This window comes from Lactuca virosa, chromosome 9, assembly GCF_052849685.1.
Source record: "Lactuca virosa cultivar CGN04683 chromosome 9, Lactuca_virosa_CGN04683_v6, whole genome shotgun sequence".
NCBI classification, from domain to species: domain Eukaryota; kingdom Viridiplantae; phylum Streptophyta; class Magnoliopsida; order Asterales; family Asteraceae; genus Lactuca; species Lactuca virosa.
Genome location: NC_136434.1, coordinates 173,073,261 through 173,145,349, shown reverse-complemented (window position 1 = coordinate 173,145,349; position 72,089 = coordinate 173,073,261). Strand labels below are relative to the sequence as shown.

At 36.8% G+C, this 72,089-nt stretch overlaps 2 protein-coding genes and 1 long non-coding RNA gene across 4 annotated transcripts; 2 read left to right on the top strand and 1 right to left on the bottom strand.

Annotated features, from left to right (window-relative positions):
* The first annotated feature begins 27,085 nt into the window (after window positions 1-27,085).
* On the top strand, window positions 27,086-28,773 carry LOC145138338 (putative membrane metalloprotease ARASP2, chloroplastic). Its single transcript, XM_079072435.1, has one exon. It carries the CDS (start codon window positions 27,116-27,118, stop codon window positions 28,598-28,600), a length of 1,485 nt encoding a protein of 494 aa, XP_078928561.1. The 5' UTR covers window positions 27,086-27,115; the 3' UTR covers window positions 28,601-28,773.
* A 5,479-nt stretch (window positions 28,774-34,252) lies between these two features.
* On the top strand, window positions 34,253-36,826 carry LOC145135953 (uncharacterized). 2 transcript variants are annotated; one of them, XR_013720138.1, is made up of 3 exons: window positions 34,253-34,574; window positions 34,840-34,900; window positions 34,977-36,826. It is a non-coding gene; the product is annotated as an uncharacterized LOC145135953 (long non-coding RNA). The 2 variants fall into 2 exon arrangements; XR_013720137.1 differs by having other exon boundaries at window positions 34,840-36,826.
* Window positions 36,827-70,436: 33,610 nt separating this feature from the next.
* LOC145140011 (uncharacterized) lies at window positions 70,437-71,279 on the bottom strand. Its single transcript, XM_079073638.1, has one exon. The coding sequence runs from the start codon at window positions 71,277-71,279 to the stop codon at window positions 70,437-70,439; it is 843 nt and encodes a 280-aa protein (XP_078929764.1).
* Window positions 71,280-72,089: the final 810 nt, after the last annotated feature.

The following is a 72,089-nucleotide window of genomic DNA, read 5'->3' as shown; positions in this document are numbered from 1 at the left end:
CCACTCGCTTCTTGCCTTCGCACCACTGTCAGCCCATCCGCAACCTCCCCACCGCAACTACCTCCCTCCATGCGGTTCCATTCTCGTCTGCAACACCTTCTCAGATCCGCCCCACCCCTCTCAACTTCGGATCTTCTTCCTCTTCAGCCCTCTTCCCTTCCCTCCTTATTCCTCCTCCTCCCTCCTTCCCTTTCCTCCTTCCCCCCTCCTTTCCTCCTTAGTTTTTTTTCCTCCCCTTCTCATCAACCCCTCCTTTTTAAAAAAAATAAAATAAATAAACCTCTTATTTTTTTTAACTCTATTTTTTTTCTCAGCCAATTTTTTTTATTATTATTTTTTTAATTATTTTTTAACAACAATTATTTTTATTTAGCTAATTATTTTTTTAATACCAATTTTTTTTATTTAGCCAATTTTTTTTTATTTAACACCAATTTTTTTTTCAAACCAATTATTTTTTTTCACCAATTTTTGCCACAACCGAACCTTGGATTGTCACATTGGTTCACTTCATGCCAATTATTTTGGAAATTTACTCCATACCGCAGTCAGACTTCATATTATTCTTTGTGACGCTTGCACCGCAACGGCGACTGATCAACAAAGTTGTTTCGCATTCTTCACTTTATGGGATTTTATGACTTGTTGCTCTTGATCTTCGGTTGACGAATCATGTATCTTGAGCATGTGGACTTTATTTTCTATTGAAGACCACTTCAAGAGTTCCGGCACCGCAGTTTGGGTATTTTGGTATATTTTCGGTACAACAGATTATTTTCTCATGCAGAGTGATTCCTCTTTCTATGGTATTTTGTTCGAGCAGCTTCAGCAATTCAATCACCCATCTTCTCATGACCGCAGAGTATCTCTTTTACTATATTTCTCGTGTCCTATCGAGACCCTTCATACATCTAGGGAGAGCCTTCTTAGCTCTTGGTATCCGACACTCTCCATCCCAATGATATATTTATTGTTGATATCCGGTCTTTGGTTATCAAAAATAGGGAGAGAATATTATGATATCATCCGTATATGGTTCTTATGATTGTTTGAGTTTGGATTTTTGAAGACATCTGAAGACAATGATTTATTTAGTGATGCGATGTGGCACTTATTTTTGGTCTTCACGGATCAAATTTTTGGCATTACTAGATGTTTCTCGGTTCCAGATTATTTATTATTCGTACTCTATCACATGATGATTTTGTGTTTGCATCCGGTTCAGATATTATGACTTCTCGAGTTTGGATTTGTGATATTTTGAAGACGAAGATTATTTTGGCGATGTGACGTGGCACTTATTTTTGATCTATTTGATCAAATTTTTGGCATTGCTAGACCATGTCTTTGGACTCACATTATTTATTATACGGACTTCATTTTTTGGATGTTTTACATTTTTAGCAGGTTATTCTTTGAAGAATTTTAGTGTATAATGATTCGAGAACTAGAGATGTTTTTCAGACTTTTTGAAGCCGAAGTGTTTTCTTTTATTGGATCTTCTACTTGCTCATGGTGATCTTCTTCTTGCCCATGGGGCTTATGACTAGTTTGAAGATTTGGATCTTACTTTTCTGCTTCATTGGTGGTGCTTTGAAGCCGAAAACCTTCATTGTTTAGAGATTCATGGTCAGTTTCAGACATCACAGACACTTCAGAGTTTCAGAAACATTTCAGCATTTGGTTCTCATTATGTTTCATTTTATTACCACACTTGCTAGTCGGATTACTGTATTATAGCCTTGTATCACTTATTGTATCTCTCATTATTTGTAAGCATTTAGGGAGAGAATGTTGGAGCATGGAAATGCTCTACAAATAAAGAGTGATAGTTAGATTGTATTTTTCCCTTTATTGTATTGTTGGTGTATTTTCTCTCCCTCCTATATAAAGGGAGAGGTGGTCATTTTTCTTATGTGCACCTTTTCTAAAAATGTAATTCTAGAGAGAGAAAGTGGTGGGATCTCACCTACCAAGGGAGAATCTTCTCTCCCATGTTCTTTTCATGTTCTTATTTTTATCTCTCTTTTCTTTCTTATCTTTTCTAAGAATTCTCATCTTATGTCCTTCATGGTTACATTTTTATACACGATAAATCTCGAGATATTTTTCTTTTGCATCCACCGTTCGTATAAAAATGGGTTCTAAGACAAATACATCTTGCTTGTGGCAGAGCAAAAAGCCAAAGCAACCTACGCACCCTCGGCGTAGACTGCTAGCTCTCCGCATTTAGGGTACGCACTACTAATAATTATCGCTCATAATCGATCAGATCCTAGAACCGGCTCAACCAATCCATGCACAAAATCACACACACATCCCTATCGAGATAAGGATCAGGTCAATCGGGAAATGCGCCCCGAAAATATATAGCACATAATCGCGGAAACAAATCCTAGCAGACACTTTATGTTCGTCAACAATGGAAACTCACAATGGACACTCCAGTACCCCTAGAGCTACATCGAAGCTCCTAATGAAGGATAGTGATACAAGGGATCGACTTACACTCGAATCAAAAAGCACTAAAGCAGGCAATGAATTCACTAGGAATGTACCTAAGTAAATCATAAACATAACCACACATATTAAAATAAGATACAACAGACGCATGGTTAGGTACATACCAGTAACGACGTCCAGTGCCACCCTGGCCTCCACTGCTGTCAACTGATAAGCACAACCCATGGCCATCAATGCCTCAGCTCTCCTATGTTGTCCATCCATGATCCGCAATGATGTAGTCTTTGGTGCCTGAACTGGCCTAGAAAGGAAGGGATAATTGTCCTTCACATGGAACACCTAATCATAGTGATAACAAACCCACATACACTGCGGCGGTTGCTGGCAATCCCTTGTATAATGGCCTTCCTTGCCACACCGGTGACATCACGTTTCTGATCAACATAAATGCTCGTTCACCTTGCCACACTTACTGCAAGTGCAGCCTTTCTAGCCTCTAGAACGGGAATCGGAAGGCTTGAACCGCTTGGTTATTGGCTAGGCCTAGATTGGGGTCTGCCTTTTCTCCTTCCTTTGTGTCTCCAACTCGATCTCTCTCCTTTGGGTGTGGTATTGCAGCTCTGCTACGGTCCGGTACTAGGTAGTCGAAAAAAACTCTTTGATCTCCTTATTGAACATGATCAAGTATCGTAACATATGTACATGCTCCGAATCAACGTACTCAGGGCAAAATAGGTCTCTCTCTATAAACGTCTTAGTTGTCACCGATTCCGTCGTCTACATGAATGACAGATACTCCCCAGCCAATCTCCCCCCTAATGGAACATATTCTATATGGAACACCTCCGTAAATGATCCCAACTCGCTGTGGTTTGCTAGGTTGGAAAAAACATTTGTGTTACAAACTTCCACTAGCCCTTTGCTCCCAATCGAAGAAGGTTCGGTGAAAATCCAACCTCCGGGTTCACTGGGCACGAACAAGTGTAGAAACATCCATCCACATCAACGATCCACCTCATGGAAACAATTGGTCCTTAACCTCGTCAAACTCCTAGGGATTCGTGTTACTGAACTCTTGGTACTACATCAACCATCCTCCTTGAGGTCCTACAGTTGCGACGGATATAGTGGCTCTAGCGATATCATCATCTGTAATTGTGGCATAACGCTCGTCAAACATCTCAATCAGCATGGTCCGAATAGACCCAAAAACCGCTTGAATTGCCACCCGGACTGCCAAAGTCACCCAAGTGGAAATCAGCTCTCGGATTTCATCATCAATTCATTTCGGCCTCTCCAGGCTGCCAGCACCTAAACCGAAACCCCTTGTCATCACCATGCCAAAAAAATAGACATGAGATATGTCAAAATCAATTCTTAGCACTAACACATTATACACTCAACTACCCACTCCTAAAAATACCATGACTCTCCATAACTTATACGAGTCCTATGCTTCTGGTAGTATGTTCCCATACTATCTTTTTCACCTACCCGTATTTATCTCAAGGATTACCATGAAGTTCCATACTGCTAAACCCAATACCACTAGGCGTGCTAACATGCCCCAAGTATACACTCCGAAGAGTAGCCACTAACTCCTAGCTTTCTTCCAAGGATGCTCTCCATCACGTATCCACACCTCAAGAAACCTTCACTAATACTGCAATTCGCCTTGAGTATGCTAATTGTATCTAATATTAGATCTAATTGACATTCGAATAAATGATTCTACCCTAAGTCCACAACCGAACAAGGAATAGAAAATATGACTAAATCAAACATTCTAACACCATAAAATCCTAATTATGTACAACTATGATGCATACACTTAGCTACTCACAACAATAATGCCAGTTTTATATAACACAACTAAACAATCCCCTAGGTTATCAAGCTTCAAGCATCACAAATCAGACAATTATATCAAGTAATTCATGAGGATCCCTAGCCTACAAACTACAATGCAGTTCTAACACTTAACATATCAACAATATACAAATAAAAAAGTTAGTATCTTGGGGAATAACTTTCTTTTGAGCTATGGCTAACTGTACACATCGCATCCTTCTTTTTAGATTTCTTTTTAGAAAACAGTTTTGAAAATCTTTTGCATATCCATAATTATAGTTTGGAATCACATGAATGTTCATCCAGATCCCTCAAATCAAGGTTCTGATACTAACTTCAAACGTATTAAAAATCACAGTAAATTTTTTTCATTCTTAGAGAAATAAACATAGCTCTAAATAATCATAAGTCATCAAAACCTTGTCTCACACCATATCTAAAAAATATCAGAGTTTCAAAACATAGTCTCTTCGCAAATCATAAAACTATTGGAAGATGTGTACAGTCATGCATTTGCCTTGCTCCGATCATTAGAAGTACCTAAAGCATTTAAATCCACAACTGTATGCCAAAGCTTAGTGAGTTTCCCAAAATACCACACCCAACGATACACATACATTGCATGCACACAAGGACTATAGCACAAGGTTGGACAGCCATCCGAAGCCTATAACATCCAATCTGAGTCGCTCCGATTGGGCCTATAGTATGAGCTAGATCGTCAGGGTCTTTTGGACTACATCACAAAGCATGACCACCTCAACCCAGCCACAATATGTCAACATATGGAAATAACAATAAGCAAATATAGGTAATTGTAACATATTTACTAGTCTAAAAAATCTCTACAACATATCAACATACTAACACACAAAGGATATATATTATAGTACAAAGTAGAGTGAGAATACTCACCTCAAAGATGAAAGCATAAATCCCTACTACTAGTCACAAACAATCAACCGGTACCACACCCCCTAGACAAAATAAGGGTAATTCCTCAATCTAACACATAAACCATAAAATTTCACCTCAAATAAAACTTGGTCAAAAAGTCAATAGTTAAAAGTCATCAACCGAGTCACCACGTCGTGGCCAACATAATAGCGACGTCGTGGTGGCTAAACGCCAAAACAGTAGCGCAAACCCTCGTCGCCACATCGTGGTAGCAATATCTCTTCATGGTAACGTCCTGACCATCTTTATACATTAAGCTCTTAACCCTTATTTTTATAGCTCAAAAGATCATATCAGGATCGATTAAGGCCATGCATGGATAAAGTTTCCAAGTTTATCCCTTCTCTAGCCTCTAGAAGCCAAGATCTAAAACCCTAATTCAAAAATGGACCATCCCTAACCCCGGGAATGAATAATACACACATGATGATCTTCCAGATAAGAATCAAACAAATCCAAAGAGAATCCGCAATTTCAGCTGAAGATCTACAAAATTCCCAATCATGACCACTTAACATTAAGGATCCCTTACAAGAGCATAATCCAATACCGGCTTATGATCCAAAATATACACTCCTTGCCTACAATTCCAACCACCAATCTGATACCTTACATACCTATCACCCAAGAACACGGACCCTTGATCACATCACCAATATCCACATCACATCAACCCACATACTGGGTTTACATCCAAACACTGAAATTCACAAGCCTGATCACTCCTTCTCCGAACCCGAAAGACTTAAAGGGAAAAATTGCTACTATTGATAGCGACATACCAAACCATCAATCAACCATTCTACTTCCAACTGCAATACCTAAACCGATCATAACGGTTGATCCATCCTTGAGTCCTGCGACTCGAATGCACAACCTTGAGCAAAAACCTCGAGACCTCAAAACCAACAAGCTCATCTAGGTCTGCACCAACTAATCCAAACCAATTTTGCCACTGGGTCCGAACAATTACCAGACCCATCCCCATGCCTGAGCAACCATAACCAAATATCAACAAATACGGAGCTACCGCCACGAATAATGGTATCAAACCATGCTAATCTCCCCAACCAGTCTTTAGAATCCCCAAAAGTTCCTTGTTTTGAGTATGGATCCTATGCTTCTAGTAGTACGGACCCAATACTACCTTCCACACCTATCCATACTTTCCTCAAGAATCATCTCGGGTCCTCTAAGACCTACTCATAATAATACTTCTGATACCTGGTCAACAGCAAACAATCGCGCTAAAATACTTCCTAGGTTCTCCTAGGATTCCCCACATCCCCTACCATCAGCTGTTGAGGGGCTCCGATCAATGCAAACCAACCACTTCATGAATACAATTACATGCAACAAAACTTAAATAATCTTTCGACTAAAGGACCCAACCCTACAATGGTTAGACTCAAACAAGAGCTTCCTAATAAGGCAAAATCCTTCACTCTAGGATTATTTAACCTCCATAGCATGTAACTTAATGTATTCATTTGATAGTTAGCTCCCATCAATATGAGTCCCACAAAGCACAAAGCAAACAACATTCGAGCAGTAGAGTCGACTGGCACTAAAACACAATAAAATCGGACGGATCCTCATACGAAATCCTCGATCTCTATCTCCCAATATCTCGGATACACACTAGCATACTCGGATACACACTAACATACTCATACACTCTATCCTCACTCCTTAGAGGAAGTCTAAACATATCCAGTTGACCCCACATAACTCATCCTACTACCAACTGACACACGACCCTCCATTGGTGCCAAATAACTATCGCATGAACACTATCACATACTACACAACTTAAACAATCTTAGGATAAAAGATTCAATCCCACAACGGTTGGACTCGGACAAGAGTTGCACAGCAGGACCAAATCCCTTACCCTAAGGTGATTTAACTCATGCAGTATATGACTTAGCGTATTCACTCAATAGTTGGTTCACACCCGAAAGATGTAACGCCCGTAGATCCGGGCTACTCAATTTAGAGACAATAAGTGTCGAAAACGACTTTTTTATAAAAGATTATTTAGAATGAATAGTCTTAATAAAAGTTGTAGCATATGTTACAAGGATTCCGTACATATAAAGAATGCCGAAATCCGAGTTATAATGAAGAAGTTATGAACCATCGAAGTTTCGCGACGGAACCGGCACGGCACCGGGAAGCGTAAATAGTAAATTTACGATAGACAGATATTTGGCCTTAGCGATCTAAACGAAAGTCATAGAATACGTTAAACCGAGAGCGTGCATAACAAGAATGTCCAAATCTGACTTCGTATGATGAAGTTATGATTTTTCGAAGTTTCGGCTTAGCAGTGTACAGCCCGAAGTTCGAATATTAGATCGAGCGATTTTTAGCCGTTACAACCTAAATGAGAATCGAAGATCTCGTTAATAGTAGCGTGACGATAAAAAGACAGACGAAAATGGATGTCGGATGAAGAAGTTATGAATTTTTAACGGATCAATCCTGTCCCGGCCTATTAAAAATATAACTTTAAAAATAAAGTCAAAATTAGTCGACGGAGTCTAAATGAAAGTTGTAGAGTACGTCTCCACCTACGCGTGGATATAAAGAGCGTCAAAAACGGAGTTCGTATGAACGAGTTACAAATTATAATAACATATTTACGTATTAAAATAAAGTCTAAATCATATATACGTACACATATATATACATATGTATATATCATTAGAAAGGTATCGACGATGCGGTCATTATAAGACTAGTGTTGAATACTTTCGACATTAGTTTAGTACAAATATCGTTAAATCTATTTAAAATAGTATTATAAATGGGTGTTTAGTTGTTTATATAACTATAAGGTCATTAAGTAACTATGATTGTAGTTTTTGAAAATTCAATTACTATAAATAAGAGGCTCGGGCTCTCATATTTCTTGCACCATTCTCCTGATTCAAGAGTCTTTCTCTTCTTATCCCCCGAGCATTTCGGTCCCTCGTGATTCGACTTCTTTTTCTGTAGTTTTAGTATAGTAAGGTGAGCGCTGAAGCGCTGCACGAATCTTTATTAGAAAGATTCAGCGACGAAGTTCTGCCCCTGCAGATCCCGAATCCTAGCTAAAATTCCCTTGTAAGTAAGTTATGCTTACCCTATTTTAATATAGCTTATATTTAAAATTAGTATTGTCATTATGAACTTATAATAAATATTTGGGCTACTATTATGACTTATATAAGTGCCGTTATAATATCTTTTTAACTACTCACGGTACGGGGAATCTGGTTTAAAGGGCCGCATAGGGTGGTTGGATTTCAGAAGTGCTATATGCCAAAATGGTCCTGCCATCCGATGTTTTATGTCTGGCCCTGTCTGTACATAGTGGTTGGAAAATATTGTTTAAACGCTTATATAATAATAATAATAATAATAATAATAATAATAATAATAATAATAATAATAATAATAATAAGACTAATAATTAGTCACGGTAAATCCGTAAATATTAGACTAAAATCTAGTGGTAATAATACTAGGTTTCGTCAAAGGAAATTATTTTTAAGAAGCGAAACGCTGTCTGAGTTCGGAATCACCACCTTAACAAATGAGTGCATAGTTACTTTCATCTTACACATAGATATGAAGTATTTTATATAAATTACGTGCTATGTGTGTATATTGTCTGAATACTTGCTGTCTATGTTGGATAAAACGTTTTATACATGTTTTTAAATGATCTAAACTGTATATATGTATTTTATATCTACAAAATGTGTTGGGTAAAACATGGGTAGATTAGAGTTGAGATAAATGATGAGCGATAAAAGATGAGATAAATGATGAGCGATGAAAGATGAGATGAATGATGAGCGATGATATATGAGTGATAAAATATGGTGCGAAGCGATGAGCCAAAACGATGAGCCAAAACGATGATCCAAACGACCCAAGCGATGGCCCCGTCATCTTGCAGAGTATGGATGACAACCACGAACTATTCTAGACAGTCTAGTGGAACACTAGCAGGCTCGCAACCTGTAGGTGTTGTGAACGATGTGTTCACCCGGTATACTCTAAAAACCCATTGACAAGTATTACGAGTGGACTCTCAAAAACGATATTGTCAAAAACCGAGATAAGCCCTGGCGACTATGCAGATTTAGTGTCGATTCCTTAGGATACTCCTTAGGAATGAATGAACGGGGAATAGTTGAATCTTAGGGTAGATCCTTAAGAGTAAAGAAGATAATGGGGATGGGTAATTGGGTTGATTGTTTGATGTTTAACATAATAATTATATTATTATGGGTTGAAAACCATATGTACTCACCAGGTTTCCCAACCTGACCCACTCAAGCTTATTTGTATCACAGGTGTCGATATGAAGCTACTTTACGCTGAGGGATTTAAAATAGATGTAGATCACTAGTGTAAATGAATGTAAGTTTTGTTTGTGCTTATGTTTCTGTATTGACGATGACATCCCAAATGTTTTAAAATGGATAAAAAAACATTTCTTCGGAAATGCTTTGATAACGTATTTATCATGTTTTTCTGGGAACAAATTCCGAAACATTTCTATTAAAAAGGGTACTCTGATTTTTATAAAGCATATACAAAATCGGTCTTTTCTGGCCGTGAAAATGGGGATGTCACAAAAGAGTCATACAATAATCAATAAGGTATTCTACAAGAGATAAGGCATCATACATCAAACAATTCTATCATACGATTCCTGAATATCCCTATCCTATTACTAGCATGATGTTCTAACATAACATAACATAATCTCAAATAACTGTGTGGTAATTTGGGGTCTACTTATTGGCTCCGGATGATCGTACACATCATATCCTTCTTATTTATTATGAAAACCATTTGAAAATCGTTTTTAAAATATTTTTCCTTAGTTTAAGAGTGGATTCACATGAGTGTTCCTCCAATTCACTCAAACCAAGGCTCTGATACCAACTTGTAACATCCCAAAAAATTGTAACAAATTTAAATTTTTCAAAACAAACCTTTTTTCTAATAGAAGTGTTACAAAAACATCGTTTCAAAACATTATTTAAAATCAGAGTCTCCCAAGATCCAAGCAATTGTAAAACTAAGGATATATAATGTCACGCCTTCGCCTCGCCACAATCATCTAAAGCACCTGAAACAATAAACTGAAATTGTAATTGTTGGGTTTTGAGCATTCTAACACTCCTATGGTGTACATGCAACCCTATAAACCTTGGATCTATGTTTTCTCTATTATACATGCAAATATTAAATATTCCAAGGTTTCATCCTAACTCGCATATTATGAAGCACCTATACTACAAAGTTCTAGTTAGATGACATACCTTTTGATGTAGCTTGATGTCTTCAAGCTTTAAGAGCTTAGCCCCAATAGTGTGGAAGCCTCAAATGGAATCACAAATCACCAAAACACCTTGGAAGAACTTGAGAGAATATGTATGCACACTAAAATCGGTCCACTCTTATTTTCACACACTTGTGCCAATATTGTGAGCCAAGGACCCCTTTATATATTATGGAGGATTAGGGTTACATCCATGTAAACCCTAATACCCATGACCTTTCATTTACATAGGATCCATGGGTTAAAAGCTCCATGGACCATCCATGAAAGCTTAGCCCAACCTAAATGAACTTGGCCCATTCCATATATATAAGAGTCCATATTTAATTAGTTCTTTTTGATCACTTAATTAATTCTAAATTAATTCTTGATCAATACTAATTAAATAATATGATTCCATATTAATATATTAGAACTTATAATATATTAATATAAATCATAAATATACTATTCTCAAAAGACTATCCATATAAATTGTGCCGGTGAAGTGCAACCCAAATGGACCATGCCGGGTCGGGTCAAGTACATACCAAATATAGTTATGGACTTAGACATTAATCCAACAGTAATCACGAAGCTTAGTGAGTTCCCCCAAAATACCAACACACAACAAATAACACATATACAATAACAACATACTATGGGTCCAATCAACCATCGGGTTGGAATACCCCAGGCCCTCAACCATCGGGTTGTAATGCCAACATACTATGGGTCCAATCATCCTCGGGATGGAATAACCTAGGCCCTCAACCATCGGGTTGGAATGCCAACATACTATGGGTCCAATCAACCATCGGGTTGGAATACCCTAGGCCCCCAACCATCAGCTTGGAATGGCAACATACTATGGGTCCAATCAACCATCGGGTTGGAATACCCTAGGCCCTCAACCATCGGGTTGGAATGCCAACATACTATGGGTCCAATCATCCTCGGGATGGAATACCCTAGGCCCTCAACCATCGGGTTGGAATGCCAACATACTATGGGTCCAATCAACCATCAGGTTGGAATACCCTAGGCCATCAACCATCGGGTTGGAATGCCAACATACTATGGGTCCAATCATCCTCGAGATGGAATACCCTAGGCCCTCAACCGTCGGTTTGGAATGCCCCGGCCTGTTGGCTTATGCATAAAGCAGTGAAGCCTCAGCCACCGACCAAACATGTGCACATATAATAGATAAGCATACAAATAACCAGCCAGTAAACAAGCAGTTAGATCTTACAGATGACTAGGCATAGCATCATCCTATCTACCAGGATGCAGATCTAACAGATCACTACAACACACAATCAAATGATAAACCAGAATAACAATCCAAAGGGCCGGCCTTGGTGCCTTCGACTCGTAAGTATAGTGAGGAAAACTCACCTCGCAGACTGAACAGAACTGATGAGGACCGACTCTGAATCTCAACTCTCTAAACGATACTTGTTTCAACCAAGTGACCAAATTCCATCAAAATACCAAAATACCTGGTCAAAATCAATAGTCCATGTTGACCCAACACGCCATGTTCCCCTTGGCCATGCTATGTTCCGCCAGCACCTGAGTTCTAATAGCTTAATACATTCAGCTGCCTATTCGACTCCAAGAGCTCCAAAGTTCGGATCTAGACCAAGATATGATTAAGAAGGGTAAAGTTTCTATCTTTATCCATTGGGGACCACCAAAAAGGTCTGAAACCCAAACCATAAAGCTTGATAATGCAAGCCTTAACCAATACGGACTTAATCCTTAAAGTCTGAAGTCCATCCTTTCCAGAAGTGATTTAAACACCTAAACCATCCCAAAAGGTTGGTGCTTTTTAGACATACATGTCCAATGCATGTCTTGAACGCATATTAGGTCAAAATGAGGACTTATGTGAGAATTTCAAATTCCTATCATTCATCGAAATCTGTTTAGATTTTAAACTTATATGCACTGACCCTCCTGTAATGAATATGTACAAAGTCACAAAGACTTGTCAACAGTCATTATAAGGTATTCCAGTGGAGATCAACTCCATGGAAACTAAGTCTCATATTCAAAGTACATTGCTTTGGACATGCTTCTTGCATTAAGTTTTCTAATCTTACACAGATAACTTCCACCTATGGAGACAACTCCATATTCTCATTTTGACTATCACTTATGAATAAGAGATGCCTCTTTTCAGAATATGTCAATATGGTCCTTCCAAAATTAGCACTATACTTCCAACTGTCCCTGAGCAACCAATCTTTGGTAAACCTCAGATTGTCCTCGACAATTTCTTAATCATTTTAGTCATATCCAATTCTAGACCTTTTCCCTTCTTAATGCCTCTGGGCATTTGGAAAAATTTAGAAATGACAAATATTATAGCACATGCAATCGATCCTGTATCCAAAGCAAATGGTACACGATTCATGATGTCTCACATAAAGACATGATTCTAGACCAGTCTTTTGCTACAATATTTTTATTTGCCATGTTTTCAAATTTTGACTATGAAGTGGGATGCCGTAATCATAATCGAATTTTGAGAACGCAATATATAGAATTTCCTTAAGTTGAACCAATCCAACATGAAATTCATATATATATTCTTGACTAAAGATGATTAAGGTCTCAATCTAAGCCTTTAGAACTGAAATGAAGTATATCCTCTCCCTTAATTATAGCAAAACAACTTTTTCAATCCCTGCAGCCTCACGAATTGAAACTTTTGTTTTCTATAATTAACATTGCTAACTTGCAACACTAACAATAATTATCATGCTCCCATTAACATGATGATTATTAGCATAACACTTATGCTCCCACTAGCTTTGACATGTACTCAGAAATCAGCTGGACTTCTAGAAATCAATACTTTATTGACTTTCTTACCAAAGTTCAGATTTCTGATACGAGATGCTTTGATAAAACTTTATCAAAATCATACACCTTTCCTTAGATAGCATGCATGTGTGTCTAAACAATTTCAGAACTATGAAAAGGGATGCCGTAATCATAGTCTCAATTGTTTAGACCTTTTGCCATCTGCTTCAAATCTACTTGGTGGAAGTGTTTCCTCACCATCATTTTCATGAATCGGAGAGAAACCTTATGACCCTTAGATTTTATGGTGTATGTGTTCTTATCCATGTGAATCGTCAAAACCATAGTCACAAGACAAGGATAATGACAAATCCAAACTCATATGGACTGAACTTATGCAATCTTAACTTTTTGCCACCTGACAGTACAGGGCCTGCCATTGCTTCCAAGTTGTTATGCAACCAATTGAGAACTTTCAGAACTCCTATGCAAAGCCAACTTTAACTGGAATGGGCACAGAATATGTCAACACGATAGGTTATAAACCTCAAGTCGTGTGCTAGTGAAGAACCTCAGGTTTTATTCTTGATTAGTTCTTGAAATTCTTTTTAGGATCTTTAAGACTCCCACTATCCTCTTGACATATAAGACTATCTTGCCAAATATTCAAGAGATAGTTCGGATTCTTTATCAAGACAAACACTTCACACAATTGGCCTTAGTTGGTCTTTGTTTTATCCAAAACATCACAACTTACCAATTTCAAATGTACAAGAGTAGGACACTTTTACTCTTACATTTGACAAGTGTTTTAAACCTTTCTTTAAGATATGTCACTCAAGTTACAATCTTGGAGTATGACTCTAAGAATTGTTTTGGAATGAAGTATGACTCATCTTCCTGATCTAACCATTTCAACAATTCATGACTCCTCTTCTTAGTCATAAGAATGCACTAAGATGACCTTTAGAGGACTAATTGTGATATGATTTCTAAATCATTAAGATGATCACAAACATGATACTAAAGTACTCTCCCATCTTTTCAGATTTGAGAAACTTTTATCTTTCTGCCTAATTTGATTCTTCCCATTCGTTCTGCCATACATTGAGACTTTTCCAATGTTTCAGAATTATACTTAAACTTGTAAGTATAACCATATTTACTAAACTTTAGTAAATCAAATAGTCTTAACGAGCTTTGTGGTGGACATGACCAGTGCACAAGAATGTGTACTCGATCCCTTTAGTCCTTCACTTGACTCACACATCCATGTGAACAAGTAAATAGTCTTGATTTTCCAATGCTTGAAAGTTCTCATTCATCATACTATTCAACTTGCATGATTCCAAGTTTCGGTCCAATTGAAACTTGGGTGATGAGGAACTTTCATGATTTGGTAAATTTAGACACTACCACAAATGAAAAAATCAAATCCATTTTCCAATATTGCTGTCAGTGGAATCATATAAGCAACAATTTTCCACAAATGCCATTGTAAGGATGCTTCAAATAAATAAAATTAAACAATTTTCTTTTATTTTAAAACTTTGAGGAAAAACTTATCCTTACAATCCACATGGAAAATTGTTGTTATCTATTCCTTAGCAATATATCATAACTTCTTAAGCAACTGCTCAAAATTCTGATGCGATCGAAATCCACCTTCGCGATCAGAATCAACATATACTTCCTTTAAGATTTCTCTCTATTCTTTGATTCTTAAAACATCAACATGTGACCCAGTCACATCATGTAATGAGGATCTCAGAATAGAACTTAACAGAGTTAGATAATGGGCTCTACCTGATGTAGAGTCAAACTTGTTGACTTTAACATCCTTAGGTAAATTTGGCAGCTTTGCAATCAACGCCCCTTCCTTTGGCAAAATAAACATATGGACCCTTTGGTAATGGGACTATCTCAGACTTAGCCTTTCTCTTTACCATTTGGTCAACCGGGTTGACTATGGCCAATCCCTTTCCATTGGGAAGAGAATGCTTTTTCTGGATTTCCAGTGTCACCATTGTCACTGTCCATAAAGTTTTTGGGAAGTTGATCTTCTAATCAAATTTGCTTAACTATCGTTCCAAATCATTGCTGATTCAGCAGCACCAAGCAAATAGATATGATCATTAAGGTTCATGTCATAGTCTGTTTCATAGTAGTCCCAAAGGAACTCACTATGTGACTTAGAAAGTGATTGAACATCCAACTTTCTCAAGACTTTGACACCCAACTCTCCCGGCTTGTCAATATGTGACTTCATCTCTAAGATGTGATCACACATAGACCTTGCTTGCCATTAGGGCTTGAGTGACCTTGAACTTGTGGGTTAGGGAGAATAATTGGAGGAGGTGGAGGAAGAGAAGTATGACTTCCATGAGCCAAACTTGGGAAGTCGTATTCATTAGGAAAGCTTGGTTTGGGAAGATCATTGTTGTCTAAACCAGACATCAACAATGGGAGAAATTCACGTAAAGTTGATTTAAGTCCTTAATATAACACCCAATATGATATATTAAGGCTAGGACCCAACAAAATATTTTATAACTTGGAAGAGGGATGCCGTAATCCAAGCTATAAAATATTTGAAGGTAGGTGAATGATGATTCACCAATTTCCACCAAGATAAACGAAATGTATTATTAGGTTTTAATTGGTTTTGAAACTCCTAGATTCTTTTGAGATTCATTGAACTTTTCAATTGCATGTTTCAATCTCGAGTGTACCCTTCAGGTTTTGTGACTGGGATGCCGAGGATCACAAAACAAGGTGTGAAGTAACCATGCAAATATACTTGGTACCCTTAATATTTACCCCTCAATCGATGTGCCGGTTAACCACACACGCTCCAACGATACTATGATAAACATTAAGTTACCCTTTGCATACCTTGTTAAATCAAGCTAGTGTGCCGGTTAACCACACACGCTCCACTAACTGACTTAAGCAAAGTGCAAAGTGTAATTTCATGGGTTAGCACCAAATTCACATTTTCCTACGTAACTAAGATTGGGTATTATTAAGAGTTTAGTTACTTAGTATTTATCATTAATACTTTTAATGAAGGGAGAATTATAGTCCTTGTCCTACCCGTTCGGCTAACGACCCTCCACCGGTCAAGGAAGCGGTGGGTGAGAGTAGACACCCATTAAACTGCCATTTTATAGGCAGTAACCTTATACCCCCCTTATAGATCGGCTTCGTGAATGAGGCCTACTATTGGTAAGACGACTTGCTCTTATACATATAATATATTAAACTTTTAATATTATAATAGTATAAGGGTGTATTTTAGACATTTAAAATACTTGGTGGTTTAATCTATTAATTAAACTAAACTTTTAATTTAATTAAACTCAAACCATATCTTTATTTATGGATTTAATAATACTCTTTTAATTAAACGCTTTAATTAACTATTAATAAAGTCCATAAGAGTTAATTTGAATTATTCAATAAAACATCATAATTCCAATTATTAAATTCAAAATTAAAACCATTTAATTAATTGTTTAAGTTATGAACCCAAGAGTTTTAGAATTCAATTCTTTTTTTCGTAAAAAGCTTTTTCCAAATTCCAAAACTTGAGGGCAAGTTTTGTAACTTTTGAAAACCTTTGGATTTTATAACTTATGGAGTTAAATACTTGTTTTATGATGAAACTTTTCATGTTCCATAACTTAAGAACAAGTTATGGAATTCTTTAAAACATTAACTTCAAATTTTGTAACTCCATAAAAACTTTAAATCAAATTTTTTTTTTTAAAAAAAAAACTTTCATATCCATAACTTATGGAAGTTTCAAAAACCCTTAAGATCACAACTTTAAAAAAAACTTTTGAGCTCCAAAATTTTATGACAAAATATGTAACTCCTTAAAACATTTAGATCAAACTTTTAAAACTAATAAAATAATCATATCATTTTATCTTTTACTAAATTTGACCTAATTCAACTCATATAACAAATTATTCAAATTTTACAAATAATTCGTTTTTCACAAAACAAGTAATTATCTTAAAATTTGACAAACGTCATGTTTTTTTTTCCTTTTTTTTCAACTTGAAAATAAAACATTTGCATCAATATAATAGAAAACAACCCATGGCTCTGATACAACTGTTGGGTTTTGAGCATTCTAACACTCCTATGGTGTACATGCAACCCTATAAACCTTGGATCTATGTTTTCTCTATTATACATGCAAATATTAAATATTCCAAGGTTTCATCCTAACTAGCATATTATGAAGCACCTATACTACAAAGTTCTAATTAGATGACATACCTTTTGATGTAGCTTGATGTCTTCAAGCTTTAAGAGCTTAGCCCCAATAGTGTGGAAGCCTCAAATGGAATCACAAATCACCAAAACACCTTGGAAGAACTTGAGAGAATATGTATGCACACTAAAATCGGCCCACTCTTATTTTCACACACTTGTGCCAATTTTGTGAGCCAAGGACCCCTTTATATATTATGGAGGATTAGGGTTACATCCATGTAAACCCTAATACCCATGACATTTCATTTACATAGGATCCATGGGTTAAAAGCTCCATGGACCATCCATGAAAGCTTAGCCCAACCTAAATGAACTTGGCCCATTCCATATATATAAGAGTCCATATTTAATTAGTTCTTTTTGATCACTTAATTAATTCTAAATTAATTCTTGATCAATACTAATTAAATAATATGATTCCATATTAATATATTAGAACTTATAATATATTAATATAAATCATAAATATACTATTCTCAAAAGACTATCCATATAAATTGTGCCGGTGAAGTGCAACCCAAATGGACCATGCCGGGTCGGGTCAAGTACATACCAAATATAGTTATGGACTTAGACATTAATCCAACAGTAATCACGAAGCTTAGTGAGTTCCCCCAAAATACCAACACACAACAAATAACACATATACAATAACAACATACTATGGGTCCAATCAACCATCGGGTTGGAATACCCCAGGCCCTCAACCATCGGGTTGTAATGCCAACATACTATGGGTCCAATCATCCTCGGGATGGAATAACCTAGGCCCTCAACCATCGGGTTGGAATGCCAACATACTATGGGTCCAATCAACCATCGGGTTGGAATACCCTAGGCCCTCAACCATCAGCTTGGAATGGCAACATACTATGGGTCCAATCAACCATCGGGTTGGAATACCCTAGGCCCTCAACCATCGGGTTGGAATGCCAACATACTATGGGTCCAATCATCCTCGGGATGGAATACCCTAGGCCCTCAACCATCGGGTTGGAATGCCAACATACTATGGGTCCAATCAACCATCAGGTTGGAATACCCTAGGCCATCAACCATCGGGTTGGAATGCCAACATACTATGGGTCCAATCATCCTCGAGATGGAATACCCTAGGCCCTCAACCGTCGGTTTGGAATGCCCCGGCCTGTTGGCTTATGCATAAAGCAGTGAAGCCTCAGCCACCGACCAAACATGTGCACATATAATAGATAAGCATACAAATAACCAGCCAGTAAACAAGCAGTTAGATCTTACAGATAACTAAGCATAGCATCATCCTATCTACCAGGATGCAGATCTAACAGATCACTACAACACACAATCAAATGATAAACCAGAATAACAATCCAAAGGGCCGCCCTTGGTGCCTTCGACTCGTAAGTACAGTGAGGAAAACTCACCTCGCAGACTGAACATAACTGATGAGGACCGACTCTGAATCTCAACTCTCTAAACGATACCTGTTTCAACCAAGTGACCAAATTCCATCAAAATACCAAAATACCTGGTCAAAATCAACAGTCCATGTTAACCCAACACGCCATGTTCCCCTTGGCCATGCTATGTTCCGCCAGCACCTGAGTTCCAATAGCTTAATACATTCAGCTGCCTATTCGACTCCAAGAGCTCCAAAGTTCGGATCTAGACCAAGATATGATTAAGAAGGGTAAAGTTTCTATCTTTATCCATTGGGGACCACCAAAAAGGTCTGAAACCCAAACCATAAAGCTTGATAATGCAAGCCTTAACCAATACGGACTTAATCCTTAAAGTCTGAAGTCCATCCTTTCCAGAAGTGATTTAAACACCTAAACCATCCCAAAAGGTTGGTGCTTTTTAGACATACATGTCCAATGCATGTCTTGAACGCATATTAGGTCAAAATGAGGACTTATGACCTAATCTATATGCATGGCATCAAAACTTGATTATAGACCAAATCCAAGACACTACTAGGTCACCTTGAGCTGGAGATTCATAAAGTTTCAAACTTTATGAAATCTAACCATTCCAACATTCAAGAACAAGAAGAAAAAGGGACAAAACCCAAGATCTAACAACTTTGAATGATAAAAATTGAGTCTTGGACACTTACAAAGGACCAGAAGAGTGACAAATTGAAGGATGGGGGCTTACTTGCTGGATCTTTGCTTCCTTCCTCCGCCTTCTTCCTTCTTTAGCTTCAAAAACACCAAACTAGCTCAAAAATGGGAGGGAAGGATGATTAGGGTTTCTGTCAGGGCTTGAGGGGTTGATGGGGGCTGAGGGTGAACAAACCCTAGCCTCGGCATTCCTTTAAATAGGGAGCAAAATCCAAAAGATTAGGGTTTCATTCCACCCATCAACACGCTGTGTTCCAAGAGGTAACACGTCGTGTTGCCCAAAATGAAACTAGTGCCTCTTCTTATCTGGACACGTCGTGTTGGTGCCTCCAACACGTCGTGATCAATCCTCAAAATGTGATTTATACCCAAAGTTGTTCCTCAAATTTCCAGGTGTTACAAAACAAGAAAAATATCGGAAAATATTTAGAAATTTAAACTAAACTAACAATTTTGCTAGGGTTCGCGATTGCATTTGACATGTGTAACATGCCTTTTAAACCTCTGGGTTACCTTAGCAGGCGAGTGAAGTCTTGCAAGGATTCTTACAATGAACTACCCATAATGCTCATGGGTTTCCTCTCATAATAGAGCTAAGTTTAATGTATTCAGTTGAGTAGTTTCCTCGTTTAAGTTGTCAACCTTTTTGTATAGAGGCAATTCGAGTTTCATCTTGAATAAGAGTGATGTTGCATCATTGATCATTCATGCATACATTTTGCGATGTTGTTCATTTATTTTGAATGGACCGCCTCCTTTCATCTCTTTACCATCGATCACACCATGACTTGCTATGTTTGTGATAACATATAATCTGCTCTACTATCTCCGCAATTTGCCCGAAAAAATCTTTAGGCGCAAGTTAAACAACCACACTAGTTGTCCCTCGACAATTTACTTTCAAACGATATGTCGGTCATGGAATTCCTTAGATTTTTTCATGTAAATTTTCGAACTCTCGTAAGACTCTTTATGAATTTCCTCCGACTCCACAAGCTGTAATTTGCATTACATACATGCACTACGTAATTAAAAAAATGTTTTAATTTCCTACATGGTACGATATTCTAACTCCACTGGGAGATCGCATGACATTCCATAACCAATCCAGCAAAGGGACATTGCAATAGTTGTCTTATAGGCCTGTAATGCATTATCTAATCGGATGGGACAAGTCCTTGTGGTCAGGCCTTGTTGGGTTTTTATTCAAAAATTAGTTTCAAAAACAAGATTTTAGCAACGAAAGACTTGAGTATTTTTTGAACAATTATAAACTAGTTATAACCAACCATGGATCTTCTTGCAAAGTTTCGAAACAAAACAAGCACCAAAGAAGAAGAAGACGAACATAACAACCTTTGTAGTCTTTAAATTATCAAGGGTAAGCTTAGAAGTTGATGGAGAATGTGGAACCTTTGAGACACCAACAAGAAGCCAACTTGATTTAAGATGCTAGTGTTGTAACTTTTATAAACTCTTAAGCTTTAGTTCATATCAAAATATGAACCAGACAGAGTAAAATGAAAGCAAGTGATCTTCAAAAGATGAACAAAATGGAGAGAATATGAGACAACATGTTCCTTACGTTTTTCACTATTGAAACCAAAAGCCAAAAACTAGTAATTTATTCAACTAAAGCAAGGTCTTTAACTGTTGATGCTTGGTGCTTAAAGACACCATGTCCCTAGCAACAAAAGTATACTAAAGTAAGAGTATGACTTTATGAATAAACTAATGCAAACATGTTGCAACTAGCTTTTTTCTTATCCCAACTTTTATTCACATTTTTATAAGAAAAAGGAAAGAAAGATTTATATAAAAAAGTATTTCATTCTTTTATAACTTATAAACTTTAACCTTTTGGAAAAAGACAGAAGTCCTTATGGTCCAAAATGTTGTACATGACTTATAAATCATACCATATGATATATTATGTTACTTGCTAATGAAAAATATTATTTCCAGGAAATAAATAATTTTCAATTAATTATAAGAATTTATTGAATATTTATTAAAATCAATAATAAATAATCAATCGTATTAGGTTGTTGATAATGTGACCCTTAGGATCATATGTTAATTAACAATATCACTTTAATATGACTCTTGAGCATACTAAATCTTTCAGGCCTAACCTTGTTTTCAAAAATACGTTTAATTCCTATATTAGACACCTCAACTTGTTAGAAAATAGAGAATCAATATATATATATATATATATATATATATATATATATATATATAGAGAGAGAGAGAGAGCTAGGTTCAAATGTGGATTGACATCTATTGTGTGGACGTGTGGATAATGCAATTTTGTGAGAATTACAAAAAAATATGTTGTTTGATAATATGAATACGTTCAATCTTATATAATTATTTTAATTATTAAGCATTTTCACTAATTAAATCGTCTATAAGGTTATTATACACTTTTTTTTAATTATTCTCATTCTGTCATAATGTTATCAGGATGTTTATTGAGTCGTATTCTGTAAGAATTAAAAAAAATAAAACATGATGAATGAGAACAAAAATGAATTAGAATTGGTGAGAATCCATTAAAATAACAATAGTTCTGTGAGATTGAACGTATTCACATTACTAAACAACATATTCTCTTAGTAATTTTCATAAAATAGCATTATCCACACGTCCACACAATAGTTGTTCATCCACATTATAACCTAGCCCTATATATATATATATATATATATATATATATATATATATATATATATATATATATATATATATATATATATATATATATATATATATATATATATAGGGGATAGTTCATGTGAGGACACACTTTAAAATGAGAACAGGAGGACAAATTTCAGTCGTTAGGTTATTTTATTTAAGGGTCAAGATGGATAAACTGGGTATGAGTCATATTCTATCATGATTTAAGTACAAAAACATATTCCAAAATGATTTATATGCGTATAAGAGTAATTATGTAAATGACTTTTGTGTTAAATAAGGGAACTCTATCAGATGTCAAATGTTGATCGGTAATCACTCCCGTAAAAATCTCCCCAATTCTTTTCCATTCTGTTTGAAAGGATCGTCAAAAATCTTCAACAAATTTTCCAAGAAATTAGTTTGATTCTATGAGATTATATATTTGGAACGAAATGAAGTAGACGAGATCACAAAGCTTACGAAGAATATCAAGAATGATGGAATCGGGTTGGAAATCAAAATTTCTAACACAACTGTCAATGTTATCAATCTTGAGTCGACGTTTTGTACATTGAGTCATGTAACATAAAGGTTTTGTTTTTTGTTTTGTTTCTTTTTAATTTTCTATAGAATTTTAATTAGGGTTTATGAAATCATGGTTTTCATTCAAAAAAACTCTATAAATAATCAATTTTAAGTGAAATTATTAGTAGATGAAGGTCATTTTGGTTTTCGAATTGCAGGGTTTCGATTGTAGACAAATTATGTAGTGAATGTTTATATATGAGAAGGATTTAATGTGGAAATTAGTTTTTCCCGGAAAATAAATTTAAGGTGAAGTTATTGAATAACTAGTATTCCACGGAGAATGCAAGTGTATATGTAATTCTGAGTATGATGGTGTGGTATATGATACAAAATTCTGTATTGAAGGTCAATATATTCTATTATGAATTTTTGTGTTGGTGAATGTACTTCATATGTGAAGGATATAATTTGGAAATTAAGGTTTAGCGGTAAAAAAAATTAAGTTGAATTTGTTGAGTAACAAGTATTTGATAGTGAATGCAATAGTATATCCAATCCTAATTATGAAGTTGTGGTATAAGATACAATATTCTGATGTATGCAATAGTATTTGATAGTGAATGTAATAGTTTTTAGAGTAAATTACACGAATGGTCCCTATGGTTTAGGGTAATTTGCGCGTTTGATCCCTAACTTGTTTTTTTTAACTCGAAAGGTCCCTATTCAATGTTTTTGTTACGCGCTTGGTCCCTGTCTTACCTAAAAAAACTATTTTGCCATTGATTTATTTATTTATTTAAATAAAACACACCACCAACCTCATCCCCTCACATTACCATACCTACCCCACCATTTTTCCTTGTTTAAATAATAGTATTTTTAGGTAAGATAAGGACCAAGAGCGTAACAAAAACAAACAGTAGGACCAATGGCGTAACAAAAACAAACAGTAGGGACTTTACGAGTTAAAAAATTAAGTTAGGGACCAAACGCGCAAATTACCCCAAACCATAGGGACCATTCGTGTAATTTACTCTAGTTTTTATGAATAATGTAGTGTAAAATCTAATGTATAAAACCATGGCAAATGCAGGAAACTTTTATGGGAAACAAAAGAAGGGTTTGGAATGCATCTGGAATGTGCTAGAACTATTACAGCAAAAGTGAATATTCATGCAAATGTAATTGACTGTTAGGTTGTTCTACACAACAAATTTGAAAAGAGCAAGTCAGATTCTTCGTATTCAAGACTTTTTTTACAAGCATGTTGTATGGTTAAGTTATTTCAATATAATACTATAATTTGTTATATGTAATAGTACTTAATGTGTTGTTTACATATATAAACAACATTAATTGATGTTGGACGAAAGCGTGCAAGAAGATGTAAGATATAGTGAGTTTGAAATGATGGTTAAATCATCAATTAAAGACCTTACAGATGATAATGAGCTAAAAATGTTGATCTAGTAATTAAAATATGAAAGGTTTATTAGACAAGTCAAAAACATCTCTTCAATAATTTTGTGGGAAAGATGTCTTTCTGCCATCGTTTGAGTAAATATTTGGAAGGAATTTCTTTGATGTTATATGACTTCATAACGGTATAAATGTGACGACACAAAATACCAAACTGCTCAAACTTCATACAAGGACATTGAAATGTCTGTTCCATCTTATTGTGTGTAACATGAATTGAAGAAATTTTACAGAATTTTGTAAACAAAATTTTTTAAACACTGATAGGTTAATAGTACAAGTTTCAAGAGTATTCACCTTGTGTTTTGATAGGTTAATTAGGATGAGTATTCCAAACTTGTTTTTGGAATGTGTTTTGATAGTTATGTTAATAACCAATTAAAGTGTGTCTAACAAATGATGGCGATAATGAGTATAAAATTGAACGTCTTACCTTGATTTTGCATGTTATCAGAAATATTATCATCTAAAATAAAATCATCTTCATGATTTTGATCTATTATGACGACATTTTTGATTGAGACGTTATCATCACCGGATGAGAAATTTTCATCATCGCTTGAACATATTTCATCTTCAAACATATTGTGGTTATCATCATAATCGTTGGGGAATAAGAAATCCATAAATGGATTGTTATGGGTTACAAATTATTCTTTAGATTGGAGAACAAGTTTGACTATAAAATAGGTTGAACACGATGAACAAATCTTTCCAGAAGACAATATTCTTGATACATGAATAATATACGATTGACTAGTTTATACACGGTTGAATGCTTGATCATTTCCTAATTCGATAGTTTGTTAGTAGTGATATTATGGAATATTAAATGTACCATAAATGTAGGAGATTATTGTTGAACCGGTCATTAAATAGAATGTCTATATATGAAAACGTCCTTATTAATGTAAAATAAGTTAATTTTTTTTATTTAATAAATTATATATATATTAATGGGCTGATGTTTGTCCTCATGTTCTCACTTTAAAATGTGTTCTCAAATGAACTTAACTCTCTCTCTCTCTCTCTATATATATATATATATATATATATATATATATATATATATATATATATATATATATATATATATATATATATATCGTGGATAGATTCATGATCATGTTTCCAAACACTTTCTGAAATCTGTAATTCGTCCATTTTATCTGGAGTACACAAATTCAGAAGTAGGATAATCCAAGAACAAAATCAATTCGAATTACATGCCTAATTCGAATTGTAAACATATAATACCTTTTCTTGATATGTTGTTTTGAGAGACAGAAAAACCAGATGATTTATTTTCGTAAGTATATATGTTCCAACCAAAATTTGGAACTTAAATTATATATATATATATATATATATATATATATATATATATATATATATAATCAGTTGAAAGTTAGTTTATGGTTATTACATCCATTTTGGCGCCAAAAAAATGGTTGACATATGGTTATTTAGACATAACCGAATCTGACATCATCATGATGTCACAACCTATTTTTGACGATAATTTGCATGATTGAACTCTTTCTTGGTATATAAATCTGTTTAGGGGCTCTACCCCTTGGACCCCGCTAGGGGCGCTGCACCTAGACATCCCAGAGACACTGCCTCACGACCCCCCGTATACCTGAGTTTAGATTAGACTTTCTAGTGTACGCTCCACACCTCCAATCTTAGAGAGCAAACTAAACTCATACTGTCTCACTAGCAATACTAACTACACTAAAATACGTTGATAACATTAAAATCATCAACACGACTTATATACTTGTTCGCAAGTGTTAAGATATGGAAATTATACATCACATAGTGATTAAATAGTTTTGCAAAATACTAATTTTTAAAATGGGAAGCCCATCATTAATTAGATTCTAAGAATTTCATGTGTTCGAAAAAAATATTATTTTTGACGAATTTTCAAACAAAACTATGGTAGTTTTCTTCGCCTTCGACCCGTTTGTACTATACTCCATCCGTCCCATATTAATAGTCCATGTTTCCTTTTTGGTTTGTCCAAAAATAATAGCATACTTCTAAATCTAAATATGTCTTTTACCATAATACCCCTCATTATTAGTTAAATTACCATGAAATTAAATGCAACTACCATGGAAATAAATGCAACAAAAGGGTAAGACTGTCATTTCATTTAATAAAGTTAATAGTAATTAATGTTTTTTTTAATATGTGTTTTTTGTGTAGACAGTTATTTTGGGACGGATGGAGTAACAAAAAAAGATAGAGTGAATTAGTTTTCTTAAATTTCCCCTTTTAGTTTTTTTTTTTTCCTATATACTCATTTTAGGCTTTTTAAGGTTTTCTAAGATCTAGTATATCAACTATCAAGTGGCCTTAATGAAATTGGATAAAGGAACATTCTCAAATATTATTGTTTCAAAAGCCCAAATCTTATAAAGTAATGGAAAAGAAATTTGGATAAATGGTTATTGCCAAATATTTTTGGTTCAAAAGCCCAAATCTCATAAACTAATGGACAGAAACACCCATATATGGATATCTAATTGGAAATTTGGAATGAGTTTTAAACTTTTTTTCAGCCATAGGACTATATAGGAGTAACCCAAATGGAGACATGTCACTCACTTCCCATCCACATAACCCAAAAAATGGGAATTATCCGAAAACTCTGATCTCTTCCCTTCTTCTTTTTCCCTCTGTGATTCCTCCATTAAAACTCTATCGATCTCAATATTCAAAACCCATCATGTTAACAAACCTCTCCCCTTTTACCCCCTCTTCTTATTCTTCAACCATCAGATTCCTCAAAAACAAAAACAAACACCACTTTTCAACTTTATCATCGTCTTCAACACTTCACTCATCATCCCATTCCCCATCTTCAAATCTCAGTTTTCTCGACAGGAAACAGTTACCCCATGAAAAAATCGGATACCCTTTTACGAAAAGGAAAAGCTTCAACAAGACTTCAGCATTAGCTGATTTCGGTTTTGGTGGGTTCGAAAGCGCTCAATCTGTAATTGAAGCTGTTTCAGTGTTAACAGCCATCATCGTCGTTCATGAAAGCGGTCATTTCTTAGCTGCTTACCTTCAAGGGATTCACGTAAGTAAATTTGCAGTCGGATTTGGTCCTATTTTAGCTAAATTCAATGCGAATAACGTCGAGTATTCGTTAAGAGCGTTTCCTTTAGGTGGGTTTGTTGGATTCCCTGATAATGATCCCGATAGTGAAATCCCAATCGACGATGTGAATTTGCTGAAAAATAGACCTATTCTCGATCGAGTTCTTGTCATTTCAGCTGGTGTTATTGCGAACATAGTCTTCGCATATCTCATAATCTTTGCACAGATAGTGTTCGTCGGATTACCAGTACAAGAATCCTTCCCAGGCGTAATTGTCCCGGAGGTTCGACCCTTTTCAGCCGCTTCCCGAGACGGGTTACTCGCCGGAGATGTCATTCTCTCCGTTAACGACATCGATTTACCCCAAGCAATCCCTAATTCCGTTTCTCAAGTAGTCGACGTCATTAAAAAGAACCCTAAATCATCAGTGTTGTTTAAAATCGACCGGGGAGGGAAAGATTTCGTCATTACTATCACTCCCGATCAGAATCCAGACGGAAGTGGTCGAATCGGGGTTCAATTAGCCCCAAATGTGAAGATCTTAAAGGAAAAACCGAAAGATGTGTTGGAAGCTTTTGGATTTACAGGTCGCGAATTCTGGGGTTTAACATCGAACGTTTTAGACAGTTTGAAACAGACTGTTCTCAACTTTTCACAAACCGCAAGCAAAGTTGCAGGTCCTGTTGCGATTATAGCAGTAGGTGCAGAGGTTGCGAAATCAAATATCGATGGTTTGTATCAATTTGCAGCGATTTTGAATCTTAATCTTGCGGTGATTAATCTCCTCCCTTTGCCGGCGTTAGACGGTGGTTCTTTGGCTTTGATTCTTGTGGAAGCGGCGAGAGGTGGGAGAAAGCTTCCGTTAGAAGTAGAACAGGGGATAATGTCATCTGGGATTACACTCGTTTTCGTTCTTGGTCTTTTTCTTATTATTCGAGACACATTAAACCTCGATTTCATCAAGGATTTGTTGTGATTCTTGTCGAAAACTTGAAAAAGGTACAATTTCGATCGGATATTGTATTATTTGTGTTGTATCCATTTGGATCTTCCTTACAATGTGGTTTATGATATACATTTCTGGTATTGGAGATCAATATAACATACATACCTCAACATAGTTAAACTTATGTTGATATTACAAAATCATATTCATTTGTAATATTTGATTTGATTCATTTTCGTTAACAAATTTAATTGGATAATTCTATACATGTGAAGTCTCTAATAACAATCCAAAACATATTGCCTAACAATCAGAGTGTTCATGGTTATGGAAAAAAAAATCCAATTATATATATATATATATATATATATATATATATTAAATCTAAAAGAGCTTAGCAATAGTAAATTTTTTTACCTTTAGGTTTTTGCGAAAATTATTTAGTGAATTTGACACTTTTAGTCCTTAAAATCAAAATTTTTACATTTTTATGTTTTGATTAAGTTTTTCTGACTTTAGATTTTTGACATAAATCTTTAGTGACTTTGACACTTATAGTCCTTGCAGCCAAGCAATAGTAAATTTTTTTACCTTTAGGTTTTTGCCACAAGTATTTAGTGAATTTGACACTTTTAGTCCCTAAAGTCAAAATTTTTACATTTTTATGTTTTGATTAAGTTTTTGTGACTTTAGATTTTTGACATAAATTTTTAGTGACTTTGACACTTATAGTCCTTGCAGCCAAAAGTTTACATTGTGGTGTTTTTGCCACAAATTTTTAATGAATTTGACATTTTTCGTCCTTGTAGTAAAAACTTTTACATTTTGACATAAAAAACACAAAAAAACCTCATTTAGAATTTTACTACCATATTTTCCCAACTTTGGCAACTTTAACATTATTGCCACAACATTTTTGGATTTTTTCTACCAGTGTCCCTTCTTTTATTTGTATACTTTTGACATCTAATTTTAAGGGCTGTCGATTTTCTCCCCTATTTGTGGTGATTTACAATTTTAACACATATCTTTTAAAGTTTGCCCATTTATTCCATATTACCCTAAACGAGTACTTTGCTAGTTTCCATTAAATTTTGAAAATGTGTTTTGTTATTTCAGAAAAGTTTCAAGAAAATAAAAAATTTATGTTTTTCAAATTGTATATAAATTAGAAAAATGGTTTTTTTAGTTTTCTAAATTTCTAAAATAGAAAATGAATGCCCTACCTCTTTCAACAATACTTGTTTTCTAAAATTTTCATAGAAACTCAACTCTATTTTTCAAAAACATTTTCTAGAAAAATAATACAATTTTCCATAACCACACACCCTTACGTTTTCATTTTCTACGAAAACATATCCAATGAATATGACTTTCATTAGAAAATTTTTATGAAGGGATGTTTGGGATTGAATTTTAAACATGATTATATGATATTAAAGTTGACTAAAAAAATAGTTGTAATAAGCATGTTCTTCAAAAAATATTTGGATGTGATACCGTTGTTTGTAGCTGTAATAGTTACCCTATGTTTGATAAAGTAGCTGAAAAATATAGCCTATAAAAATGATGTTTGATAAAAAAAAATTAGATGATAAGTTAGTTGTGAAATATGAAACGAGAGAAAAAGACATTTAGAATTATAAGAAAAATATGTAACAAGTTTTATGAAATTTAAAAAGTACTAAAAAATATTGAGGGTGTCAAAAAACCATGTGTAGCCCGTGTTTTCGGGGTACTTTTACAATGTTCCAATGTTCGTGGCCGGAGCATGTTTTACGTCCGTTTAGTTTTTGGGGGCGAGGATCCCCGTCCCGAATACCCTGCCGGGAGACACGAAATAATTTGTATATTTAATTATTCTTATTTTTATAACCATAAAAAATGAGTTAAAGTAACCATAGTGCATTTAGATCTTTCATATTTGAATAATTGGTGTAATATGTAAGGTTTAATGAAATAAACGAGTAGAAATATGGCAAACAAGGCTAAATGGGGTTAACGTGGGATTTGAGGGAAATGGAGGTAACATGGAATTTCGGGGGTGGAAAACATGAGATTTCATAAGTTATATGTGGAGTGATTGGTTTTAGGGGTGTTCTTATGGATGGATCGGTTCGATTCAGTCCAATCAAGAGAAATCAAGTTGATTTTAATTTTAAAAACATAGATCCAAATAGTTCAAACTAAATTCAAATCCAATCTGATTTAACCAAATTACAATTCGGTTGGATCGGATTTTATAATTCGGTTTTCAAAAACCAAAATATTTTAAAACCACATATATTCAAAATATGAGCTACTTTTATAGAATAAGCAAAAACAAATCACTTATGGTTTAAAATTAACTATTAAAAAACATATTATATTTTAATATTTATAGTTAAAAAAACTTTTGAGAGAAAATACATATTAAGATTTTGTATTATGTGAAACTTTTTGAATCTATTTGAAAAATAGATTAATAAATTAATAAATAATTACATATATAAATTTAAAAAAATAAAAAAAATTGCTATTTGGTTTTTTGGACTATTCGGGTTTTTTTATAAACCAAAATCAATCCAAAATACAAATTTAGTTTTGTCAAAAACCAATCAAAAAAATCCAAATATATGTACCAAATTGTCCAATTAGATAAGGTTTTAAATGAACCGAACGGTTATCAAACTGTTCATGAACCGTTAAGCAGGAATTTCGTTTAAATTTGTTTATTTAATAAATAAACGAACATGAACACAAGTTCATGTTCGTTTAGTTAAATGAACAAACATGAACATTCGTTTAATTATGTTGGTGAACGTTCATTTATATTGTTCGTTTATGTTCACTCATTTAAGTTCATTTTATTTTCATATGTGTTTGATTACATTACTATACTGTATGTTTAGTTATATTTCTTTATCTCCGTCCGTTTATGTTTTTGTTGTTTATGTTCGTTTAGCATGTTCACGAACATAAACGAACGAATATGAACAATGTAATTTCTTAAACGAAGGAACATGAACAAGAAAACTCGTTCACTTATTCGTTCATGTTTGTTCGTTTGTTTGGCTAACTTAAATGAACGAATATGAACAACCCTCATTTGTGTTCGTTTACAACCCTACATTTGGACAATTTGGTTTGTTATTCGAGTAGTGAACAACCCTAATTGATTTACTCTCCAAAAAACCATTATGGTTAGAAAGGGGACTCTAACATATAAGACAATGTCACATAAATATATGATACAATAACATTCTCCTTATAGGAAGAGGTTCGATGAGAATAGACAAAGTCGTCTTAAGTAATGAGATTGCAGGATACCGACTCTGGTACCATATAAGATATATGTGGAGTCAGTGGATTACCATCCGAAATAGCTTTTTTGGGATGACTATCCCAAAGGGCTCTTATAGATAAAGTGGGGCTCCAACATATATAGAGACATACATGATTATTTCGCACCGAAAATGGATACATTAATAATTTTGTTTTCGTTTTTGAGACAGGTACCTTGACTTATTTAGTCTCATTACATCTCCAATAACAGTTCTCAAGTTATTTATAGTATTTATGTTATGTGAAATTTTTTGCATGAGAATCCATATAAATTTGAATTAATTAATGACATGATTGGTAGTTTTACTGATTTTTTACTTTTTGGATGAATATCTTATTTCGATATATATATATATATATATATATATATATATATATATATATATATATATACACACACACACACGTGTGGAGAGGTGATATTGAGAACATATAAAGGTTGAGAACGCGAGAACAATTGTCGGTCAACCATTAAATCTTAAGGATATCATAGAAAAATTACATAGTACAATAAATATTAAATCAAGCAATAGATTAGTAACCGTTTTTTTATCAAACTGGATGTAAGACACATTTCCTTTAATCTAGCTTGCATAACCTAAGGTTGTGTTTGGCGCCCCACAGCTAGCTTATTTTTCGACCTTTTTTATGTTATCATGTTTGGCAAACCAAAAAGTAGCTTATAAGCTAGCTTTTTGAAAAGATACTTAGACTAGCTTTTTAGAAGCTTTTTTAAAATTTTCCAAATATACCCTTAAATAATTATAAAAACACATACTCTTAAATGTTCTTTTATGTAATTTTATATGTTTCAGCTAGCTTTTCAGTTAGTTATCAAACGTTATTTTTTATAAGTTAGTTTTTCAGCTATCAAACATAGCTTAATGTTTTCAATAATTTCATTTTTGTTGGAATTTTATTAGTAATATGCATTTTGATTTATAGTGTGGTTTGTGTTTGCTGAATTTTGGTTTCCGTGATGTGATTTGAATTTATGTTACCTGGTTAGAGTGATAAGCATGAGAATACTATGTGTATTCTTTTTATTTATTTTTATTTTTAAACTTTGTTTACATTATTGACTAAAGTTGTTGGTTTATATAGAAATAATATATAGTACTTGAGATGATTTGTTATAATTTGTGTTATAGTTAGTGTTGTGTACTGGATGTTGAACTTTTAGTAAGCTAACTTTCTTTCTAAAGGTCATGTAAATGAATTTATGTTACTTGTGTAGATTATTCAATCTTTTATCATTTGTGATGATAATTTTATATGTCATGTGATTTTGTGTTATTTGTTGAGATGATTTTACTAAGCTAACTTTATTTCCGAAGGTCATGTAAATAAATTTATGGTCGGTGTTACATGTATGTAGATTTTTCAATCTTTTGTCATTTGAGATGATAATTGTATGTGTCATGTGATTTGTGTTATTTGTTGAGTGATAAGTGTAACTGTATCAATTTTTCCCTAAAAACAAAAGAACCTAAGGTTTTTTTGTCTTGTATCGCCTGAGTCATATGTGTTCATTTATAAATGAATTAAAATAAATTATTAATCATACATGATTATAACCATCGAAAAATAGATGTTTGTTTACATTTATAGATTTATATTCATAAACGATACAACTATATTTATAAATGGTGAAATCACTTCAAAACGAAATCTTATATTCATGCATGACTATAATCGAAAATTTTCTTGTGGATCGAACTATATTCATAAAACTAAATTATAAATGAATAACACACAAAAATTATAATATGGTGATCTGTTATTGTCTTATAATCATAAATAAATACAACACAAACAAAAATTGGAATAAAATAATTAATTTTATTCTATAATCACAAATAAATAATCAACTACAGTTATAAACGTAAATGAATATAACACAATACAACGAATATATATATATATATATATATATATATATATATATATATATATATATATATATATATATATATATATATATATATATAAACCCTACCCTTTAAAGTTTGAGGAAAGTGGGGTGAAAGGTTTCTTGAGGAATTATGCTTGTTTTTTTGTGGAATTTTGAGGATTTTTAGGAATTTTAGAATGGAGGACACGTCATAACAAGGAGAATCTGGATCCATTATTTTTTTCAAAGAGGGAAAGATGGAAAAGTGGGTCGGGTCTTTAGCTGATACCTGGTGGTTCATGTTTGGGTTAAAGATGTGGGCTGTTGGTTCTTTATCCCACTTGTCAATTGTGATAGTGTAGCAGGTCATTTTGGAAAACGACATCGTTTATCTGGCCACGTGCATTCATCTCCTTAGATGTCGACCAGTGACCAGCCGACCACCGCCTCTCTGGACCAATAACCGCATACATAGTGTATTCCACTACCACCTTGTCTTCCAAGCTTTGTCTTCCCTCCATTATCTCTCCAACGTTCCCCTTTTCTCTATTTCCCTGCTCGTTCCGTTTCATTCTCACAACTCACACCTCATGTCCTCATGTGTTTCATTCTTTTTCTCCTTTTTCTCTCTAGAAAGCGCTTCAACAGAGCTCTTAATCCTCTCCAACTATTTTTTTTCGTAAAGTAGGCTTTTTAATAAATTTGAGTTCTTTTTTGCAGAACTGGTTAGTACGCCCCTGATGATGCTCTGTGCTGATCTCAATCCAACTCATCGGACCTTTAATGGTATGTAATATTATTTCCCTACACAGTTTATTTTTGGGATTGATTAAGGTGTATATGATTTCTGAAGATTCCAACTACTGTCGGTGGTTTGATTGATTACGGAGTGAAATGAAAGTAATTTCAATATAAAACCTGTAATGGCTTATCCCTTTTCCTGTTATCCCCATTTATCGCTACCTTATTTCTTATATTAATTTATCCAAACTCCAGTCTGTCAGTCTTCAGTCGTTACGTGATTAATCTTCTTTCATCTCGCTCTTTGCAGATTTTTATAAATCCTTGTTTCGGTTTCTAATAGACGCAGACGCTATAAGAGGCTTTGGATTGTAAGTTATTTTAATTTACTTTCGATTTTCTCAGAAGATGAAATGATGATGATCAGTTTCTCTGTTAAATAATCAGTTGTTGTTGCAGATTAATCAATTCTGAAATATATGAGGTATGTCTTGAACTCTACTTTGGTAAGTTTGATTTTAGAAGGTAAATAGAAATGAAAGGTGTTTCCATAATGTTTATAGGATCTTTTGCTTCGTGAATTATGGAATTGATTTCTTGGGGTTCATGTTGTGCTATTTTGTATCAGTAATGAGAGTGTGCTTTGTCCCCTCATGCGATTTCTTTATTTTTAGTGAAAAATTTAGGAATTTTACTTGGTATAATACAAAGCAAACTTTATATTCCCAGCAAGGCGTTATATCAATTGTTTGCTGACTTGGATCTGTAGGTCAAAATCATATAGCTTATGAGAGTTCTCTGGTTTATAGGTAAGTACAGAAGGCACAACATAAAATTCTTTTCAGGCGGTTATTAAAATAATGAGAAATAATATTGCTAGATTCATCGAAATTTAATGCTGGAATAAAAAAGTAGGATTCTACAATAAATAAAAGCCAAGACAAATAACTTCGTCAAAGGGTAAATTTGTCCAAAAATATCGTTGGCTGGAAAGTTTTGTGTAAAAAAACCAATACACGAATAGTGAGACTAGGTCACAACTCACAACATGGTTCTTTTACTTGTTTATGCTTCTTAGGTGTTGTTTTCTCATTTTTTTAATTGCTTCTTATCAGAAGGGTAAAAATGGTCATTTACTCTTTTTCATACACATCATTTGCATGGAAAAAAATAGTGTTTGTTTGTACAACATTTTCTTCGTATAAACATTATTTATCCATATGAAACTAAATGGCGAAAAGAAAAAACAAATCTTATGGACTTAACCTATCAAGCTCATTAAATAAAAAAGAAACAACCCCTTAGTAGATGTAAATTTATTTTAAAAAAATTAATATTATTTGTTTGTTGCAAATAAATCAGGTCGAATAACTTCTCGTTATGTCGCCCTAACAGCATCACAAAGAAAGTGATGTGCGCTTTGCTGAGAAAGTGAATTTATTTTTCCTATTATAACCACAATTTGTCAAATTCATTGTTTCTTTAATATTTATTTTATAATTATGAAATCTTAAATCAATTATTGTCTTTTTCCCTTACCAACTGTTTCAAAAAATCAGTATGGCCATGGCTTCTGCTTTATATGTTGTACAAACATACCATTCTTTTGCTAATTATGCATTTCTTGTAAAGGTCGTTGAGTCTGGACAAGTATATATCTACAGATTTCCTTATTTTCTCATTTGAAGTGTATTTTAGACATTTCACAAATATCCAAAAAACTTCTCTAGAATCATTCGTCTACTAAGCACTGCAGTTTTCATAGTAATTGCAGTTTTCATAGTAATTGATGAAGTTCTTTTCCAATATTGTCGCCATTAATATAAGCAATGTGGTTTGTTTACCTCTCACCTGTAAGTATACATATTGATGCATAACTTAAGTGTTCATAAAGGATGCTTTCATGATTTTCATACCTTGCACCTGAAAAACAAGAATGTTGAGAAAAAAAGAAAACAAAAGTCAAAGGTGTTTCGTTGCATTACGGTGAAAGTGGGTTGCTATTATAATCAGCTATACTTCAGGTTCGGCAAAAGTTCATTGGTCTATGGTTTTGATAAGTTTTACTATTAGAGTGGCAAACAACAAACTTGGAGCTCGAACGAAAAAGTCTTCTCCTTGCAAGTATTTTGATTATGAAACTTGGGTTTTCAGATTCAATGTAATAGTAACTTCAAGCAGTCAAAACATTGTATATAATTCATGAGGATCTTCTCTAGCTATATACTTTGCCCGTGTATGCTAGGCCTAAAAATCCGTTTGGGAAATAGCAATGCATAGATTTACATTTATGTGTATTACAATATTGTACTTTTATTTTTCTTTTCTTTTCTTATTCGGTCATTCTATATTGAAAACCTGCCCATTTCTAACATTATACTCTTTTTTATTGTCGCACATGATAACAAATACCCAAACTACCCTTCGTGGGTCGTGCTTAGCACGACCTCTAGACGTACCTAGTATATATATATATATATATATATATATATATATATATATATATATATACTTTTAATCATAAATGACTAAAATCTGATGTTTTTGTCCTGAATCTTTTGAATTGAATTAGGCTGTGCTGACAAGAACTTGCGCTCTATGTAATGTGTCCTCTCATCAATTGCTTTCTTCAACCGTTTCTTTTCTTCGATTGTGTTTATAAAAGGTCAATAACATATAATCACAATGCACGTTCTTTCATTATATATAATATAAATCCAAAGGAGCTTAGGAATAGTATTCTTTTAGGCTTTAGGATTTTGCCACAAAAGTTTGCTGAACTTGACACTTTTAGTCCCTAAAGTCAAAATTTTTACATTTTTGCCTTTTGATTAAGTTTTTGTGCCTTAAGGTTTTTGCCACAAATCTTTAATGACTTTGACACTTTTAGTCCTTATATTCAAAGGTATTACATTTTGGTGTTTTTGCCACAATTCTTTAATGAATTTGACACTTTTTGTCCTTGTAGTCAAAAGTTTTACATTTTGACATAAAAAACACAGAAAACCTCATTTAAAATTTTGCCAACCTATTTTCCCAACGTTAACAACTTTAATATTATTGCCACAACATTTTGGATTTTCTCCACCAATGTCCCTTCTTTTCGTTGTACACTTTTGACATCTAATTTTAGGGGTTGTCGACTTTCTCCCTATTTATGGTGATTTACAATTTCAGCACATATCTTTTAAAGTTGGCCGATTTTTTCCATATTACCCCAAAAGCGGCGTAGCCGCGGGTTCTTTACTAGTTAATAATAAAAATTCAAACATCTTCTTTTCGTCATTGTGTGCATGGCAACACTTTTGTTTGATAAAAATTATAATCAAATCATATTACCAACAACGTAAACAATTAAAACCACCCGATAATTAGAGGATTGCTTTTTTTGAAGATAATACATTCCTTTGCATATGTAAAAAAGAGAAAATTATTCTATTAAATTTTGATATAAAAAATGAAAAAAAGTAACTAGAAATTACCACATCAAGTGCCACGGCCAACAATATTTGATCCTTCTACTTGATGTTTTCCAAAATGTTATTTTAATAATATCATAGTTGCGGATCAACTAAATTAATTAATTATAAATTACCCAAATTAAAAGCAAGCAAAGTTTCTTCAATAAATAGTGGATGAAGGTCTTCAAAAATAGCTATAATATGGAGAGAAAATATCTTCCAATAAACTGCAATGTACGTGTAATCGGTTTTGAATAAAAAGGGGTAATCGGCCAACATTCTTGAAGATAGAGGGGGTGAGTGGTCGTCGATCAAGAAGATCAATATTAGGGTTTTAGTTTTCAAAATGTTAAGTAGAGAGAGGGAAATAGATCAAGAGATATCATCTAAACAGTAGCTTAATCATAGGAAATATAGTTTATTTGAATTATTTGTAATTCCTATTATACCCTAATTTCTATAAAAATGTTACAGTTCATCTCATGAGTTTTTGTATTTTATATAAAGGACCCGGTTAGTAATATCCATGGTTCTAAAAAGCTCGCCATGGCTCCAAGGCTTGTATGTGCCGCCAAGCTTTACCAAAACGCCGCCTTGACTCATATATGTGTATAAAAATGAATAATAGTAGAAAATACAAATAAAAATATGAATTATATACAAAATTGTCGCCTTAAGTCACGCCTTACAAACGACGTGGCTCGCCAAGGCTCGGAAAAGCTTGAGGCTTGACATTGCCGCCAAGTCACGCCTTACGTTATTTAGAACCTTGGTAATACCTTTAGATCTAAATATTTAGAAGACTTAGATATGTTTTTGCTTTCTCAATTTAACTTATCTCTCTCTCTCTCTCCACACACACACACACACACACACACACACACACACACACACACACATATATATATATATATATATATATATATATATATATATATATATATATATATATATATATATATATATATATAAAAGACGTGGGGGTATCTAATTGAAAAAGATCTAGGGGATTTTAGAGAGAATAATTTACATCCTCCTAATCACATTAAATCGTCAAACCCTTTCTTTGTTACCGCTCTCTTCTCTCTCTCTCTCTTACACACACACACATACACACACACACACACACTCTCTCTCTCTCTCAAACTTATAATCTTCCCCCTCCCCCAACGATCTTCTACTCTGATGCTCCCCCTAATCAACATTCTTGTCTGGCATCCACATTGGAGCCTGGGGTATCCCACGATACCCCTAAAAAAATTTCAGTAGTATATTTAGTTTATGTTGAGCTTGAAGTGTCTTCTTCCCCACTAAAACACTAGCTAACCTCACTCATTTTCAGCCTTTTTCTCTCGGGTTAGGTAGCTAAGAGGGAGGGAGAAGCGATTCAAATGGTCCAAGGTAAGGTTACTAAGGGTAAGGGTTAAGAGGCTTTCAAAGATTCGAGCACTTGTATGTTTAAATCGAGCAAAAAAGCCATGGATACGCAACTGCGTTGGCTGTTATCAAACAGATAAAGATATTACGTTTTTGACACAATTGACCACTCGGGTTTAAGCATATAAACGAAATCTACGCTTAAGCCAATTTCTCTAATTAAAACAGTTTCTGGAAATTGCTATTTACCCCCTTGATATATATATATATATATATATATATATATATATATATATATATATATATATATATAATGTTTATTCAAAGAATAATGATTTAATTCTATTATTACTATGAGTATTACTTTTATTATTATTATTACAATTAAAAGAATTAATTACCGGAATCGAAACGAATGTTAAAGATATCGATTATCACTCTTTGCAATTAATCGCTTTCGTAACATGAAAGAGTGAATATGTAAACTTTAAAATGTAACTTTGTTATGGAAGTTGAACTTTTTGTCTAATGGAATTCCGGTTTTTATTTTTTTCTCATTGTATATTACATGACTTTATTTATTTATTCTTTTTTTTTTGCGGGGATACCCCTTTGCTATGACCCTGGCTCCGTGTAACGCCCGCAGATCCGGGCTAGTCAATTTAAGGACAATGAACGTCAAAAATGACTTTTTGATTGAAGATTATTTAGGAGGAGTAATATTAACTAAGTTGTATTATATGTTACAAGGATTCCGTACATATAAAGAATGCTGAAATCCGAGTTATAACGAAGAAGTTATGACTTGTCGAAGTTTCGAGACAGAGCCGGCACGACACAGCGCGACGTAAATAGTGAATTTACGACAGGGAGATATTTGGATTTAGTGATCTAAACGAAAGTCGTAGAATACGTTAAACCGAGAGCGTGCATGAAAAGAACGCCCAAATCTGACTTCATATGAGGAAGTTATGATTTTTCGAAGTTTCGGCTTAGCAGTGTACAGCCCGAAGTTCGAATATGAGAATCGAGCGATATTTAGCCGAAACAATCTAAACGAGAATTGAAGATCTCATCGATAGTAGTCCAACGGTGAAAAGACAGACGAAAACGGACTTCAGATGAAGGAGTTATGAATTCCTAACGGAGTTTTCCTGTCCCGGCCTACTAAAAATAATATAATAAAAAATAAAGTCAAAATTAGCCGACGGAGTCTAAAAGAGAGTTGTAGAGCATAATCTCACCTACGCGTGGATATAAAGAACCTCGAAAACGGAGCTCGTATGCGAAAAATATGAATTTCTGAAGTTCGGGGCGCGAACCCCGACACTGTGTCAGAGTTCACGACGTGAATACAATGTTCACGACGTGAACTCAGTATTTATGACTTCTGGAGCCTGACAGACACAAGTTGCGATGACGCACCTGATGACTACTGAACTCATGACGTGAATTTTGAAGATTCACGACGTGAATTCAGTATTTCAGCCCTATAAATAGAGGCCCGAAGTGAGTCCCGACGCTCCGAAGATCCCGACAAGAAAAGAGTTTCAAGTTGAAGCTCTGCCCGCGAGAAACCCGGTGTGAGAAGATATCCCGGTTTCACCGAAGAGTTACTACTTGGAGAGCCATAGTGCTGTCCGACAATCGTCGTATCAAGTGATTGTGTAGTTACTTTCTTCTACCGCATAGATATGAAGTATTTGCTATGAAATACGTGTTATGTGTTTATACGTTGTTTGTTTACTTGAGATGGTTGTTGAATGAATGTTTTATACAGGTTTTTAAATGATTTAAACTATATATGTAATTTATATCTACAAATATGTTGTGTAGATTATGGGTAGATGAAATAGTTGGTGTGTGAGGAAAGATGAGTTTGAGGATGAGACGAAAGATGATATAGATCATGAGATGAGGGTGACAGGTGAAAAATGAGTGAAACCTTTACCTAAACGATGGCCCCCGTCATTCAGCAGAGTATGGATGACAACCACGAACTATTCTAGACAGTCCAGTGGAACACTAGCAAGCTCGCAACTTGTAGGTGTTGTGGACTTGATGTTCACCGGTGTACTCTAAAAACTCTGGCAGCTATAGATTTAGTGCCTTATATAAATACAATGGTAGCTATGGAATTAGTACTGTGTAGATGAACAATGGTAGCTATGGAATTAGTATTGTGTAGATGAACAATGGTAGCTATGGAATTAGTACTGTGTAGACGAACCTTGGTAGCTATGGATTTAGTATTGTGTAGACGAACCTTGGTAGCTATGGATTTAGTACTGTGTAGATGAACCATGGTAGCTGTGGATTTAGTACTGTGTAAATGAACCTCGGGCAGCAATGGACTTTGTGCCAATTCCTTAGGTCAATCCTTAGGAACGAATGAATGAAGGATAGTGGATTCTTAGGGTAAGACCTTAAGAAATAAAGAAGATAATAGGGATGAGTAATTGGATTGATTGTTTGATGATTAAATATAATAATTATATTATTGTGGGTTGAAAACCCTATATGCTCACCAGGCTCCCAAGCCTGACCCACTCAGTTTTTCTTTGTATTACAGGTAGTGGAAAAAGAGCATAGTTGGACGATGACGAGGGATTTTGGATTATAGGCCATTAGATATAAATAAATGTTGTAAGGCCTATATGATACTGTTTATGCTTTTGGTCTGTATCGGAACATGACATCCCGTGATTTTGTTATATAATGAAAATACATTTCTTTAAGAAATGTTTTGATAAATTTTTATCATATTTTGTTTTGAGAACAAATTCCGCAACTCTTTTAATCAAAGGATTACTCTGATTTTATTTTAAAAAGCATAAACGAAATCGGTCTTTTCTGGCCGTAAAATTGGGGATGTCACACTCCGCCATTGCTGGCATCGTTGTTGCATCATCTCCACCTCCTACATTGAAGATTCTCTCATCGTAGTTGTCGGTTTTCCCCAAAATCAACACCGTCGTCAATTAGTCATCTCGATACAGCCTACAAATCTGGACCTCAATCAATCTGAATTTCAACATCAACGATTATCAATTGATATGAAGTCTGAAATCCTTGAACTATCCAGGCTTTGCATGTCATCAACATGAAGAAGGTACGATTGATCGATAGTCGAATATCTCTCTTCCGGTGGTAAACATCACGTTCTGTTGTCTTCTTCCCTGATTGATCAATAGACGAATATATATTTTCCCGGTGGTATATATATATATATATATATATATATATATATATATATATATATATATATATATAACCGATAGCCGAATATCTTTCTTCTGGTGGTAAACATCTCTCTCTGTTGTCTTCTTCCCCGAATGATCAGTAGCCGAATATATCTCTTTTTGGTGATATATATATATATATATATATATATATATATATATATATATATATATATGGTTAGAATTTCTGTAATTATATTGAAATTAATTAATTAATCAATTTCTAAAAACACTACTATAAATATATTTCAGCCTTTTATGAGAAATATAAAACGAAAATCAGATTTGTATGGATTCTGACGAAAATCAGATTTGTATGGATTCTGACGAAAATCAAAGGATTTTTAAAAAAAAATTTGAATGTATTCTGAAAGAATACAGTCTAAAATAATATGTTTATTAATATCTTGAAAAATAACAACATTCTTAATATATAATCTGACCGAATATATATTTTTATTGAACAATTTATTAAAAGTACCAATATTCTTAAAGAATACTATGGTGGTTTCATCTTGTTTGGTGGATAATTTTAGAGAGCTCTTATTTAGAGCTTAATGTCACACTTCATTTCTAATTTTTCATAAAGATCAAAGTCTTCAAATGTTGTTATGCTTTCTTTTTCTTTGGTTATGTTTAATATTTTTAAGTTCTTACAAAATGATCATTGGTGGGTTAAAATTGTATTACTTTATTTAAATAGAAATGTTTTCGGTGTGAATTACGCCAAATTTTGTCTCTAAAATTAGACTATTTTTGAATACAAACCCAACATTATGCATTTCATTAGCACATAAATGTTCCCCCATGGCACAACCAGGATACAGGTCTAGAAATTGCAGAGGAGAAGAATCCGAAGTAGTGAACAACATGACAAAAGTTAATCGAATCCTACATGACCAAAGTCCATGCAACTAATCTAACTAATATGACATATCATTTTGTGCTATTGAAAACTACAACGTTATCCTGCCGTGATGTGTAGACGGGTCGCCACCTAATTTTATTTTATTACGAAAATTATAATTATTATATAAATAAAGTCAAATACTTATCTTTGGACTAAGAAGAAGGTGAATTAATCAAGTCTAGATCGGAGAAATTGGTGTCTTTCTTCTATATAAACTTTTATATTTTGATATTTTGTAACATGTATCCTTGATGGCTCTTTTTTGAGCTCGTCTCTAACAACTTTGATAGGGTCTATTTTAATATAATTATAGTCGTTCAAAAAAAAAATTGATGATTATTAATGAAAATGATATGTAATATTTTTAGATATCATGCATAGAATTCACTTAAATGCCACATTAAATTGTTTAACGATAATTTAAAGGAAGTTAAGTTAATGAACTTAATGGCATGTTAAACATTTGTTACCTCAATTTTTCTCTATCCATTTCTCTTCCATCTTTCCCAATATAACTAGTCATTTTTTCTTCCATCTTTCCCAACATAATTTATGGAAACTCAAATTTCCCAGAGGTCGTTTAATAGTTGTTGACTAAGTTAAAATTTCTGACTGAAACCATGTTGTTTGATTATATCTTTGACTAATCGTGATGAATGATAAAAAAATAACCATATTACCCTTATGTTGTTTATTGTACTGGAAAAAAAATGAAAAATCGTTTCTCATTTAGTTTTTACCAATTAATTTTTATAATTGTCGCTAACCATTTTGATAAATGCAAAAAAAAAAACATTATATTTTCGTTCATATACATGTTAAATGAAAAACATAACAATCTACTTTCATCATTAGTTCCATATTATTTAGAAAAGATAATGAAAAATCTGAATTTGAACTACTAGTTTCCTTTTGTACTTTTATTCTTACCTAATTGCATAAATTTCATATAATTTTAATTGCATTTATCTCTTATTTTCATAATATTACAACAAAAGATTTCAAATGTATGTATGTAAATCAGTCAATGTAATGTAAAATGAGGACATTGCCAGTTTGCCAAAAGTATCGCTCTTCTTCTAATTCATTCATACAAGATAATATTCAAAAGTCATTTCACTTGATTACTGGAAAACATCAACAATCTTCATAATTACACCTTCAATCCCTCATCATCTCATTATTATCATATATTGAACATAAAATAAAGATTATGCTAACATTATGTAAGAAACGCTTTACCTTAGCAACAGTGGGAGAAGTGGAAGTTGAGGCATCATATTTTTGAGAATTATCCGAGTATGCAGACCCAATACCCACTATAATCCGAGTTTCAATTTTGAAGCCATATACATTCATAAACTCTTTTAAGACCAATCTACTGCCATTTTGGTTATGGGTTTCGAATGAAAGATTCAAGTCTTGTTGTGATTTTGCAGAAGTACACACAAATACACACATTTGAAGATTTTTGCACATAAACATCTTCGATGGCACAAAAATATGTTTACAAAAAATGAAAAAGAAAGATTGTTGTGTGACATCCCCTATTTTCTAAAACCGAAAAAAACTTTTCTTTACGCTTTCAAAACCATGTTATATTTGTTTGCGAAAAATCACAGTATAAACATTTTGCGAAAAATGTCTCGTTTTGTTAAATATCTTGAGTAAAGATGTTATTTCAAAATACAAAAATCTAAGGATGTCATAATCAATACATAACATAGTTACAGCGTAAAGACCTAAAGCTCCTGAATACTATTGCAGGATTGTATCCTTAAGCACTTACACATTATTCAAGATCCAACAGCTTAACACCACTACATGTGATACATATATATTGAGTCGGTCAGATTTGGGAAAACCTGGTGTGACACATATGGTTTTCAATTTCACAATATTATAATGATAATAAATCATAATTAATAAACCTGAAAAACCAAATGTTATACAACAACACAACATAAACATTTATAAGATAATTTACCATTATTTACCTACCCCGTCGATCCTCACATACTGATCCTATGACAATGATCTTATGAGATCTATCCTGATGGATCATTGTAAGCAATGAGTTGACTATATTGCTTTGCGGATTCCGTGGCAACATACGTGTTAACGTATCTCTCTAGGAATATGCTAAAGATAACAAAACTAGTATCTTTAGGACAACCTAGTCACTACCCGGCCTAGCGCCTGACTTGGACCCTCGCCCTCATGGTCTTGCACTAGGATCTTGGTACTTGGCGCTTGCGCGCCCAAGTCCACTTATAGACGACAACCTTTGGTCTATAATAAGCCAAAACACAGTTGGTCACTTCCCAGAGCGCAACTGCACCGTTCAGAGCACTGTTGTAACATCCCAAAAATTATGACCAAAAATTTTGTTTTAATTAAGTATCTTATAAAACAGTTTACTGAAAAACATCATCAATATCATATCAAATCCATAAACCCATAAGTCAAATGTCATAAAACATGTCATGGAATAATAATAATGTCGGAGTACAATCCCAAGAACATCATAGTGCGGAAATCATGTGTGTGATGCGCTGCTACCGTGCCGGCTCCTTTCCCTTCGAAGAGGAAGTACTTAAAACCAAAATTGTAAACCGTAAGCACAAAGCTTAGTGAGTTCCCCCATCATACCACATACCATAATATAACATACTGCCAGTCATATTTGGGTGCCCGACCTACCCTGCTAGGCATACCGGGGTGCCTAACCTACCCCTGTCAGACATACCGGGGTGTCCGACCTACCCCTCCGGTTTATCTCAACCGGTTACGGGGACTATTTCACCCCCTACTACTACCACATAATAACATAACATAATCATACTGTCAGGCATACCGGGGTGCCCGACGTACCCCTTCGGTCCTTACAACCGTAACATGGGGACTATTCCCCCTACTACCACTATCACCTAACATCATATCATACTAGCATATAAAACATATCAGATAGTGGAAAACCCAGGTAATTATCACGAAGACAATTACCTGACAAACAATCCCTACTAGTGGGTCGGCATTGTGGCCGTAGACCCACTTCTATTGGAAGGTAACTCACCTCAGTGTCGTGCAGTAACTGAACTGTCCTCGGTGTTGGGATCAACTCTCTTCAACCTCCTACACATAACAGTCTCCTTTAGTTATTCCTTTCTATTCATAACCCCTTTAAGGATCAATCTTGGATAATGGCCAAGTCAAAGTCAAAGTCAATGCACTGGTCAAAGTCAACATCCTGGTTGACTCAACTCGCCGAGTTGGTCCATCAAATCGTCAAGTTCCATAATTCAGAGAATCTCAAATTCGTGATCTAACTCGTCGAGTTACCCTTTAACTCGCCGAGTTTCTCTTTAAGAAAAAATCGGGACTTTCCAATTTGAACTCGTCGAGTCCTTCCTTGGACTCGTCGAGTTCCCCTTCATACAGTCGGGATATTTGCTCACTGACTCGGAGAGTTCATCCTCAGACTTGTCAAGTTATTGACCTTTAAGTCCAAAACACATCTAACTGGCTGAGTTATCTTCAAGACTCAACAAGTTTGCTACATAACAGAGAAGGTTGGGGAACCAAGACCCAACTCGCCGAGTCCTAAGAATGACTCGTCGAGTCCCCCATGATCCCAAAACTATAAAGTCGATTTCATCCGGGCTTAATGCATCTAAAACATAGATCTGGCCTCCTAGGGTCGATATAACACGTAAAGTTACAAACTTTACGTTCATGCATGGGCTATTTAGCTCATAAATCCCTAAAAAGTGGTTCCTAGGATGCATGGGACTCCCATGGTCATAAAGTTGGCACATTTTTGCTATGGAGTCCCTCAAAGGCTCTGGATCTGAAGTCGATGCCCAAAACATGCTTGCATCATGAATGGTTCCAAAAACGACTCCTTAAAGCCCTAAACTACTCCAAAAAGAGATCTAATAGATGAATGGTCAAGGTATAAACTTTATACCTCAAAAGAGATGGAAATGGAGCACAAACTCTGGATCTACTTGCTTCCTCTTGAACTCCCAAGCTTCTTCTTCTTTCTCAACCTTCAAAACCACCAAAAATACACAAAAATGGCTAAAGAACACTCAAAATGGTTTAGGGTTTCGCGTTAGGGGTTTCTGGACTAAGGGAGGCGATGAGGGAAGCCATAGTAGGGGTGTTAAGGTGTTTAAATAGGGTGCAAACCCTGATAATTAGGGTTTCACTCTGGCAGGCCTACTCGTCGAGTCGAGGCTCCTCGACTCGTCGAGTAGACTTCAAGTCCCACGTCCACATATCAATTCCTACTCGACGAGTTTGGGGCCTCCAACTCGTCGAGTCCCTTTGTAAAAGTGCATAATTTCTTATTTAAATACGTACCAGGAACCGGGCGTTACAACTGTCCACTGTCTCCTCTGCACCAATAGAAGATGACCTCTAGTGGTGCACGATCCACCAATAGGACTCTTACGCGTCTTGTCGGCCTTGACAGGACAAAGGATACTGTTGGGATCATGCTCAGAGGATAACATGTATAAAAGGAACCATTCTCATCCAGAGGAAGGGATCGCCTCTTTCTATCTAAAACCATAATCTTCTCGTTCTCACATACACACTCATACTAATTAGACTGTCGGAGCTTCGTCCCAGGATCACCTCCCGAACGTCGACTGACGTCGTTTCTTCATTGTTGTGATTATAGGGTTTAATCCAGCTGGAACCACCACGAGACGATGTTAACCTCGGAGCACAAATCACAACAATGCGTTAGTCAATAAATACAACCATAGGGGGATAGAGCACACAATGAACACACAATCCTTTTCCATGGATACGTATGGTTCATTAATACTTTCAGACTTTGAGTCTGCTAGCGTTTCCACAAGAAAATTAGTTTGTAGTTTTCATCCCAATCTCGCAGATAACCATACATACCAACTGTAGCCTGATACAGACACATTGTTTATGGATATCTAAAAAGAGGAGGAATACTAGTACAATACTTCCCTATGTGACATCCCCTATTTTTCAAAAACCAATTTAAAATATTTTCTTTACGTTTTAATAAATTGAGATGCGGAAATTGTTATTTAAATAAAACATTTATGAGATAACAAAATTTATTTCATTTTATTAAAACTTCGAGGATGTCATCGTTCATATCCAAACATAAATTACAACGTAAATATAAAAGGTCCTAAAACTACTTATTACAGGCACATCACTTCATTCCACTCAACATGATAACAAGACTACAACAGCCTTGGTTCCAGTACTTGTGATGCATAAAAATGTGTGGGTTAGGTTAGAGAAAACCTTTGTGATATATGTAGGGTTTTCAAGCCCATAATAATTTAATGATAATAAATAATATCATTCCTGCAAACAACGTTGTCAGATAATATAGGTGTATAAATAATCTGACCTAATACCAACTCAACCCAACTGATCCTCACAGTTCCTAGTTCGACAATCATCTGGAAGAGTCACCTTACCTGATGAATTGTCTGAGCATTTGTTTGACTACACAGCTAGGGGATTTCTTGGCCAGTGCAAGTCATATATAAGGCAACCAATGCTTAGAGATTTGATAGATATGATATCCTATTTTATCTATGCCCATAGCTTATAAATCCATGCAAGCAACGTAGACCACCTTGAATATTCAAGGGTTGTCATCTACTCTAGTCGACGACCCGGACATATTTGCCAGTGGTCTGACCTGGACCCACCATTTATGGTCATCCAAAAAGAGGAGGACTACACTAAACTCTGATCTGATCTCATTTTGTACCCTAGTTATGAGATCTAATCGATATCAAGCTTAATTTGAACTAAACAAACTTTACAAGTCTTTTTCTTATACCTACGGAAACTAAAGACAATCGATTCCCAATACGATTTCTAACTCAATAGAGTTTTCATATTTATACAAGTAGCACAAAACATAGGTAATACAGGTAAACATTTAATATCGCTTATAGGTACTGATACTTTTAAATTAAGATTATTTTCTTGATAGTAACTACGCACTCACCTGACAAAAGTAAGTGATTTAAGGTTAGGGCAGCACTTCACTTTAACATTTATCCTTTTGAAAGACCTAGATTTAAATGGTACTAAGTTTTAGCCTATTCTCATATTTCTTGTGACTATAATGGTAATAGTCTAGATTTCTCAATAATCCCAATGAATATTGAGAGCTCTATCAAATAAGGATCAGCATGGCAAGAAAGTTGGGAGGCAGGACCATTTCGACATATAGCCTTTCTGAAATCCAACAACCAAGCAACCGTGACCATTATAGGAACCTCTCTTGTAAATAGATCAATCAATATAACAACATGGAATTACAGATAAATCTTATTTATAGCTTCGTAACAACGACTATGAATATAAATATAAATTACACTAAATTAAGGTTGAGTGTAATTTAACTTACAAAGATTTCGTAGACAAAAGTCCAGAATTTGTACTGGTAGAGCTCCTACTTGATAGCTACTACTTTTAGGGCACTCAGGGACCTCAGAGCTTCGCCGGAATACCGAAATCGAAGGGAGAATAGGGCTAAGGCAGAGCAAAACTCGAGAGAAATGGTTGTAAGGGTAAGGAGTGAAGAGCATATACGAAATGAAGCCTATTTATAGACTTTTTGAAAAGCACACCACCCCTGGTGACGTGGCTCCACCCAACTGCTGACACATGACATGTATTGGCTGGAGTTGTGTGGATGGCTTTTGGAACACTATGCGCGCCGTTCACCGAGCGCATATCGATTTTCAAATTTTCAAAATTTCATAACTTCTCCATACGAGCTTCGTTTTTGACGTTCTTTATATCCACACGTAGCTATCGACATGATCTACATCTTTCATTTGTACTTCGTTGGCTATTCTCACTTTATTTTATTTACACAAGCTTAGACTATTAAAGTTTGTATAAAATGCATAACTTTCTCATCTGACCTCCATTTTCGATTGTCTTTATATCATTGGACTCCTATTAACGAGATCTTCATTTCACTTTTAAATTGTTTTGGCAAAAAATCGACCGATCTAAAATTTGATTTTTGTGCTAACACAGTTGCACTGAAACTTCGAAATATCATAACTTCCTCATATGAAGTCTGATTTTGGCGTTCTATGTATGCACACTCTCGGTTTTACAATTACAAATTGCATTTATATTTCTTAGGCTAACAAGAAACATAGCTAACACACCGTAACTTCTTCATTCTAAGTCGAATTTGAGCGTTCCTTATATTCCCAGAATCCTCATCGCGACTAGTTCATCTTGCGTTAAGTTTATTCGTCCTAATTATTATTCTATTTTGACGCGTATTTTAATCTTATTTATTATATCATATATAATATAAACAAAACATCATATAAAACACTTAAGCACATAAATGCATGAATAATCCTTTCTTATTATTTCATAGAAAGATTACAATAGTTTACCAAAGTAATTACAAAATATGACTATTTCTAATAGGTTACATGCACGTTACAATTATCTCCCTTTAGGAAGATTCCATCCCGGAATCATGCATCAAAAAATAGATGAGGATAGTGACTATTCATTTTGCTTTTTGTTTCCTAGGTGAGGTTCAGCCCTGTCGTATGCTTGAAGGGTTTTGAGCATTCTAACACTCCTATGGTGTACATGCAACCCTAGAAACCTTGGATCTATGTTTTATCTATGATACATGCAAAATGATTTTTCCAAGGTTCATAATCCTATCTAGCATACATGGGGAGCTTTTAAACATAAAAGTTAGTAGGAAATACATACCTTGTAGTAGTTTGGATTCCTTGAAACCTTGTGAGCCTAGCACCTGAAGTGTGATGCCTCAAATGTCTCACACAACACCAAATGCACTTGGAATAAACTTGAGAGAAATGTCACACTACTTGAAATCGGCTAGCCCTCTTCTTTCTTGCTTAAGTGCCGATTTTGGTGAACATATGGATCCTTATATAGTGTGTTACAATTAGGGTTACACCATGTAAACCCTAATTGTCATGACCTTTCATTTCCATGACCCATGGGTTCTATAAACACCATGGAGCATCCATGGAGTATCCTATGGGTTTTAGCCCAACTTGATAATCCATGAAGCATTAGCTCACTATACAAGTATGAGTGATTTACACAATCAACCCATATATTTAATTAGTCTTTTTTTGATCACTTAATTAATTCCAAATTAATTCTTGATCAATACTAATTAAATAATATTATTAATATATTAGAACTTATAATATATTAATAAACCTTAAGTGTTATTTCTCTCATTTTAGTTTATCCAAATGCATGATGCCATGCAACCCAAATGGACCATGCTAATCGGGTCAAGTACATTCCAGAAATAGTTATGAACTTAGACACCTAATCCAACAGTCTCCCACTTGGATAAGTCTAATAACTATAACTGCAAGAATGACTTCAGGAACCGATCAGCAATCGTAGCTCTTTCAAGGTCTCTCGGAACTGAGATGATGATGACATGCCATTTAAGATAAGTGATCATATAATCCCCTGTTCTAGATACCAGCTGGACAAATACATGGAATAAAGTCTTACTTATTGTCCAGCTGTTTGTTTCCCGATTTCCGATTTGTTTGACATAGAACTTAATTGAACACATCAACTTAGTTCTGACCGGGCCCGGTACATGGGTCAACACAAAATCATCGAGGGGCCCAGATATCGCTTCTAATCCAAGAAGGAACAGATAAACTTCGACTCATATGCTTGTTCTACTACTTGTTGAATCATACACAAAGGCACGTTTTATAACATCGAGTTACCAATGCGTTTTCGTACAATCAATGTATAACAAACTCATAGGCAACAAGTCATATCTCTAGGTTTGAAGACTTATATGATATTACCGTGTCATGATCACTCGAGATAGATTCCATGAAGTGATACCAGCGAGCGTGGGTTGAATCCAATACTCAGAACTTATGAGCACTCATGAGTGTTGTAGCTATGTCCAACATCTTAGACCTCTACAACCAACTCATGACAGTCTTGATTCATACCTACTTCCAACATATGACCGACTGTGGAGAATTCGAATAATATGATATACCAAACATAATTATTCTGGAAGTCAAAACATGCAAAATGAAACGATAGTAAACGATTGAAAAAAGCTAGCAACACTTTACTAATAAATAAATACAACTTTTATTCATCATCAAATGTCAATTACACTTTACACATTTCAAAGCTATCTAACTACTAAAACTAATATCATCCTTCAGCCCTATGCGCCTCGCATGCTGGATATGCTTAGCCCTGCCCAGTCCCTTCGTGAGGGGATCTGCCGGGTTCTCATCCGATGATACCCTCTTTGCCACGAGGAGTCCTTCTTCTATTCGATGTCTAATGAAATAATATTTTATGTCGATGTGTCTGGATCTCTCGTGATCCCTTGATTTCTTGGGTAAGGCAACTGTACTTTCACTATCACAGAAAATCTCTATAGGATCCTTTATAGCTGGTACAACCCCAAGGTCTCCAATGAAGTTCTTTAGCCATATAGCCTCCTTTGCTGCCTCGCTTGCCGCTATATACTCTGATTCACAAGTTAAATCAGCTACTGTTTCCTGCTTGGAACTTTTCCAAGAAATTGCTCCCCCATTTAAGGTAAAGACCCAGCCTGACTGAGAGCGGAAATTATCCCTATCAGTCTGGAAGCTAGCATCACTATACCCTAATACTCTTAAGTCATCACTCCCACCGAGGGTAAGGACCCAATCCTTAGTCCTTCGCAGGTACTTGAGAATGTTCTTTACCGCAGTCCAGTGAGCCTTGCCAGGGTTCCCCTGATATCTGCTGACCATGCTCAGTGCAAAGGCCACATCAGGACGAGTACAAGTCATATCATACATGATCGAGCCTACAGCGGAAGCATAATGTACTCGACTCATCTCAGCTATCTCAGCCTCTGTACACGTGCTCTGAGTCTTACTCAGTCTGGTGTTACTCTGAATCGGTAACTCTCCTTTCTTGGAATTCTGCATGTTGAATCTATTCAGCACCTTATCCAAGTAGGTACTCTGACTAAGTGCAATTAGTCTTTTACTCCTGTCTCTCAAAATCCTTATCCCTAGGATATAGGCAGCTTCTCCAAGGTCCTTCATAGCAAAACACTTCCCAAGCCAGGACTTCACTTCCTGCAGAGTTGGGATGTCATTTCCTATGAGTAGTATGTCATCCACATACAATACCAAAAAACTGACTATACTCCCACTAGCCTTGACATATACACAAGATTCATCTTCACTCCTCGAAAAACCAAACTCTTTGACTTTTTCATCGAAACAAAGATTCCATCTGCGAGGTGCTTGCTTTAATCCATAAATGGATTTATCAAGCTTACACACTCTATTAGGGTACTCTGCACTGACAAAACCCTCTGGCTGACTCATGTAGACATCCTCAGCCAACTTTCCATTAAGGAAAGCGGTTTTGACATCCATTTGCCATATTTCATAGTCATGAAATGCAACAATGGCTAGCATAACCCTAATAGACTTAATCTTCGCAACTGGTGAAAAGGTCTCATCATAATCAACTCCCGGAGTTTGAGAAAAGCCCTTTGCAACCAGTGACGCCTTATAAGTGTGTACATTACCATCCATGTCGGTCTTCTTCTTGAAGATCCATTTTCACCCAACTGTCTTACGACCTGGTACATTCTCAACCAAGTTCCAAACTTGATTGTCATACATGGATTGTATCTCGCTGTCCATAGCCTCTTTCCATTTAGCAGCCTCAGGGCCTGCCATGGCTTCCGTGTAGCTGTTAGGTTCATCCAGACTTACTAGTGTGCTATCACTGATAAGTGTCTCACCTTCCGCAGTAATATGGAAACCATAGTAATGCTCAGGTGCATTCCTAACTCTCGTGGAACGCCTCAGAGGTACAGACTCTTCTGTCGGATCAACGGGAATTTCCTCCTCATGTTGATTGCTAGGGTTTGAGGTTCCTTCACCACTTGATTCTTGAATTTCTTCAAGGTCAATTTTCCTCCCACTGTTTCCTTGGATTATGAATTCTCTCTCTCGAAAGACTCCTCTCCTTGCTACAAAGACCACATTATCACTAGGTCTGTAGAAGAGGTAACCGAAGGATCTCTGTGGGTAGCCGATGAAAATACACCTCTCACTTCGAGGTTCGAGCTTATCGTGAGACTCACGCCTCACAAAATCCTGGCAACCCCAAATCTTGATGTGGTCCAGATTGGGAACTTTTCCGGTCCACATCTCATGAGGTGTTTTGGCAACCTTCTTTGTAGGGACTAGATTAAGAATATGGGTGACAGTCTCTAAGGCATACCCCCAGAATGAGATTGGTAGTGAAGCTCGACTCATCATGGAACGAACCATATCCAATAAGGTTCGATTGCGCCTCTCAGCCACACCATTCAACTGCGGTGTCCTGGGAGGTGTCAATTGTGAGATAATCCCACATTCCTTAAGATAGTCAAGGAACTCTATACTAAGATACTCACCACCTCGATCGGATCGAAGCATCTTAATGTTCCTGCCCAATTGATTCTCTACTTCTTGTTTAAACTCTTTAAACCTTTCAAAAGTCTCTTACTTATGCTTGATTAAGTAGACATAACCATATCTACTATAATCATCAGTAAAAGTCACATAATAACGATTAGCATCCCTTGTGGCTGTTTTGAAGGGTCCACACACATCAGTATGTACAAGATCCAACAAACCTTCACCCCTAGCACATGTACCAGTGAAGGGTGACTTTGTCATTTTCCCAAGCAAACAAGATTCACAACCATCATCTGATTTTAGGTCAAATGACTCCAAGACTCCATCCTTTTGGAGTTGGCCTATGCGTTTCTTGCTTACATGTCCAAGACGACAATGCCATAATGATGCTTTATCCAAGTTATTATTAGAAGAATCAATACACAACACATTATTTCCTAGATTGTCTACAACCGACACAGCTTCATACACACCATCATAAGGTAATGCTTTAAAATAAAGAACATTACTAAAGAAAGCATAAATACCACCACTATCATTATCAAATGAAAAGGTAAAACCTTGTTTGTACAAAGCATGAAAAGAAATAATATTTCTTGCCATTCCAGGCGAATAACAACATTTATTCAAATCTAATGTTAACCCACTACTTAGCAATAAAGAATAAACTCCAATCTTGGTGACAGGTGTAACCCATGATCAAGTTTATCTTCCCATGTTCCACATTCTCACTTCTTCTTAGTCCCTGCAAATCACAACATATGTGAATACCACAACCTGTATCAAGGACCCAAGAATTAGAATAGGGTGAGTTATTAGACAATATAGTGTAAATACCTGCATGGTTGGGTTTTACTTTCCCATCCTTAACATCTTGCTGGTAGTTTGGGCAGTTTCGCTTCCAGTGCGACTTTTCATGGCAATAGAATCATTCAGCCTCTTTAGGGTTAGCAGAAGGATTGAAGAAACCTTTCTTGGTTCCACTTGAAGAGGAGCCATCAAGGGACTTTCCCTTGGTACCCTTCAAAGGGCTCTTCCTCTTCTTTCCTTTGCCTTGCCCGATTGCCAAGATAAGGGTCGCGGTAAGAGTAGAAGTAGTAACAACCGACTTACCTTTAAGACCACTTTCCGCGATCTTCAAAAGTCCTTGAAGTTTGCTGAGTGTAACTTCCTCCTTGTTCATGTGGTATATCATGCGGAATTGATCATACCACGGAAGGTAAGGAATGCAAAATAATATCTATTGCCAACTCCTCTGGGAAGTTCACATTCAGTTTCAGCAAACGGTCCACATACCTTTGCATTTTCTGCATGTGGCCCGTGATGGGTTCACCATCCTTCATTGTAACACCCAGAATCAGGAAGATCAGGAAAGGGAAGAAAAGCTCTAAGTCAAAGGAGTCAACTCGTCGAGTCCAAGGAGGAACTCGACGAGTCGGAGCGTGACCCGTGTCGCGGATTAAGTGACCGACTCGGCGAGTCGAGGAGACTGACTCGACGAGTCTGGTCTGGGTTGAGAAACCCTAATTTCGGGACTTGGCACCCTATTTAAGCATCTCATTCTCATTTCTAGGGTTTCATTTATAGCCTCCATTGTCCAGAGACGAAACTCTAGCCTCCCAACTTCATTCTTGAGCTTGTGTGAGAAGATTAAGGCTCTTGGTGTGCATCTTGAAGATTGTAGAAGAAAGGAAGCAAGGAAAGGAGTATAGATCCAGAGTTTGGGTGACATTCCAGATCATTTGAAGGTATAAAGCTTATACCTTGGCTGTTAATCATCTAGATCCCTTTTCTAGCTTATCTTTTGTAACATTTGGACCATTCCCAAGTGGAATCCGGGTGACAAGCCTTGGAGGATGGATTGGACATTAGATCTGGACACTTTTGAGCTCTAGAAGCTCAAAGTTGTTGGCTTTATCTAGCTAAGGCTCCATGTCTTGACCTTGAACTTCTTATTACCTTGGATTTGGTGTTCTAGCCTCATAGCACCTTGCATGCATGTAAAGTTAGCAACTTTACGTGCAATGCTAGCATAAGGAGTCCAGATCTATGAGTTAGGAGTGTTGGGATAGACTGAAATCGACAGAATAGAGTTGTCTCAAGATGGAATTGGCGAGTCGGGTCGCATACCCAAACCCTTCTGTTTATGATACAGATCAGTGAGTGGAGTTAGTAAAGGATTCAGCTAGTCTGTGTCCGTGATGGACATGAATATCATGGTACTCGACGAGTTCAAGGAGGAACTCGGCGAGTCCAAGGCAATCTTCTTAGCTGATGAAGATGGACTCGGCGAGTTGTAGAACAACTCGGCGAGTCGGTTGAAGATAGTCCCGAAGCGTTAGATAAAGGAGAACTCGTCGAGTTCTTGCTAGACTCGACGAGTGGAGTCGAGGTTTTTGGGATTTGAAGAGCATGGACTCGGCGAGTTGGTAGAATAACTCGGCGAGTCGAGTCAAATGGAAGGTTGACTTTGACCAGGACCTTGATCAGAGTTGACTTAGTTGACCTCTGGAGGACAGTTTAGGCTAAGTTCTATTATTCGGTGTTGGTACTCGGTGAGCTAGGAGAGCAGCGCTTCAGAGAATAATCGATTAGCAGCCAGAGGATTATCAGCAAAGTTCAGCAGTACAGGTGAGTTTCCTTCCAGTAGGAACAGGTCTACGGCCACAATGCCGGCCCGTGTAGTTAGCAGTACTTCCGGACTTCGGTCCGATGCAGTAGTTCAGTGTGCTTGATGTCTTTGTGATTCAAGCATGTTTATGTGTTAGTTACTCCGGACCTCGGTCCGATGCAGTATGCAGTATATGTGTTTATGCTAGTAGCTATGATTATGTTATGCTATGTTCAGTTAGTCCGGACTTCGGTCCGATGCAGGGGGCAAGGCCCCAGTTAGTCCGGACTTCGGTCCGATGCAGGGGGCAAGGCCCCAGTTAGTCCGGATTTCGGTCCGATGCAGGGGGCAAGGCCCCAGTTAGTCCGGATTTCGGTCTGATGCAGGGGGCAAGGCCCCAGTTAGTCCGGATTTCGGTGCGATGCAGGGGGCAAGGCCCCAGTTAGTCCGGGCTTCGGTCCGATGCAGTGGGCAAGGCCCAATATGTGCTTTATATGTTATTGTATGGTATGTGGTAGTTTGGGGGAGCTCACTAAGCTTCGTGCTTACAGTTTTCAGTTTTGGTTTCAGGTATTTCCGGTAGCGGAGAGTAGAGCTCGGGATGATCGCATGGCACACAAGTCAGCCAGGGATGTTTACTCTGATGAAATGAATAAGTGTTTTGAAAAGATACTCTGATTTGTTATATAACTCTTTTAGTATGTTTGAAATGATTTAATATTGTGGTTTAAGTAATGTTTTTAAAAAGAATTTTTAGTCTTGATTTTTGGGTTGTTACAAGTTGGTATCAGAGCCTTGGTTTGAGGGATTCGGGCGCACTCCCGAGTGTGTCTGAACTCAAACTAAGGAAGTGGTAGAAAGTTTTCAAAAGAAAAGAGTTTTAGAAAAGCAAAAAGAAACTTAAAAAGGGAAAGAGTTTTAGAAAAGCAAAAAGAATTTTTTGAAAGAAAAGAACATTGAAAAGAGAAAAAGGGTGTGGTGCATGCAATCAGCCGAGCTCAAGTAAGTACTCCCAAATTACCCATACAAGTTTATGTCATAATTATCAGTTCCAGTTTCAATAGAACAACATGCTAGAATAAGACTAAGGATCTAGGAGGATGCCTTATGTGCCTGTTATATGTGTTTCAGCTTATTTAGAATTGCATGCTAGTATTGAGTAGACAGCAGTAGGATAGCCTGTTTAGGTTATGCCTGATAGTATGAGCTTAGCATTGTATGCTAGTACAGTTTCTAGTTATGAGGATAGAAGTGCTTGAGTAGTTTCCTGTGTCCGAATGCAGCTTGCTTCGTGCTTTGTAGGACTCAGAGTGATGGGAGTTACCCATTAGGTGAATACGTCACGTCACATATGATCAGGGTTGAATAATCTCAGAGTGATGGATTTGGCCCTATTGCGCAACTCTTGTCTGAGTCTAACCGTTGTAGGGACGAGTCTTTTACTCGAAGGATTATCTGAGCCTCGTCACATGTGATAGTATTCAGGTGATGACTAATTGGCATTACAAGGAGGCTTTCAGCAGCTGAGGACTGGTTTGGGTAGAGTCAGAGATTTGCCTAGGGCAAGCCTAGGATGAGAGTAGCAGAGATCAGTAGCAGTAGAAGGGATTTGGTTGAGTTAAGGTAACTCTTGAGGAAAGTACGGATAGATGTGGAAGGTAGTATGGGCCTGTACTACTGAAAGCAGAGGATCCGTACTCGATTCAAGAGGGGCCAAGACGAAACCAGGGAAATTGTAGAGTGTGTGAGATCCCTCAGCAGCAATGAGTATTCTGACAGTTATTGCGATATGTTTTCAACATGGTGACATTGCGCGAGATACCAGTTGGCAGTTCAGGTGTCAGGGAGGGATCTGGCTCAGGCTCTAGAGCCGGACAGCTTGATGATCAGATGAGAGATGTCATTTCCGCAGAGATTATGCGCAACATCATTAATCAGACTCCTGTGATATTCGGTTCGGTTAGGGAGGCCATCGTGGAGCTTCTAGACAGTCGTCTTGAGGCCTTTAGGGCCGGGATAGTTTCAGGGCAGTTTGGGGCTCGTCTAGAGCCCGACTCTAATGGATCCCAGGGATCCATCAGGAAGGGGGATCCCATTTTTAGCTCTTGCCATCAGGGGTCGGGAGCGAGTGGGGCACCCTGTCCCCAGGAGAGTTCTCTACATGATTGGGTTGCTGCGGAGGTTTCACGAGTCGTTCGCGAGGAGCTACCCGACCTCATCGAGAGGGTCACTGATATGTTGACGAAGAAGCTCCAGGATCGGACAGCGGTTGTTCAGACGGTTGATGGGGACGATGGGGTAACGCAGGAGCGAGAGATTGACCGGGAGTCAGAAAGAAAGAGAAAACCGGATGAGGTTCAGTGGCCCACAGGTTTGGGTAAAAGAACCAAAGGGCCGAGTTTGAGATCGAGAGACTTCCAGGGCCGTAGCCGATGCGGTAAGTGTGGCAGGACGCACGGGGGTACGTGTAGGAGTAGTAGAGGTGGTGATCCTGGTTGTTTCAAGTGCGGGCGGACTGGTTTTTAGCAGAGATTGTATTGCAACCATCGCCCAGGGACTTGACCCAATATGTTTCCATTACAGTCAGAGGGGCCACAAGAAGGCCCACTGTCCGAGTTTGTGTTCAGTAGGGCAGATGACAGCTCCTGCGCCTATGACTTCGAGAACCGCCAGCGGACGTCAGGGTCGGGCAAGGGCACCCACGGCTCGGAACAGAGCATTCCGGTTGATTTCAGCAAGGATTCGAGCAGCATGGGAGGTTGGAGGTACATATCTTTTACCTTCCTGTCAATTATTATTTATGATGTTGTTGTTATGTTCTGCACCGATTTAGTAGGTACATATATTGGAATATTATACTACCTACTTGTGAGTGAGTCATAGCCATCTGCATATATTGGATTTGGAATGATAGCTGGAGGACGTCCCCTGTACAGCAGGTTAGTTCGGATGCAGTAACTATAGCAAGAATGAGTAGGACTCGGTAGTATCTCACTACCTTCGGGAAGGTGTAGTTCGGGTATAGATCAGTTATATTCCAGCACTAGGATCACCTGAGGGAGGTGCTAGAGACTTTGAGAAGGGAGAGACTTTTTGCAAGGTACTCCAAATGTGAGTTCTGGTTGTGCGAGGTGCAATTTCTTGGGTACCTTGTCAATCAGAAGGGTATTCTAGTCGTTCCGGCTAACGTAGAGGTCGTGATACAGTGGGAGTTTTCGAAGTCTCCAATTGAGATTCGGAGCTTCCTGGGTCGAGCAGGTTATCACCGGAAATGTAAGTGGTGTGACCTTTTGGATTGGTTAGTAGTGACACACTAGCAATGGCGAACCTGGTTTTCAGCAGATTGGGCATAGAATGGTAAGAAGGATTGAGGATCCTTCCAGCATTGTGTGTTGTAGGACGTTAGTTGAATCAAAGTGGGGGAGAATCATCTAAGGATTCAGAAATAGGAGCAATTTTGAAACTGGGATAAGTTTCGCATCCTCATCAGAAAGGAAGAAAGTCCAGATAGATGTGTGGTTTGAGGATAGTGTGAGATGGAAGTTTGGAAAAACTTGTCAGTAAGGATATCGCATTCCCGTAATGTTTGCCAGCAAGCCTTAGGGAATCAGGTTGGGGGTTTTAGTCAGGGCATAGGTTCAGTCTTGAATGATAGGTCGTATGTATACTCGTCGTAGGATGTGTTCGGATCAGTAACCAACGAATGAGAAAGTGTTAGAGTGTTGTAAGTCTGTGGGTGTAGCCGTAGCATTCGCTAGCAGCCAGATAGTGTTAGAGTGTTGTAAGTCTGCAGGTGTAGCCGTAGCATTCACTAGCAGCCAGATAGTGTTAGAGTGTTGTAAGTCTGTGGGTGTAGCCGTAGCATTCACTAGCAGCCAGATAGTGTTAGAGTGTTGTAAGTTTGCGGGTGTAGTCGTAGCCTTCCCTAGCAGCCAGATAGTGTTAGAGTGTTGTAAGTCGGCGGGTGTAGCTGTAGCATTCACTAGCAGTTGGGTAGTGCTAGAGTGTTGTGAGACTGCGGGCGTGGCCGTGGAATACACTTGGCTGGTAGACAGCATGAGCGCGTTGTTAGGATGCGGAAGGAACATTAGCCCCAGTTCGGGCGTAGCAGTAAGGATGTGGAAATCCACGAAGTGGATTTCGGAATTATCTGGATGGATTAGACCGAGTTGAGCCAGTGATAAGACCGTAGGAATGCCACTGCAGTTGTGAGATCGAGGAAGCAATGGATTGCTTCAGGTTACTTGTTATATAAGGCTACAATTGGTCATGTAACAATTGCGTTTAGCTGTGGGTTGGTAACCCCATGATTCGACGTGTGGAATCGAACAGTTAGATCAGAAGGCCGCTAGGGCCAAAGTGACAAGATAACTAGTAGTTGTTAGTTTCAGAGAAGGATTTCGTTTAGAAGTTGTGTGAGGCGACTAAGTAGGGAGTCCTTGGGGCTCCGCAGTCGGGTTGGAACCCGATATTTCAGATGGCTGACGTATGAATTGAGACCAGGAAGGTCTCGAGAGATATTGGAAATCAGCCATGTAGCAGCATACCGTTCCAGACAGTTTAGTGCTTCAGGCAGATCGGTGTTCCAGTCAGTTCAGTGTTTCAGGCAGTCCAGTGTTCGGGAAGATCGGTGTTCCAGGCAGTTCAGTGTTCCAGGCAGTTCAGTGTTTCAGGCAGTTCAGTGTTCAGGCAATTCAGTGATCAGGCAGATCAGTGTTCAGACAGTGTTGGGTCTCCAACGGTAATGGTATTTTGGATTTTCATGGATAGCTTGGGGAGTGGTAAGTCACTCGTAGCACAATTATCTGAGTTATGGCCAAGTATAAGTGGATCGCAGGGATAAGTGAATCTGTGAATTCTGTTGTTCTAGTGGGAACCTGGAGTAGTTAGCATGTAAGAAATGGTAAGGAATGATTTCGAGGATGAAATCTAATTTAAATGGCTGGTGTAATGGATAGCGTGAAAGGAATGTTCTTCGCAGTGGCAGGGGAGATGGTTAGTTATGGAGAGTTGCCCTGGGAAAGCCAGAAAACGTGTAAGGAAAAGAGGGTGAGCCCCTAGGATGTCCATCATAAGTACCCGGGGAGTATCAGATGGATGGTCAGTTGGGTAAGATGTGTTCTCAGGATTGTTGAGAATTAGAGTGCACTCAAGGTGATTAGCTACGAGAACTAATATTAGTCGGAATGACCGGGTGAAAGGTCAATGGAAGTGGCCAGCGGGAGTTAGATTCTTCCGGCAGCAGTGTTGAAAGCAGATTGCAGAACAGTTGGACATAGGGGACTTCGAGGAAGAAGTCTAGTTTAAGTGGGGGAGAGTTGTAACACCCAGAATCAAGAAGATCAGGAAAGGGAAGAAAAGCTCTAAGTCAAAGGAGTCAACTCGTCGAGTCCAAGGAGGAACTCGACGAGTCGGAGCGTGACCCGTGTCGCGGATTAAGTGACCGACTCGGCGAGTCGGGGAGACTGACTCGACGAGTCTGGTCTGGGTTGAGAAACCCTAATTTCGGGACTTGGCACCCTATTTAAGCATCTCATTCTCATTTCTAGGGTTTCATTTATAGCCTCCATTGTCCAGAGACGAAACCCTAGCCTCCCAACTTCATTCCTGAGCTTGTGTGAGAAGATTAAGGCTCTTGGTGTGCATCTTGAAGATTGTAGAAAAAAGGGAGCAAGGAAAGGAGTATAGATCCAGAGTTTGGGTGACATTCCAGATCATTTGAAGGTATAAAGCTTATACCTTGGCTGTTAATCATCTAGATCCCTTTTCTAGCTTATCTTTTGTAACATTTGGACCATTCCCAAGTGGAATCCGGGTGACAAGCCTTGGAGGATGGATTGGACATTAGATCTGGACACTTTTGAGCTCTAGAAGCTCAAAGTTGTTGGCTTTATCTAGCTAAGGCTCCATGTATTGACCTTGAACTTCTTATTACCTTGGATTTGGTGTTCTAGCCTCATAGCACCTTGCATGCACGTAAAGTTAGCAACTTTACGTGCAATGCTAGCATAAGGAGTCTAGATCTATGAGTTAGGAGTGTTGGATAGGCTGAAATCGACAGAATAGAGTTGTCTCAAGATGGACTCGGCGAGTCAGTTCTTGGACTCGGCGAGTCGGGTCGCAAACCCAAACCCTTCTGTTTATGATACAGATCAGTGAGTGGAGTTAGTAAAGGATTCAGCCAGTCTGTGTCCTTGATGGACATGAATATCATGGTACTCGACGAGTTCAAGGAGGAACTCGGCGAGTCCAAGGCAATCTTCTTAGCTGATGAAGATGGACTCGGCGAGTTGTAGAACAACTCGACGAGTCGGTTGAAGATAGTCCCGAAGCGTTAGATAAAGGAGAACTCGTCGAGTTCTCGCTAGACTCGACGAGTGGAGTCGAGGTTTTTGGGATTTGAAGAGCATGGACTCGGCGAGTTGGTAGAATAACTCGGCGAGTCGAGTCAAATGGAAGGTTGACTTTGACCAGGACCTTGATCAGAGTTGACTTAGTTGACCTCTGGAGGACAGTTTAGGCTAAGTTCTATTATTCGGTGTTGGTACTCGGTGAGCTAGGAGAGCAGCGCTTCAGAGAATAGTCGATTAGCAGCCAGAGGATTATCAGCAGAGTTCAGCAGTACAGGTGAGTTTCCTTCCAGTAGGAACGGGTCTACGGCCACAATGCCGGCCCGTGTAGTTAGCAGTAGTTCCGGACTTCGGTCCGATGCAGTAGTTCAGTGTGCTTGATATCTTTGTGATTCAAGCATGTTTATGTGTTAGTTATTCCGGACCTCGGTCCGATGCAGTATGCAGTATATGTGTTTATGCTAGTAGCTATGATTATGTTATGCTATGTTCAGTTAGTCCGGACTTCGGTCCGATGCAGGGGGCAAGGCCCCAGTTAGTCCGGACTTCGGTCCGATGCAGGGGGCAAGGCCCCAGTTAGTCCGGATTTCGGTCCGATGCAGGGGGCAAGGCCCCAGTTAGTCCGGATTTCGGTCTGATGCAGGGGGCAAGGCCCCAGTTAGTCCGGATTTCGGTGCGATGCAGGGGGCAAGGCCCCTGTTAGTCCGGGCTTCGGTCCGATGCAGTGGGCAAGGCCCAATATGTGCTTTATATGTTATTGTATGGTATGTGGAAGTTTGGGGGAGCTCACTAAGCTTCGTGCTTACAGTTTTCAGTTTTGGTTTCAGGTATTTCCGGTAGCGGAGAGTAGAGCTCGGGATGATCGCATGGCACACACCATAACTAGTCAGTCTGGGATGTTTACTCTGATGAAATGAATAAGTGTTTTGAAAAGATACTCTGATTTGTTATATAACTCTTTTAGTATGTTTGAAATGATTTAATATTGTGGTTTAAGTAATGTTTTTAAAAAGAATTTTTAGTCTTGATTTTTGGGTTGTTACATTCATCCTGGTTGTTATCATGGAGGAGATGATCTCATATCACTCTTGACGAACACTCTGATGGTAGTGGTCCATCAAATCCTGGTGCATCTCAAAAGGATAGTAGTCCTCATAGGTATTTTGGAGCTCGGCTGTCATAGTGGCCAACATGATGCATGCCACTTTGGTAGCATCTATTTCATGGGCCCGATATTCAGCGACCTCCTCTGGAGTAGCACTCGGCTCGAGTTCTTTAAGCTCCTTGTTGAGGACATATTCCTTGTCCTCATACCGAGTGACCATTCTGATGTTCCTGATCCAATCCATAAAGTTGGATCCATCAAAGATGACTCTCCCACAAAGGTTCATGAGAGAGAAGGAGCCGGTAGGGTTTGAGCCAGAAGCAGCATTGTTGGAAGACATCTGACAAAGAAGAAAGACAAGTTTAGATTAGATATTAAGATAGTCCTTAATAAAACACCTAAATGTAATATTAAGGCTAGGACCCAACAAAATATTTTATAACTTAGAAGAGGGATGTCGTAATCCAAGCTATAAAATATTTGAAGGTAGGTGAATGACGATTTACCAATTTCCACCATGAAAAACGAAATAAATTATTAGGTTTTAATTGGTTTTTTGAAACTCCTAGATTCTTTGAGATTCATTGAACTTTTCAATGGCATGTTTCAATCTCGAGTGTGCCCTTCAGGTTTTTTGACTGGGATGCTGAGGATCACAAAACAAGGTGTGAAGTAACCATGCAAATTACTTGGTACCCTCAATATTTACCCCTCAATCGATGTGCCGGTTAACCACACGCGCTCCACCGATACTATGATAAATATTAAGTTACCCTTTGCCTACCTTGTTAAGTCCAGGTTAGTGTGCCGGTTAACCACACACGCTCCACTAACGACTTAATCAAAGTGCAAAGTGTAATTTCATGGGTTAGCACCTTATTCACATTTTCCTAAAGTAACTAAGATTGAGAATTTATAAAACATTTAGTTACTTTATATTCATCATACTTTTAATGAGAATTTATAAGTCCTTGTCCTACCCGTTCGGCTAACGACCCTCCACCAGTCAAGGAAGCGGTGGGTGAGAGTGGACACCCATTAAGCTGCCATTTTATAGGCAACAACCTTATACCCCCTTATACACTGACTTCGTGAATGAGGCCTACTAACGGTAAGACGACTTGTTCTTATATATATATATATATATATATATATATATATATATATATATTATAAAACTTATAATATTATCAAGTATAAGGGTTGAATTTTAACTTTTAAAACTCTAGGGGTTGGAACTAAAGTTTTTTAAAGTGACTTTACATGTTCCAAAACTTGAGGGCAAGTTTTGTAACTTTCAAAACTTTTCATCTTTCATAACTTATGAGTTAATGATGTAATAAAATGAGTGACTTTTCATTTTATGTAACTTATGTATTTAATAATGGACTTTAAAAGAAAGACTTTTGGTAATCCATAACTTGAGGACAAATTATGGATTCCATTAAAACACATAATGATCATGAATTAAACATTAACCAATTTAACAAGTAATTCCTATGATCTATCAAGAACTCATAAGAACATGAATATTCATATCAAAATTTCAAGAACATATGAACACATATAAACATGGAATTTTGATATTAGCCATTGTAAATGGATTAGCACAAACATTACACCATCTAAAACAAGTTTTAAAACACCAAAACAGTTTAGGGTAACGTTTCTAGTCCATTTCTAGCAGCAAAACTCGAAAAACTGCACTCAGGGGCTCCTACTCGCCGAGTGCAAGTACCTACTCGACGAGTAGGATGAATTTGGTCATGGATTCGTCGAGTCCCCCCATGGACTCGGCGAGTTCATGCTTCAGAGTGCATAAAAACTGAGTTTTTTTTTCACAAATTTGCATCAAGTATCAAACAAAAAAACCAGTCTATGATACCACTGAAGGGTTTTGAGCATTCTAACACTCCTATGGTGTACATGCAACCCTAGAAACCTTGGATCTATGTTTTATCTATAATACATGCAAAATGATTTTTCCATGGTTCATAATCCTATCTAGCATACATGTGGAACTTTTGAACATAAAAGTTAGTAGGAAATACATACCTTGTAGTAGTTTGGATTCCTTGAAACCTTGTGAGCCTAGCACCTGAAGTGTGATGCCTCAAATGTCTCACACAACACCAAATGCACTTGGAATAAACTTGAGAGAAATGTCACACTACTTGAAATCGGCTAGCCCTCTTCTTTCTTGTTTAAGTGCCGATTTTGGTGAACATATGGATCCTTATATAGTGTGTTACAATTAGGGTTACACCATGTAAACCCTAATTGTCATGACCTTTCATTTCCATGACCCATGGGTTCTATAAACACCATGGAGAATCCATGGAGTATCCTATGGGTTTTAGCCCAACTTGATAATCCATGAAGCATTAGCCCACTATACAAGTATGAGTGATTTACACAATCAACCCATATATTTAATTAGTCTTCTTTTGATCACTTAATTAATTCCAAATTAATTCTTGATCAATACTAATTAAATAATATTATTAATATATTACAACTTATAATATATTAATAAACCTTAAGTGTTATTTCTCTCATTTTAGTCTATCCAAATGCATGATGCCATGCAACCCAAATGGACCATGATAATCGGGCCAAGTACATTCCAGAAATAGTTATGAACTTAGACACCTAATCCAACAATGTTTACATTACACTAGCACCAAGTCAATCATCTTATGTCATAATTTCTTTCTCTTATAGTCAACGATTTCTTCAGGCTCTTCAACCAGCCTACTATCTTCATCGATCCTTAACTCTTAAAGTGGGAGCATATTAACTTATTCTCCCGAGTACTTCCTCAAATAACAAACGTGAAAGGTCTTATGGATACTTTCCAGTTCAATGGGCAATTTAAGCTTGTATGCTTGATTCATTATCCTTTGAAGTACTTTGAATGGTCCTATAAAACGAGGACTTAACTTTCCATGCTTTCTAAATCTAATAAGTCCCTTCCATGGTGAGACTTTAAGTAACACTTAATCATCTACATAAAATGTTATCGGTCGTTGCTTCTTGTCTGCGTAGCTTTTCTGATGACTTCGAGCAGCTACAATCCTTTCCCTAATGGCTTTTAGCTCTTCAGCGGTCTGATGCACTATCTCCAGACTCGCAAAGTGTTTCTCTCCTACTTCTAACCAACACGATGGCGTACGACACTCCCTTCCGTACAATGCTTCATAAGGAGGTATCTTGATGCTTGATTGATAACTATTGTTGTAGGAAAATTTGGCTAGTGATAGGTGGTCATCCCAACTACGAGGAAATTCTAAGGCACATGACCGCAACATATCTTCCAAGGTTTGGATAGTTCTCTCACTCTGTCCATCCAGTTGTGGATGATAGGTAGTACTTAAACAAACTTCGTGCCCATTGCTTCCTGCAAACTCTTCCAAAATATGGAAGTGAATCGTTTGTCTATATCTAACACAATTGTTAAGGTACTACATGAATCCTGAAGATCTCCTTCACAGAGGTCTCTGTCAATTTCTCCATAGACCAATTCTCTCGTGCAGCTATGAAATACACACTTTTCGTAAATCGGCCTACTGCAACCCAGATCATGTCGTGACCTCTCTTTATTTTTGGCAACTTTGTTATAAAGTCAATAGTAACATCATCCCACTTCCCCATGGGTGCCAGTAAGGGTTCCAAATCCCCATATGGCATCAGATTCTGTGTCTTTACTCTTGCACTATTTACGCATTATGCTACGTAAGTTGCCACATCGACCTTCATTGTCAGCCACCAATAATAGGGTTTTAAGTCTAAGTACATTTTGATGATACCTGGGGTGTATAGAATGTACATTCTTATAAGATTATTCCATAATAAGATCTTGTATACCACCCAACTTTGGCACCCAAATACGATTCTTAAACATATTCAACCCTTACTTGTCCTTTCCAAATAATGACGCCTTTCCTAGACATTCTTCTTTCTTATCACCTTCTGCCAGAGCCATTGTCTGAGCTTCCTTGATCTTTTCCACAATCGTTGAGATCACTTCAGTCTTCAACGCTCTATCTATTTTTCCTTCCGTAATCACCTTTATACTTAAGGTATCGGCTACAATATTTGCTTTACTAGGGTGGTAAAGTATCTCACAAGCATAGTCCTTGAGTAGCTCCAACCATCTTCTCTGTCTCATATTCAATTACTTTAATGTAGGAGATATTGAAGGCTCTTATGATCTATAAACTGTTTGCATTTGGATCCGTATAGATAACGTCTCCAAATCTTTAGGGAAAAAACATTGTTGTCTTTGAAAGCTCTAGATAATGTGTTGGATAGTTTTTCTCGTGGGGTTTCAACTGTCTTGAGACGTAAGCTACTACTTTGTCTTTTTGGGTAAGGACACATCCCAATCCAATCTTAGAAGCATCACTGAAAACCGCAAAGTCATCAGTTCCTTCTGGTAGGACGAGGATTGGTGCTTCATAGATCCTCTTCTTCATTTCACCAAAACCTTTTTCTTGCTTCTTGCTCCAAGTATAGGCAAATCCCTTTTGGTCAGAGCTATCATTGGAGCCACAATAGAAGAAATATTTTAGGATGAACCTTCAATAGTAGCCTGCCAATCCTAGACAATTACAAAATTTTGTCGGACTCTTTGGCTTTTCCCATTTCATAACAGCTTCAATCTTTGTTGGGTCAAGCATAATGACTTCCTAGTTAACAATATGACCAAAGAATTGTATTTCCCGTATCCAAAAGTCATACTTGGAGAACTTTGCATAAATATTCTCTCTCTTTAGGACTTCCAGTAGTTCTGAGAGATGTTTACCATGATCTTGATTGTTCTTGGAGTAAATCAATATATCAACAATGAACATTAATTTATTGAGAAAGGGTTTACGAACTCGATGCATCAAATCCATGAATGTTGCTGGAGCATTTGTTAGTCTAAAGGACATAACAAAGAATTCATAGTGTCTACACCTTGTTCTAAAGGTTGTCTTTTTAATGTCTTGCTCCCTTATCTTCAACTGATGATAGCCTGACCCTGAGATAAATCTTGGAGTACACGATTACTCCCTTGATCGAACAAGTCATCTATCCTAGATAATGGGTAGTTATTCTTTATTGTAGCTTTGTTTAGCTCACGATAGTCAATACACATTCTCTTAGTGTCATCCTTCTTCTTGATGAATAGTACTAGAGATCCCCAGAGTGATGAACTAGGTCTTATAAAACCTTTTTCCAAAAGGAGTTTTGTCATTAACTCCTTCATTTCCGGAGGTGCTAAACGATACAATGCTTTCTCAATCGGCATTGTGCCATACAATTAGTCGATTCTGAATTCTACCTACCTCTCAGGTGGTAATCCTTGTAATTCATCTGGATATACCTCAGGAAAATCTTGCACAACAGGAATATCAGTCATTGCCTTATTTTCCTTCTTTGCGTCGATCACATATGCCAAGAATGTTATACATCCCTTGGTTAGGCATTTTCTGGCCTTCATCATTGTGATGATTCCAGACCTCACTCTACTCTTATCTCTGTAAACGATGAATAGTTCTCTTCCAGGTGGACAGATGTGCATCATCTTCCCTCGACATAGGATGTCTGTGAGGCTCTCTCCCAACCATTCCATTTTGAGAATCACGTCGAACTCACTTAACTCGAAAGGCGAAATCTCTCGACGAAATTCTTTTCCGTTCAATTTAATGGTTACCACCTCTAACCTATTGATAACTGATATATTCCTACCACCAGCTTCTTCTACTAAAATAAAGGTATTTAGTCTAAGTGCTGATAACTTAAGTTTTCTACCAAGTTCGTGTGATATAAAGGAGCGATATGCTCCTGAATTAAATAAAATCTTGGTAGGAATTAGATTAACTGGGAATGTACCGGAAGCAACATCAGTCTCTTCCTTTGCTTTATTTAGGGTCGTCTGGTAGCTTCGACCCTTGGGTTTTGTTGGCAGGATCCTTGGGGTTGGATTTTCAGCATTTGGGAAATTTGCCTTCATGTGACCTTCTTCCCTGCAAGTGAAGCAAACCTTTCCTTTCACTGGGCTTTTTGTAGAGATATGCCCTGGCTTCTTGCATTTATAGCAGACAACACAGTCGCTGAAATGCTTCTTCTTGCACTGGTCGCACCACTTCCCTTCTTGGTTTCTCCTAGACTTGTTGCTCGACATAGAAAACTTATTTTTCTTCTTCTTCTTCTTCTTCTTCTTCTTCTTCTTCTTCTTCCCTAAGGAGCCATCAACTCCTCTTCTCACCGACTTCAGATCTGTTGGCAATCCTCTTCTTAATCGTATTCTCCACAAACTTCACAACCCAGATAGCTTCCTCAAAATTTGGTGCCTGCTTAATCAACACAAAATACTTTGGAGTACCTGTCAGTTTTAGCCAGTTCGTCGGGGACCACACGCAATGCAAACACCATTTTATCCATGAAAGCATTGGTGTATTCTTCAACCATCATGCTTCCCTTTTTCAATGTTAGGAGTTGATTCTCCAACTCCAACATATCTTCAGCTGAACAAAACTTCCTCATGAAGTGGGTTAAGAACACTTCCCACATTAATTGTAATGTCTTGTTAGGGCTTAATGTTTTCCCCAACAAGTTCCACCAACGAATCGCTACACCCTTAAATTGCCTCACAACGTAGGTGGTTTGAATCTTGCCATTGCAACCGCATGTGACGAAATGTAACACCTGGTTCCTGGTATGCATTTAATTCCTTAATTTATTTATTTTGAAAGGGGAACTCGACGAGTTGGTGGCCCTAACTCATCGAGTAGAGGGCAGATTATACGCGGGGTTTAAGCTATCTACTAGACGAGTCAAGAGCCCTCGACTCGGCGAGTAGATCGACCAGAATGAAACCCTAATTTCGGGGTTTTGCACCCTATTTAAGCTCCTTAACCCCCACCCCTTGGCCTCATTTCCATCCTCCAAGTCCTAAAACCTAATCCACGAAACCCTAGAGCATTTTGTGAGT

Coding starts and splice junctions, on each gene's coding strand:
- LOC145138338 (XM_079072435.1), top strand. CDS start 27,116: ATGTCACTCACTTCCCATCCACATAACCCAAAAAATGGGAATTATCCG.
- LOC145140011 (XM_079073638.1), bottom strand. CDS start 71,279: ATGTCGAGCAACAAGTCTAGGAGAAACCAAGAAGGGAAGTGGTGCGAC.